Here is a 72,089-nt window from a genome sequence, read left to right as displayed (position 1 = left end):
TTATGCTACTTAGAGAGCATCTAATCGTTGGGTGAATTCAGGCCAAAGATTTAGCATTTATAATGAGACCCAAAGTCAAAATAGGCACCCCGGTTTGTATTTCTTCACAAAAATTTTGCACAGGCACTTCATGCTTTCTGCACCAGCAATAGGTGAGCAGAATTCTTGCAACAAGCATTAGAACAGCACTGAGAAATCCAGATCATAGATTATAAAACCAGAAGAGACCACTGTGATCATCTAATCTGTTATACCTCCTGTATAACAAAGACTCTAAGACTTTCCTAATTTAATTCCTGTTTGGACTTGAGCACCTCTTACAGAAAAAAATTACAGGGAAGGAGCTTCTACAACCTCCCTAGGCAGTCTGTTCCATTTTCCTACTGTTCTTACAGTTAGGAAGTTTTTCCTGAGATTTAATCTTAATCTGCTATTCTGTAGTTTGAACCTATTGCCTCTTATCCTGCCCTCTGTGGCAAGAAAGAACAACTTTTTCCATCTTTTTTATGACATCCTTTCAAGCATTTGAAGACCACTATCATGTCCCCCCCTCCATCTCCTCGTTTCCAAACTAAACAAACCCAGTTCCTTCAGCCATTGCTCATACGGCTTGCGTTCCATCCCTTTGATCACCTTTGTTGCTCACCTCTGGCTCGTTTCTAGTTTCTCCACATCCTTTCTATAGTTTGGTGACCAATACTGGACACAGTATTCTGAGCTGTGGAAAATGTGAAATTTAACACAGAGCTGAATGTACTGGCCAGTCAAATTAATATTTTCCCATTCATGACTACATTTGTCCTCTTCATAAACCTCATGACATCAGGGAAGCTATATTAATGGAATCAATGCAAGCATCAAGATATGACCTGAATTAATTTAACTGTGAACATGCATCCATGATGCCTGAGGAAAGATTAACATTCTATTTCAGGGCCTGATGCACTTCTGTGCAATGTTGATCACCAGTTCTTAGGATTTCTGCAAATCAAGGTCAGATTCCATCATTCTTGGTAATGCTGGTAATACCTTGCTCTTTGAGCAGTCCCACTGATTGCAGCATAAATAAGATAGGCAAAACCTGGTCTTGATTGAATGGATGATTCTTCCCCACACTCACAGACTTGACTTTGGAAGAGCTAAAGCCTTGTCTAGACTGAGTCAGGAGGAAGGTGCGCACATTCCTTTTCTCTTTGAAAAATTCTCTTTCTTACATTTTTGAAAGTTCATTCAGGAAATGTCACTCTATTTCTGTTGCTGTATTTTCTAGCACACGTCATCACTTGGAAGATATGAGCTGGGCCAGGAAATGTGAAAATAGCTCAAGAAAAATAGTTTTCTCACAGTGCTATAGAAAAAATGAGGCTTAAATTGGGGAAGAGCAGGGGAGGAAACCCTCGAACAGCTGCTCATTAGCTCCTCCCCATCCCTTCTTAAAATGGCTCATGATTACCAGTTAATTCCTTTTATTTTGCACCCACTAAAATAACACAGTTTAGGTTTTCAGAATTTCATGAGAACCCTGTAATTCAATCTGAAAAAACACATTCTTCATCAAATAAGCAGTTGGTTTCAATGATCTAATAGAGTCCCGAGGGGTTTTATTTTTTTAATTTTTGAATAAAATTATTAAATATTGTTTGGCAGCATTGTGCTTTTTCTGGCTCTGATACCTTAAAAAGTATGTTCCATAATCAACTTTGTGCCGGTCCAGTTAGATGACCTAGAGTTCATTCCAATGTAATGAAATACTTTCCTTCCCCGACTTCTCCCCTCTTGTACAGCTGGGGGTCAATTTTGGGTGCACACCCTCAGCTTCCATTGACTTAAAGGAGGTGTCTCAGCCTCTCACAGACCAAGGCCCATAGTGAGCTTAACACTCACTTTTATACATTTACTGATTTTGTTTTTTCAAACCTAATACACATGATACATAGCCAGAAATATTTATTACAGAATTAAACCAGAAGAAATAAATAACTGTAGTACACTGCATTTATAGGAAAATCAGCTAATGTGCTTAATTAGGCTATTTCCCAGGGAGCCAACTGATACCCAATGAAAATAAATTACAAAGACTGTTACTTAAATCAGTTGCTAATTTGGTGTATCGAAATATGTAACCAATACTTACTTTAAATGCCATGAAATGTAAACATCTAAGTACTGTACACTAAACTGCTACTTTTAACACTGTCAGCAGTTTCAGAGATAAAGCTAATAAGCATTTTAAACATAGAGTGCTAATCAAAAGGTTTATAGGACTGGTTACACCAGTAGCTGACACTGCATCAGTATAGTAAATGGGAAGCAGGCCACTGACTTCAGTGGAAGCAGGTCACTCTTTAATAAATGAATATCTCTGGAGATATTTAAGAGTAGGCTAGATAAATGTCTATCAGGAATGATCTAGAAAGTATTTGGTCCTGCCATGAGGGCAGGGGACTGGACTCGATGACCTCTCAAGGACCCTTCCAGTCCTAGAATCTATGAGTGAATAAGTCTCAGTTTCACTTTTGTAAAAGAGGAGCACATTACCTGAAAATTTAAAATAACAGAAGCAGCAATACAAAAAACCTGATAACTATGAAGATCCCTTAATCGTTCTTGTTTAGCTGCTTTTACGGTATGATAATTTATCTATATAATACTGCATTCACAGAGGCGGATTAAGTTTTATTGGGGTCCTGGGCACAAAGAACATTGGGGCCCACCACATGTCCCCTGTCACCAGGACCTGCCCCTGCTCCTCCCCTTGTCCCAAGGCCACACCCCCTAGCCTGGTGGGAAGCCGGGGCTGTGGTAAGAGCTGCCCAGGGAGACCGGGCCACTCTGGGGAGCCCTGGAACCTCTATCTGCCCTGGGCGGCATGCCCTAGCGAGGTGGGGGAGGCAGAGATACAGGCCAGGGGCTGCTTTCAGACACCCGGGTCCCCCACCCAAGCACATGGAGGACCATGGGCTCCACAGAGTTGCCCAGGATCCCTGGGTGGCTCTTACCACAACCTAGACCAGTGGTCCCCAAACTGTGGGGAGCACCCCGGTAGGGGGCAGGAGGAATGTTTGGGGAGTGGTGTGCAGTGGAGCCTGAGGTCAGCCCACTCAGAGGTTGAGATGGGAGTGCCCCTAGCCCTGCTCTGCCCCTAGAATTTCTCCAGCCCCATCCCAACCCTTCCCCCAGGCCCAGCCCCAGCCATGGCTCTGCTCCTAGGTGCACCCCAGCCGCACCTCCGGCCCACACTCCCAGCCCCTGACTGCAGCCCACAGCCCCACCACAACCCCCAGCCCCCAGTCCCGGCTCTGCTCACAACTCCGGGGGGAGGGCACTGACCAGATAAGTGGGGGGAAACAACTGAAAAAGTTTGGGGACCCCTGGCCCAGGGTAACCATACATCTCATTTTGGCCCCAGATGTCCCAATTCTGGGGGCAAAATTGGGCATGTGTTCTTGCCAACTGATCACCAGTTGTCAAGAGCAAACCGTACAAAAGCCCAATGTTGCCAAAAAGGGGCTCGGGGTGGAGGCCAATCCTATGTCGGGGAGGAGGGATCTTGGGCAAGTGGCTCGGGCTGGCTCCACAGGGGAGTGGGGGGCAGTGGAGAAGGGAGAGGGGCTAGGCCAGCACTGCATGGGTGGAGGAAAGGGAGAGGGTGCTTGGCCAGTTCCACGTGGTGGTGGGAAGAGAGAGGGGGTTGGCCATCTCTGCATGGGGGTGGAGGGAAGAAAAAGGGGGTCGGCAGCTCTGCACTGGCATGGGAGGAAGAGAGAGGGGGCTCGAGCCAGCTCCATATGGGTAGGGTGGGGGGGAATACACTCTCCCTAACACAGGCTCCATCAATCTGTCCTGGCCAGGGGCAGGACCTCAGGGGGAAGAGGAGCAGGGCTGAGGAATGGGGGGAGGGGAAGGAGCAGCAGGGGGCAGGGCCAGAGTGCCGGCACTTCTGTGGGGGCCCCAAATTGACCAGGGCCACTGGATACAGTCCCCGTCAGCCCATATGGCAATCTGCCACCTTATCTATTACCACCTATTGCTACCTGTATATTAATCAATGCAGGCTCCTCAATCTCCATTTGTAAATTATCATCATTAAAGGCCAGATTCTGATACCATTGCTCAAGGAGACAATAATACTCCTCTTCAAATAAATGTGCATATAATTATGTCTGTATCAGAGTATGCAATGTCTTGTTCTTAATTCCATTAATTCAGGTTTGGATTAGATAGTGTCAAACTCTCAAAAACTGTTCCCATGAGACATTGGTCCAAAATGGTGGAAATCAGCTGTCTTTGTGAGAATTCTGCCATCTTGAACCTTATCTGAACTGGTCACAGAGAAAAAACTGTGAGTGGGTTTGTAGCTGGGAGGAGGCAGGGGGTTGAATCTGAACCCCCTCCCCCCCCAAAATCTGGAAGATTCAGATTTAATCTTCCAGTTGGGGCCAATCTCAACTAAAAATATACTGGGACATATCATGCTCCACAAAAAACAGTAACAACTGGGTCTATTGAACCTCAATGGAAATCAAAGAGCAGCATTACTCTCAAGACCCTTTTCCTCTGTAATAGAACCAACCAGTTGGTATTATTGTTTTAGTTTACATTTTACTTTTCATCCTGTTTGGCTAGCTATTAGAGATGGGCTCAAGCTGCAAAGTTTGGATGTGAATCTGAATCCAAACATCCCAAATTTGGGAGTATTTATATCAGTGGTTTTGGTTTTGCATATTAGAAAAAGTTTGGGAGTGTATGGATCTGTGATTTGGTCTGTGCCCCTCTCTAGTGGTAAATAACATATCTACCACTAACAGAGGCAAGTCTTCAGTACCGTTCAGCAGCATACACCACACATTGAAAGTTAGTCCAAGTGAGGGCTTTTGGGTAGAACATTAAAGTGGAGAAAGAGCAAAATATCCAGAGTTCATTTCAGTTGGGTATTGGGAATTTTAGATCTTTCATTTTTTGTTATTTAACTTCTATATCACTCTGCAGTATAACTACAGTATGTGTTAAGTTTCCAATATTTGATTATATTCCTGCTAAATCTACACAATCAAAGACTGCAGGCATTAGATAAATCATACCACAATATTATACTGAGAACTAAGGGCACCAACACACGTTGGCTAAATGCTAAAAAATGATGCAGAAAGCAGTGAAACCAAAGTGTGTCGACTCTATCCTTTCAAAATAATTCATGCAGACTGCAGCTATAACCCCATGTTTGCACTGAAAGACTAAAATTCCCCCTAATGACACTTACTTTTCATTTATCTACAGACCTGGATAAACCAAGGCCGAAAGTGCACTAGCTATCTGAAAATGGGACAGCTATTTTTAACTGCAACACTCTAAAAGAGTAATAAATGTCACACTTGTTCCGAGCTTTAAAAAAATTCCTTACAGGAGTGAAAATTTTATTGCTAATTGCACAAGTAGTTTATTATGCAGGACTAGTAAAATCAAGCACTTATTTTCTTGAATTTCTTAAAACTGGGGCTTGTGCTATTTTGTATGTAACTCTTCACTGTACAGTAATTCTGTAGTTAGTTACAGGAACTGTTATTTATTTAGGTCTAAATGTTACAATTTGGGAATCTAAAGTTAGGCCCTTGTATCCAAATTTAAGCAGGGAAACAAGTGGCCTGATTTTCAGACCTGCTGAGAAACCACAGTTCCCATGGGCTCCATAATGGATTGAATCAAACCCAGGGAAATTGTCTGTAGTAACTCAGAGCCCTCCCCATCTAGTGTCCCATCACTGGCCATTTCAGATATTTGCTGCTAGCAGTCACAGATCAGCTACATGCCACCAGGGCCGGCTCCAAGTTTTTTGCTGCCACAAGCAAAAAAAATTTCCTGACCCCCCCCCCCCCAGTCCCGCCCCAACTCCACCCCTTCCCCGCCCCATTCCAGTCCCTTCCCCAAAACCCCGGCCCCACCTCCTCCCCCGGGCCGCCGCATTTCCCCCTCCTACACTTCCCTCCCAGGGAGGAGAGAGAAGCGCAGTGGCGGCGTGCTCAGGGGAGGAGGCGGAGGTGAGCTGGGGGGGGAGTGGTTCCTCGACCCCCCCCAGGGTTACTTCCTGCCACCCTCTCTGTGCCCCCCACTGCCACAGCTCACCTCCACTCCGCCTGCTCCCCTGAGCGCACCGCCACCGCTCCACTTCTCCTCACTCCCTCCCAGGCTTGCCGCAAAACAGCTGATTTGTGGGGCAAGCCTGGGAGGGAGTGGGGAGAAGCGGAGTGGCGGTGCACTTGGGAGAGCAGGCGGCAGTGAGCGGAAGTGAGCTGGGTGGGCAGCGGTTCCTCTCCCCACCCCAGGTTACTTCCTGCGGCCCTCCCCGCACCCCCCACCACTGCAGCTCACCTCCGCTCAGGGCCGGCTCCCGGCTTTTTGCACCCCAAGCAAAAAAAAAAAAAGGAGCCAGAGTGCCACCCCTTGGAAAGTGCTGCCCCAAGCACATGCTTGGAGCGCTGGTGCCTAGAGCCGGCCCTGCATGCCACTGTAGGTAGTCTCATCATACAATCCCCTCTGTAAACTTATCAAGCTCAGTTATGTTTTTTTCCCCCACTGCTCTCCTTGGAAGGCTGTTCCAGAACTTCACTCCTCTGATGGTTAGAAACCTTCATCTAATTTCAAGCCTAAACTTGTTGATGGTCAGTTTGTTTTTGTGTCCTGTGACTGGTGGGGAAACTCTGTCCAGTGTGGGGTGTGTGCACCAGTCCTCCGAGCTGCCCTCTACCTCAGGCTATGAGGCCAAATGACTAGAGTCGATATAATTGCCTATGCCTCCGGGGGTGGTATGGTCTAGTGGCTAGAGTCAATTCAGTCTCAATAGGCTAGAAAACTAATGGTAAGGGTCAATACAGCTGCCCTCTCCCTCAGGGCTGGATGGCCCAATGGCCCGAGTCAGTATGACTGCCCTGTGTCTCAGGACTGTGTGCCCAACAGTCAAGAGTCAATAGGACTTCCCTGCCTCTCAGGGCTATGCAGCCCAATGGCCAGAGTCAGCAAAGTTGCCCTTATTCTTGGGGCAGTAAGGTCTTTTGGCCAGAGCCATTGGGCCACCACCTGGAGGGGGTGGCGGCCGAGGTATGGGGACCCGGGCCTATCCTGCTCCACCACGTTCTGGCCCAGGGCCCTAATAGTGGTGGAACATTCCACCACTGAGTCAGCAGGGCTCCAACTGAAACACGCCAACTTCCCACAGGACTACAGTTAGTATCCCCCACCCCCCACCCTAGGGCCACTTGCTACCATGTCTCTTGGAGCTGCCATCGAGGCCTCGTAGGGGTCTCCAGGCTTCTTTTAGCATGCAGTTCCCAGTGACTCTGATCCTTCTTCGGCATCCACCTGCACTTGAGTGTCTGTGTGGGTCTAAGCACCTTTGGCTTCCACAGTCAGGGGATCAAACTGCTCTCGGGCCGGAGCCAGAAAACAGCATCCTTCCTGCTCAGCAGTCAGCCACGACTGAGCCGCCTGCTCCCTTTTATACTAGTACCCAGTAGAGATATGGGGACATGGCTTGCTCAGCCCACAGCAAGAAGTTAATCCTTCCCCATCCAGTGTGGGGTGACTGCACCCCATCACATGTCCACATTGGTGCTTAACTTAAATAACTCTTCTCCCTCACTAGTATTTATCCCTCTGATGTTTTTATAGAGAGCAACCATATATCTCCCCTCAGCCTTATTTTGGTTAGTCTAAACAAACCGAGCTCTTCGAGTCTCCTTTCATAAGACAGGTTTTCCATTCCTTGGATCATCCTAGTAGCCCTTCTCTGCATCTGTTCCAGTTTTCTACTTCTTAACTATGGACTTTATTACATTTTTCTAAAGCATTGCAGTAACATTAGTACTTTGATTTTTTTATTGGAGTGTTTGGATCCATGTAACATATCATTTCTTTTATCTAAATTGTATAGGGAATTTAGAGCTCATGGTAGATTTTCTGGAGACTGAAACTCTATTTAGCCACAGAATAGACATGGCACAGGGAGAGCAACCATTCAGGTTTTCCCATATTACCATGTCTCAGTCCTACCTGTGGGATCTCAGTATGATTTAGTTAGGCCTCCACCATGCTATGGGGCAGTGAGAGAACAGATTCTGAACCTATTCGATGTCTTAGTTATGCTGGAAGTGGGGTTTTTTTGTGATGAAGACACAGTGCACTAGGAAGTCCACTGAGAATACCAATTCACTTCACAAAAACCAATGAGTGGCTAGCAAATGGAAACTACTTTCAGACACTAGGTTACTGGATTTAAACCAGTGACCTAGAAATAAAATACACTATTTTTCCACTACCAACCCATTCCTCAACCCCAAGCCAAAACATTTATTTTAAGTCAGCACTGGCTTTAAATAGTCACCATTTTTTAATTAAAGAAAATCCCATTTCCTGAAAAGTCTTTGTAACCAACAGCAGGAATTTCTTAAGATCCCAGTTTGCCTCTCATTGAGGAACTATCTAACAGGTGTCTTCATCTTCCAGCTGTACTGTGTATCTGCAAGGTCTGATTTGCTTAAAAGACATAGGTTTTTCTATCTGAAATCCTAATAATGGTAATATTCCACCATAGGACTTTAAAACCATGAGACAATTGTTAAAGTGATATTTCAACCTATGAACAACATTCAGCTGTCTTCCACACACTCCGTTTGTGTTACAATACTGTTTTCTTTTAAAAACAAGCCTTTACTTCAGTAAATCAGACTGAACTTATGAGCATATAAATCAGCATTTTCTAAAATGGAGAGCAAATCTACAGCAGCCATTGGAGATCCGATATTAAATGTAAATATGAAAAAAGACTGTAAGGCACAATCTTCCCCAGATACATGCATGTAACTCCCATGAGTGGTAATACCTACAAATCATATTTTCTTAAGCTATGTGATCTCAAAAGATCTCCTAAGCAAAACTGGATCAGGTTTGATCAGCATTTGCACAGGTGGCCTTCAAAAGAAAGGTCCACTACTAATGATGAATTAGTCATTTCCTTCTGGGTAAGCATTTAACCATTAGTCCAGCACATCTTCAGTGTCTTAGCACCAACAGAGGCTCATAAAATCAATATTATGTCTAAAGCTTGTCGAAAATTTTCCAAGGGAACAATTTTCTATTGTAAAACCACGATTCAACAAAATTGAACCATTTTGTGTGGATGTATCGCATTTTTCAGAATTTTCAACAGGAAATTATCTCAACATTGTTTCAATGAGGTTGAAACATTTCATTTTGATTTTATCATTTTGACTTTTACAATAATATAATATAAACATTGAAATGAAATGCTTTTCAATATTTTCATTTCACAAAAATTTCTGAGATTGACTTTTCATCCTGATTTGGAACAAAACAAAAGGTCAAAATCTTAGAAATTCCCATGGGATGGAAATTTCATTTTCAGTCAAACCTACTCATGACCACTTGTGGTGATTAAAATTTACATGTAACTTTTTACAACAGCAAGAATTTAACTTCAGTCACATGGCCAAACACCTGCTCAGGAAAATTACAATTTGTTTACAAAAATGTACTCTGTATCTACTGGATAACGCTTTTCTTTCCTCCCTAAAACACTGTAACTAGTGCAGAATCCCTTGTCCCTCAAAGATATCTGCATTTCAGTAGTAAGTAAAGTGATGCCAATATTTAGTTTGCAAAAGATTTGGAATGCTTCAGGACAAAAAATACCATATAAAGTTGATAAAATACAGGTAGAAACTGAAGAGGAACAGTCAAGTGAAAAAAAGTCCCATTCAGTTATATCACATGAAGGCAGACAACTAAATATTGACAAATTTCATAAGTTCTTGTACACAAATGCTAATGTCTAAATATTGAGATGGGTGAACTTGAGTGCCTGGTATTAGATGAGGAAATTGACATATTAGCAGTCACAGAAACTTGGTGGAATGATGATAATCAATAGGACATGGTAATATGAGAGTACAAAATATAGAGGAATAACAAAGTAGGTTGTGTTGGTGGAGGGATAGCACTATATATGAAAGAAAGCAAAGAGTCAAAATATAGTAAAAATCTTAAATGAGTCAAACTATATCATACAATCTCTATGAATAGAAATTCCATGCTTGAATAATAAGAGTATAGCATCAGAAATGTACTACCTACCACCTGACCAGGATGGTGACAGTGATTATGAAATGCTCAGGAAGGTTAGAGAGAGCACAAAAACTGAAAACCCAGTTACAATGGGGGATTTCAACTATCCCAATATTGACTGGGTACATGTCACCTCAGGAAGGGATGCAGAAATACATTTTCTAGACACCATTAATGACTGCATCTTCAAGCAGTTAATTCTGGAACCCACAAGGCAATTCTTGATCTAACTCTAAATTGAACAGAGGATCTGGTCCAAGAGGTGAATATAGCTGAACCACTCAGTAATAACAACCTTAATGTAATTAAATTTAACATCCTTGTAGAGGGGAAAATACCAAAGAACCCCACCACAGTAGCATTTAACTTCAAAAAGAGGAACTATACAAAAATGAGGAAGCTAGTTAAAAGGATCAGCCACAAGAGTGAAAAGCTGCATGGAAACTATTTAAAAAAACCACAGAAGAGGTCAAACTAAATGTAGAACCCAAATAAAAAAAACAGCATGCAGACCAAAAATATGTCACCGTGGCTAAACAACAGAGTAAAGAGGCAATGAGAGGCAAAAAGGCATCCTTTAAAAATTGGAAGTCAAATCCTACTGAGTAAAAAAGAAAGAGGCATAAACTCTAGCAAGTCAAGTGTAAAAGTACAATTAAACCGGGCCAAAAAAATCGAGGTGCTAAAGGAGCACTCAAGAAAGACAAGGCCATTGTGGAGAAGCTAAATGAATTCTTTGCATCTGTCTTCACTGCAAAGAATGTGAGGGAGACTCCCACACCTGAGCCATTCTTTTCAGATGACAAATCTGAGGAATTCTCAGAGATTGAGGCATCAAGAGAGGAGTTTTTGGAGCAAACTGATAAAGTAAACAGTAATAAGCCACAAGAACCAGATGGTATTCACCCAAGAGTTCTGGAGGAACTCAAAGACGATATTGCAGAACAAATAAATTTGTTAGTCTCTAAGGTGCCACAAGTACTCCTTGTTGTTATTGCAGAACTACTAACTGTGGTAGGTAATGTATCATTTAAATTAACCTTTGTACCAGATGACTGGAAGATAGCTAAGTAACACCTATTTTTAAAAAAGGCTCCAGAGGTGATTTTGGCAATTACAGGCCAGTAAGCCTATCTTCAGTCAACGGGCAAATAGGTTGAAACTATAGTAAATATGGAATTATGAGACATATAGATGAACACAAATTCTTGGGGAAGAGTCAACATAGCTTTTGTAAAGGGAAATTGTGCCTCATCAATGTATTAGAATTCTTTGAGGCTGTCAACAAGTATATGGACAAGGGTGACCCAGTTGATATAGTGTGCATGAACTTTCAGAAAAAGCTTTGGTGTAGGACTTTGTCAAAGTCTCTTAAGGAAAGTAAGCAGTTATGGGATAAGAGGGAAGGTCTTCTCATGGATCAGAAACTGGTTAAAAGTCAGGAAACAAAGGGTAGGAATAACTGGTTCATTTTCAGAATGGAGAGAGGTAAATAGTGGTGTCCCTCAGGGTTCTGTACTTGGACCTGTGCTTTTCAACATATTCAGAAATGATCTGGAAAAAGGGGATAAACAGTGAGATGGCAAAATTTGCAAATGATACTAAAGTACTCAAGATAGTTAAGTTCAAAGCTGTCTGTCAAGTGTTACAAAAGGAACTCACAAAACTGAGCAAGAAAATAGCAGATGAAATTCAGTGCTCATAAGTGGCGGAGGAGGGATAGCTCAATGGTTTGAGCATTGGCTTGCTAAACACTGGGTTGTGAGTTCAATCCTTGAGGAGGCCACTTAGGGATCTGGGGCAAAAATTGGTCCTGCTAGTGAAGGCAGGGGGCTGGACTCAATGACCTTTCAAGGTCCCTTCCAGTTTTAGGAGATTGGTATATCTCCAATTATTACTTTCTTACTATAAGTGCAAAGTAATGCACACTGGAAAACATAATGCCAACAATAGATACAAAATGATGAGGTCTAAATTAGCTGTTGTCCATCAAGAAAGAGATCTTCAGAGTCATCGTGGATGGTTCTCTGAAAACACCTGCTCAACATGCAGCAGCAAGCAAAAAAGCAAACAGAACATTAGAACTCTTAGGAAAGGGACAGATAATAAGACAGAAAATATGATAATGCCACTGTATAAATCAGTGGCACACCCACACCTTGAATGCTGTGTGCAGTTCTAATCACTGCACCTCAGAAAAGATACATTAGAATTGGAAAAGGTACCATCATGAAGGACAATAAATGTGATCAGGGTAAAAGGAAAGATTAAAAAGACTGGTACTGTTCAGCTTAGAAAAGAGACAACTAAGGGATGATATGATAGAAGTGTATAAAATCATGAATGGTGTGCAGAAAGTGAACAGAGAAGTATTATTTACCCCTTCACATAAAACGAGAACCAGGGGTCATCAACGAAATTAATCAGCAGTGGGTGGGACATTATGCCCCATATTCTTCATAGAAATATTGTTATGATATGAATATGGCATAATTAAGATTTGTTTTATGCAAGATGGGTCGTGTGAGATATCATTACAAAGGTCACGATTTACTGACTATGATTATCCAATTTGTATGCATGTATCATTTCTGTATCTGAAGTTAGGAATATTGACTATGTAATGATTACAACTGTGTGTACACTTGGGGAACGCTCACCAGACACTATGCAATCAGCCTGGATGGGCCATTAGGAAGGACAATACGACTTTGAAGATGCTAATCTCCCTCCTTCTTGAGAAGTTTCCTGGGATGCTACTTTAACACTGCAGGGTCAGGTGATCATGTCACCTGGTACTAGACATCATTTTGGACTTCTGGTATTTTTCCACTGGAGCGGGGTGGGGGGTCAAACTAGGAAACAAAGGATTCCTGCCATATGTAAATTGTATTTAAGGCTGGAGAGTGAATTAATCAAGGCTCTTTTCGACTGCTTCCCTGCCCAGGAAGGAAGACTGCTGAAAACACCTGAAAAAAACCCTATGGGCTTGTCTACACTGGCAATGTTAAAGTGCTGCCGCAGCAGCGCTTTAACATGGCTTGTGTGGTCACGGCAGAGCGCTGGGAGAGAAAAAACATCTCCCACAAGGGGCGTAGCTACCAGCGCTGGTGCACTGTTTACACTGGTGCTTTATAGCACTGAAACTTGCAGCACTCAGGGGGGGGGTTTCTCACATCCCTGAGCAAGAAAGTTGCAGCACTGTAAAGTGCCAGGGTAAACAACCCCTAAGATGGGGCAGGGCAGGGGTTGAGCCCAGGCGAGAAAGGTCAGCCTGTGAAGGGTATACCTGGAGCTTTAAGCTGCAAGCAGTGCAGTTTACCTTCAAGAAACTCTGCAACCTGCATAAAACAACATTTAGGGTGAGAAATTACTATTTGTACCCAATTTTTGAATGTATTAAGCCTAGTTTGCGTGTTTGTTTTATTTGTTTAGTAATCTGCTTTAATCTGTTTGCAATCTTTTATAATCTCTTAAAAGCTACCTTTTGTAGTTAATACACTTATTTTTTGTTTATTCTAAAACCCAGTTTGTGTAATTCATAACTGAGGCGGTGGGCAAAAAGCTGTGCCTATCTTCCTCCACATTGAGGGAGGAGGTGAGTTTCATGAGCTTTCGCTGTGTAGATCTCTGTGCAGCGCCAGACAATATAATTTTGGATTTACACTCCAGAGGGAGTGTGCACCTGAGTGCTGGGCAATTCCCCGAGCTGAGTCTTCCCACAGAGAGCTGATTGCAGACTGTGTGTGTGTGTGTGTGTGTGTGTGTGTGTGTGTGTGTGTGTGTGTGTGTGTGTGTGTGTGTGTGTGTGTGTGTGTGTGTGTGTGTGTGTGTGTGTGTGTGTGTGTGTGTGTGCGCGCACGCAGCAGAACAGGGTGAGGGAGCCCAGGCTGGTGGAATGTGCGGGCTCAGTGGGACCCCAATACATGAGGTGTCACCCTAGAAGGGGGATCCAACCCATCACAGTGGGTTTAAAAAAAACCTAGAGGAAGTATTTCTTCGCACAATGCACAGTCAATGGCTATAGTGAAGATGGTCAGGGCTACAACCCCATGCTGTGGGTGTCCCTAAACCTCTGACTGTCAGAAGCTGGGACTGGACAATATGGGATGGATCACTTGATAATTGCCCTGTTCTGTTCATTTCCTCTGAAGCATCTGGCACTAGCCACCTTCAGGATACTGGGCTAGATGGACCCAGGGTACTGACCCAGTATGGCCATTATTATGTTATGTTCAATAGAGGGTATTATTAATTGTGGTAGCTATGAATGTACATTGGAGTGTTAAAGTGAACTTCCAAATTCTGCCAACAACTGGTGCCCAAGTGCTCTAAGAAACAGCTAAAAGCTATTCATGTTTGTCAATTGTGAAAAGCAGAAATGAAGCTTCAAACTGAGTTTTATTCCTATGAACTTGGTCTTTGTGAAAGTCATATTAACAACAGTTCTCTCCTGCATGTCTGCCTTCCAGATGGAAATTTATCTCCAAACTCTGTAGAGTAGTGTGATATTACTGACATGTTATCACTGCACCATGTTGTCTGTGCATTTGTGTCTTCTGGGAAGGAATGATCAATCCAGTTTAAGCTCTAAATATAATTACCCATTAATATTCTATGATATGAGACTTCTTAATCATGGTTAAATACAAAATAATTCATAATGAAACTTTATTGTTTTTCCACAGTAAAAATTCAAATAAAAAACATAGTAGCAAACCACTAGCACCAATGCAATGTAAAGACTATTTTGGTTATAATATGTTGCCTGGTTAAAAAATAAATAAATAAAAATAAAAATTGAGCTCAGCAGTTTCATTTTAATTAAATCTTTTGCTTTAGGCTGTAAAACAGATCACCTGCTGGGTCCTCAGGAAAGAATTCTTCAAAATGCAACATTAAAAATCAGCTAAAAGCTGAAATAGTGGTTCTTTTCTCTCCATCTGTAACATTCAGAATGACAAATCATAGATTCCAAGAGACCTTCTGAATCTACCAGTTTGCCCTCTTCTGCCTCGTCCTTTCCCATACCTAGGAATAAGATCAGGGCCCAATTCTGATCTCACAGCAGTTTTACCCTGCTGTAATTCCATTGACTTTAGTGGAGTAACTCCTATAGACATTGGTGTGAGAGCAGAATGCGGACCTTCACAGTTATTTGTATCAGAAAAAACAAGCTCACATAATCTCTCACCTTTCCTACTTAGGAGAGTACTTGAAATATAGGGAAAAAATGTTCCTTTCTCCTGCCTCTGCCACCTGTCAAGTATTGTCCATTAAGAGCTGCACTAACTATAGAGCAACAGAGATCAAAGCCTCTCATTGATTTCAGTGGATGTTGAGTAGGACCCTAAACATTTCCCCACGTAGAGTACTTTGTTTAGCTGCTTAAATATCTGAGGTAAAGTATAGCTCTGCCTTTTGTTAAGTTTGACCATCTTTTTCATATGGCACATTTGGAAACATTAGATCTTCGGGGCACAAGCAATGTATTAGCCTGTTACCAAAAGGAATGGATCTAAAGTTACCACATATTTATCTAAGATAATCACACTGGAGACTCAAATATCACAAGATCAGTAGCATATTTGTTCAACATCCAAGAAAAAACTGAAATGTTCTAATAGTAAGATAATGAACAATACAAGGTAGCCATAACCTTGTTGATTTTAAGGGAGAGAATGTCCAGAATTCCCTCTAGTCTAGTCTGTCATCCAGGAGCCTATTCTTAAGTAGGGCCCAAGCTTGTTCCAGCCTAAGCCCTTTATAATAAGCTTCTGCTGGTCCAGATCTCCAGTTCAATTAACAAAGAGATTTTTCTTTCCCAGTCACTTCCCTGAATCTTTAAGCTTTTACGTATTCCTCTGGATGGGATGAGAAGAGGAGCAGCAATAACTTCCCTGGGAATTACTAATGGAAATTCTGTAGGTTTGCTGAGAAACAGCCAAATAGAATGGCTGGGATTCACCTCTTTCCGGCTGGTTACTGTCCCCCGCAACCTCTACGAAGAACAAGCTGAGCAGTGATCATGCAGAGGGACCATCACAAAGTTGGAGGGAGGAGGACAATGCCACATTGACTCTGTGGTGCTCTCTCTCCAAAATACTTTTGGAGACACTGTAGCAGAATCTCCAGTATTTACCTTCCAGCCGCAGAAACGGAGGAATGGGGAATAGGATCCAAGGACAAGAAACAAAAATAAAATGAAGAATATCAAATGGTTACAAAACTGAACTGATGAAATGAAAATGTAAATGGTAACTCCCTGTCGTTTCAAAAGCCAACCAGTGTCTATACCAGGGGTTGGCAACCTTTCAGAAGTGGTGTGCCGAGTCTTCATTTATTCACTCTAATTTAAGGTTTCACGTGCCAGTAATACATTTTAACATTTTTAGAAGGTCTCTTTCCATAAGGTCTATAATATATAACTAAACTATTGTTGTATGTAAAGTAAATAAGGTTTTTTAAATGTTTAAGAAGCTTCGTTTAAAATTAAATTAAAATGCAGAGCCCCCCAGACTGGTGGCCAGAACCTGGGCAGCGTGAGTGTCACTGAAAATCAGCTCGTGTGCCGCCTTCAACACGCGTGACATAGGTTGCCTACTCCTGGTCTATACTGTGCCTTAAACATGTAAAGTTCTATACAAACATGTCTATACTAGCAGAGTTACAGCGCCACTCAGAGAGTGCTGAAGGGAAACCGCTGTTGTGTGTTCACACTGTCAGCTACCTGCGCAATAGCATGTTCACACTTGCAGCACTTGTAGCAGTATTTGGAGTGGTGCACTCTGGGCAGCTATCCCACAGAGCATCTCTTCCTCTTCTGCCGCTAAGAGTTATGGGAAGGCGGAGGGAGTCATGGGGCATCCTGGGTCCTGTCCAAATGCCCTGTGATGCATTGCTTTGCATCCCAGCAATCCCTGTGCTTCCGTCCGCATTTGGCGCCATCTTTCAATGGTTTGTGTACTGTGTGCTCTGCCTCTTCGGTCTGCAGGAATGGATCCCGCACTATTGACCAATATGCTGCTCGCTCTAACATGCTACGAGTGAGTGGAGTTATTCCTAAACTACAGAGGCAAGAGGAGTACAACATTGATCTCACCATGGGTAGTAGCTATGACACAAGATTGCTTGTGGCATTCACGGAGGTCTGGGATGACGAGCAGTGGCTGCAGAACTTTCAGATGAGGAAAGCCAGATTCATGGGACAGTGTGATGATCTCACCCCAGCCCTGAGTCACAAGGACATGAGAATGAGAGCTGCCCTGGCATTGGAGAAGCACGTAGCGATTGCACTGTGGAAGCTGGCTACTCCAGACTGCTACCGATCAGTCGCTAACCAGTTCAGAGTGGGAAAGGCTACCGTTCAACTCGTGTTGACAGAAGTGTGCAGGGCCATTAATTGCACCCTGCTTTGAAAGACCGTGACTCTGGGCAACGTGCATGACATTATGGATGGCTTTGCACAAATAGGCTTCCCTGCAGAGGGATGATAGATGGTACGCATATTCTAATTCTGGCACCAGATCACCTAGCCACAGAGTACATTAATCAGAAGGGGTATTTCTCAATGGTTCTCCAGGCATTTGTGGATCACCATGGGCATTTCATGGATATTAACGCAGGCTAGTCCGGAAAGGTGCATGACACACGCATCTTTCAGAACACTGGCCTGTTCACGAAGCTGCAAGCAGGAACTTTCTTCCCAGAGCAAAAGATCACCATAGGAGAAGTCGAAATGCCCATTGTGATCCTGGGAGATCCCGCCTACCCCTTAATGCCGTGGCTTATGAAGCCATACATGGGGCAGCAAGCAAGGAGCCGTTCACCAACAGGCTGAGTCGGTGCAGAATGACTGCTGAGTGTGCTTTTGGCCATTTAAAGGCCTGCTGGCATTGCCTATATGGGAAGCTGGATCTGGCCAAAGACAATATTCCTATGCTTATTGCCGTGTGCTGTATGCTCCATAATATTTGTGAAGGGAAGGGTGAAAGCTTCACTCAGGGCTGAACCCCTGAGACTCAGTGCCTGGGGGCTGAATTTGAACAGCCAGAGACCAGGGCTTTTAGAGGGGCACAGTGCAGGGCCATAAGGATCAGGGATGCCTTGAGGCAGCAATTTGAAGCTGAAAGCCACCAATATTTGTTGCTATGCTCGGGAGTGCAGTGCTTGTAATGCTATAAGGTGATTGTGATTGGTGCAGACAATGCATGATGAAGGCGTAAGAAAATTGCCTGTTGTTTTGCAGGGCTCTGTTTGCTTTCAATTAAAGGAATAAAGATTGCTTTCAAACCAACACAATTATTTTATTAAAAAACAAAAACTGGAGGAGAGAGATAAACAAAAAATAACACATCAGCATTCAGGGGGTTGGGGGAAGGGAGGGTCACAGGAGGAGGTGGGGTCCCCGGACGGTTAAAGATTTGTATATGTCCAGGTATCATATCCAACCTTCTCCTTTGGAGTACAGTGCAGTGGGTACTGTACTTCAGCAGGGCTAAACTGCAGAGGGACGGGTGTTGAGTGCAGTGAGTAATGGGAGTCCGCAGGGCTGGACTGTGATGGGGCAGGATTGGAATGCAGTGAGTACAGACTGGAGCCAGGAGGTTGATAAGAGTGTGTTGGCGGTGTCTGGGGGCGCATGGGAAAGAGTTTTGTGACAGCAGCTGCAGGCATAGGCACCGACTCCGTGGGTGCTCCGGGGCTGGAGCACCCACAGAGAAAAATTAGTGGGTGCTGAGCATGCACCGGTACCTTCCCGTGGCCCGCCCCGCCCCTCTGCTCCAGCTTACCTCTGACTCTGCCTCCTCCGCAAGCACGCCACCGCGTCCTGCTTCTCCCCCCTTCTTCCCACCCAGGGGAGGGGGAACGCGGCGCGCTGGGGAAGAGGCGGGGCTGGGCCGGGGATTTGGGGAAGGGATCCAATAGGGGCAGGGAGGGGGCGGAATTGGGGCGGGGACTTTGGGGAAGGGGTTGGAATGGGGGTGGGGCCGGGGGTGGGGAAAGGGTGGAGTTGGGGCGGGGGGCACGAGCACCCACCGACGGCAGAGAAAGTTGGCGCCTCTGGCTGCAGGGGAGGGCAGACACAGAGCTGCTCTGGTTGAATTGCTAGTAGTGCCTGGAGCATGTCCACGTGGCGCTCCATAACAGTTAAGAGCTGCTCTGTGGCTTAGTTCTGGCATGCCGCATTCTCCTTTCGGTCCCTCTTCTCACTCTCCAGCCACTCCTTCCATTCTTGTTTTCTGGCCGTGGAGTGCATCATGACATCATGAAGAAAGTCCTCCTTAGTTCTTCATGGCCGCTTTCTAATTCTGCATAGCTATTCAGCCAGCGATAACAAAGAGGGAGGCTGGGCTCCCAAGGTCATCTCCATGAAGCCAAAATGCAACATTTTACAGAAGCAGTGTTGTTTGCAACACACAGAACACTGATTTAAAATACAGCCACTATTCACATATCTGTCACTAACTGGCTGACCCCAGGCAAGCACACATGAGCCACAAGATCCCCAAAATGGTAAGTAACTGCAGGGGCAGGGAAAATCAGTGTTCCCGGACCCTACTGTACACTGGGCATGTGTCTCTTGGGGAGAGCCAGCTCTGTAGGGGGGCCTTATAATCATTCCTGTCCCCACATTTTCCACAGGCTGTTCATTATGGAAGATATCTTGCTGCTGAGGGTGAGCAGGGAATCAAGGGAGGGTCTTCTCCAAGACTGCGGCTTCCGCCCTGGCTCTTATGCGGCTCACTCGTGTGCAGTAATGGCAAACTTCTCCCCCAGTGACGGCAGAGTGGCACGGGAAAGTTACTGTTAATGGGGCAAGAAACAAAGCAGCTCTGCCGAGGAACCTGTGGCAGCGGATTGCCCAGTATCTCCATGAGAGTTTCCTGGAGCTCTCTGAGGCAGATTCCCGTGAAGTGAGGGAGTCGATCAACAGCCTGTTCTACCACTCAGACTAAGTATGTGGTGGTACGCACATCATACAGACAAAAGCCTGATTTCTGCAACCCTTCTGCCCCCAACAACTTGCTTCAGAGATTCCCAAATCAAAGCCACTTACCAGGGGCCTCCTCTCCTGTTTGCGCTTTGCCAGCATCCATCAGCTGTGACTGGCTAGCCTCCTCTGGGGTAGAAAAGAGCTCCTGGCTGCATGCATCTCTGACCTCCGACTCATCCTCTGCCTCTGTGTCCCCCTTAACCCCCTGTCCTCGTCCAAGATTTCCTCCTTCTGGCTCAGTCCACTCTTGACTGGCACACGAACCACCAAAGTATCCACAGTGGCCTTCGCAGTGGAGGTAAGGTCGCCACTGAGTATTGTGTCCATTTCTTTATAGAACTGGCAGCTTGTGGGAGCAGCACTGGAGCGGCGGTTTGCCTCCCACACCTTGTGGTAGGTGTTCTGCAGCTCCTTCACTTTGACCCTGCACTGCAGTGTGTGCCGGTCATGGCCCTTTTCTGTCATACATCATGAAATCTGTCCATAGGTATCATAATTCCTGCAGCTGGGACTGCACGGCCTCCTCTCCCCAAATGCTGATGAGGTCCAGCAGCTCGGCATTGCTCCAAGAAGGGGATCGCCTGGTGCATAGAGCAGGCATGGCCGCCTGTAAAGATGCGCTGAGACCACTGCGCATGTCACCAAGCAAACAGGAATGGGACTTTCAAAATTCCCAAGGAATTTATGAGGTGGGGATGACGGTTGGTCACCTGAGGGCAGGGCAGTAGCGTTCAAACCGATGACCAGAGAGGTGAGAGCAGGGCATTGTTGGACACCTCCCAGAGGCCAATCACAGTGCTGTTATCAACCAGGGTGTCTACACTGGCACCGCAGCACTGTAGCCCCGGCGCAGAAAGCTGTACGCCTCTCATCGGGATGTTTTTTTTACAGCGCTGCAACTGCACAGTTTCTGTGCACGTTGGCAGTGTGTACACCTCAGGAATTACAATGCAGAAAGCTGCTTTACAGTGCAGAAACTTGCTAGTGTAGACAAGGCCTAAGAGTCAGGCAGTTGCCTATGGGGGAATAACTCATGTAGCGGTTTGGTAGCTCTGCCTGGCTCCTCTCGTGGACTTTTCTTAATATCATTTCTTTGAGGAGTGAGTAGAAGGGTTTGCCCCTCCCCCCAAAGTAGTGGAATTTTACTGATACCAACACGGTCCTTAGGAGGGTTCTGTGGAGCCCCTGTGTGTTTCCAAATGTCTCTCTTCCCACTGTAGCCCACTCCTAATTCAGTAAAGCCAAAATGCCAGAGGTAACTCTATCAATCTGGGTCACTGAACACCCCTCCCCACTCCACCCTGCCCTCCCCAAAACGGCCTGATCCACAACACAAATGAGAGGGAAGCATATGGGCCAGACCCCATTTGAGATAACAAAAGAAGATTTGGGGAAAAGGAAAATTATCTTCTTCAAAGTTCCATATCTCAGAAACACTTTGTCCAATTAACCTCAAACTTTCCCCAAACTACTTTCCTTTGTTTAGATTCTACTCTTGAAAAAATCACACAGAAAGTAGAGTCTTGGGGAAAGTCAAGAGAGGATCTAAATCAGGGTTATAACAGAAAACAGGTTAGAACTTTAACTATAGAGTCATTATTGTTCTTCTATAACACATAAACCACAGCGTTCGAGGTCTCAGAATCTGCATGATTTTTCCCATCATACTCATAAGCTGGGTATTTTGCTGTAAAACATTTTCCCATGTGCTTCTCAGTGTTGTCCCTTATAATGCCAATCACTAGCTATTTTATTCCCAAGGGCATAGCAGGCATCTTCTCATTTATTTAAGAATAATAATAAAAAGGACCCACCAGATTAATGAGACTTCAGACCTGCTCTTTCTGCTGCTGTCAGGCTTCTTCATTTTATGCTGACAGTCAAACCTGTCCTTCCTCCTTTCTATTTGATGTCAAATTTATATCAGCCACATGGGAAAAGGAGGAGCAGCTTCAGTCAGTGGCTTTAATCTCCATGCAAAAGGAAAACCAGTGATGGGGCAGTAAGGAGCACTGAATTCTTCAGTATAAATGGGGTTGCAAGGTCTCTTTCTAGGGACAAAAAAAAATCTTCAAAGGAAAACTGCACCAGTCACACACACAAATGCAAATACACGTCTTTCACAGCTCATACATGTGGTTTCCACACAGGAAACAATTACCATAATTAACAGACCAAAATAACCCCACTGTTCATTTAAAAATGCACTTTAAATTGATGGACCATGAAAAAGGTGGCAGGGTTGTGGGGTCTCATTACCAAGGTGGACTAAAAACCTGGTTGTGTATTTAGACTGTCAGCTCTATATTTTTCCAAACCTATCACATCAAACTCAAACTCAGGACAAAACTAAATATGTTAAAGATCTGAATTTTCTCATGCAGACACTCAGACGCCACGACTTCTTCTACAAAACATAGGACCTTGTTCATCTGGAATTAAATATATTTGAACGATACTAATAAAACTAAAAGAGTCCTTAGATGAGAATTATTGGTGGTTGATATTGTAGCTGGTTCAGAAATATCTCCTATAGAAGATTATATAAAGGATTGTCATTTGCCTGGTTGTGAACATTTACATGTGTCTAAATTATTCTTTTTCTTGATAGCCAAAGATTTGTATTAATTATATTATATTATATTATATTATATTATATTATATTATATTATATTATACTTTGGCTGCAAAAACCCTTTCTGATTCTGTTCTGGGTCAGATATCAGAAGACAATTTCATATCCTATTACTGTAACGGTATGCTTTATTTAATATGACTATATTAGGGAACGGATAACAAAGATTTATATGTGTTAACATGACTTTTTCCTTGCCCCTCTCTAAAAATGTAAGGCCCAAACATGTATTCCTTGCACACCCTAAATTCCTACGGGACCTAATTCTCTGCTGCCTACAGACCCCTTTATGCCACTCCAGTCAGATGTATACCCACCCAGGAATTCCCCCAGCACAGAATGGTTCACAGTCTTCACAGCCCTATGCCAACCCAGAGTAGGGATAGGCCAGGAATGGGAGGGGTTATGTCTGAGAAGATATAAGGCGTAACCAGAGCACTCTACCCATTCTGGGCTACAGAGTAGCCCATAGCAAATTGTGGAGTCAGTAGGACTTCTCACATGAGTAAGGGCTCACCAGGGTGAGTGAGAGCTCCACAATCTGGCCAAAGAGCTGCAAGATCTGATATAATAACTGGGCTGCTAAATTCATCCTAATTGTGAGGTGAATTGTAAATAGTATATGGAAGTTCATAAAATGTTACAATAACCTCTAAAGCCAAATGTTAATGGAAAATACATCACGTTGCTTTTAGTAATGAATGTTATAAAGAGGTGCAAAAGAACCAAACAGAAAAACTAAATTCAGTCCAAACAAAAAAGGCCACGTTAATATAACTCAAGAACTATGTCAAAACCGTGCTTAGTAAAAATAAAAAATGTAAAACCAAAAGCTCATACACCAATTTTGGTTTGTCAGGTATTATGCCTAATTGGTAGAAAAAATAGTGAGGAGATGGGCTATTGCAGCCATCACTCCCTTTTTGGGTCCTTAAAGAAAGAATTGCTGGGAGGAAAGGATGGAAGAATAGACAGAGGCTACTGAAGCAAGCTTCACCACCTCCACCGTTTCCTGGGATCCCAGACTTTCTTCGACCTAATCCTGAGGGAGGTCCTGACTAGATCGGGTCAGAGAAGGGAATCCAAATGGCATCACATTGGATGTAATGTAATGGCATTACTAGCTCCAACTAAATCCAAAATGCCGCCTGTAATAAAATGAAATAGAACGTTAACTGCAGCAGCAGCAGCAACAGCCCCGTCTCATCTTAACTAACGTCTTTTACCAAGCCGCTTTCCCCTGTCCCCCCCACCCATCAAAAAACCAGTTACCACCATCTTTAATACCATCTAAAAACTGTCAAACAAGGGTTTTTTTTCCTTTAAAAACTTTCTCCACCTAAAGGAAAAGGGAATTAAAAAAATGTTAAAATAAAAGCTATATTTTACATGCCAGATGAACACGGCTACCACATCTTTCTTTTCTGTATCTTTAATATAAAGTTTAAAAAAATATATAGTGTGTTTGCCATAGTACTAAGCAGGACAAAGTCTCTGAATACCAAGCCCCAAACTATGTTTTACACTGTTTAATGTTACACAGTAACTAAGTTATGTTAACACCTTTAGCCCATATAGTCCATTTAAATTAAAATAATAGATCACCACATAGACAGTAGTTCTGTCCAGACTGCACCTCAGTTATGATCAGAAAGAGAGAGAGAGCAGAATTATCTCTGTGTGTGTCCAGATAGATAAATCTCCTTGCCCTAACCTTAGCGCACAGAGCTCTTTGTACTGTGCCTGGCTTGTTGTGCTTCCTGCTAACAATGGCTGGACTGCTGAAGTATTTCGACTCTTGCATAAATGAATTAAAGGTGATTTTCCCCCCCTAAAATATTTACTCTCTCCTTCCCTCCATACCCCTGCATCCATTTAATGATTCTGAGCAAACCCAGGACATTTCAACTGGTACAACAACTTGACGCGTTACTCTGTTCACATATCTCGAATGAATCATTCATGTAATTAAAAAAATCTTACTTTAGCTTTTCAGAGTAAACGTTTGGGATTTTCTTTTTTAGGACCCCTGGGAATAATATGTTAGATTTGACTTCTGGTATATATCTTTCATATGTTTCAGTGAAATTAGTTAGATCTGGAAAATGTTGCCCTTTACCTGGTAATTCAGGAAACTGAAGAAACTAATACATTTATCAACTGAACAGAAATGGCCCTCTGGATTTCAACAAAGTTTCCTTTGCTCGTGTATACTAAATTCCAGTTAATCAATTTTCTACACATCATAATGCTTTAAAACAAAAGTTGAAATGACAATGAAATTTGATTATTATAGTTCTTTGCTTGTAAAAGAAAGTAAAGAAACGAACATTTTATAGTGTCAATGTACACTGAAATAAATCCCAAGGGGCCTTTTCGACAAGAACACCACGGCAGCTTCACTCTGACAGCTAACAGCTTTTACAACATGCTAGAAGCCATTATTCAGCAACACTCTGAAACAAAAACATTATGAAAAGCAGAGGGAAATAGTGGGATCAAGAATTATGCCCTTATTCACCTTTAAGTGAAATTACCTCATAATAGGGACTCGACAAAAGAATTTAACTGTGCCAAATACTATCATCCCTTTCCCAACAGGCATTCCTGAACATCTGCCTTCAAGGGCCTACTGTTTATTAGCAGTGTAATGCTTTTTCATTTGTATTTTCACCCATAATTTGTCCAGGCACAGTGGTGTTTGCTGGCAAGTCAGACAGAATCTCACATACACAAGTCAAAATGGCTGGTGGGGCATTACAAGCCTCCTCAGCTGAATGTTCAGTCATTGAAGATACCTTCTATAATGTCCATCTGCTGGGACTCCTGGGTTGTTCACGGACACATGGGGTCTCCTGCCTGGAATCGTAGCATTTCTGATTAGATACCCCTGTTGAGATGTGTCCTGTAGAGCCTAGGGTAAAGCAGTGTCACCAACTCTTATGATTTTATTGAGAGTCTGACAATATATGATGGTTTACCTAAATCCTCAGCTCCTGGAGGCATATGATTGAGAATCTCAGATTTCTGGCTTTTAACAAAAGGAAGTTTCTAGCATTTATGGTTGTGGAGAAAAACTAGAAAACATGACCCTAGTGAACCCTGGAGGCTCAGAAGCCAGAAGACAAACAAAAAACAACCTCCCACTTTTTTTAATCTTATGATTTCATTTTTGAATGCTTGTGCTTGTCAATACTGGAACTGCTAACCTTTCATACCTCTGAAGATAGACACATCCTGGGGCCCTTAGTCTCATCGGTTTTTAGGTGGACCTATATCTGTGTGCATGTGTAAGGGGTTCTGCTTCTGTGATATGATCTTCTTTCCCCCGGCCCTGCAGAAACCCTTGCACAAGGAGAGCTACAAGGCTGTACCTCCACAGAGTTGGAGAGAGATGGGAGGATCCAGAGCAGGGAAGACAAAATGGACTCTTCTAGATTCTCCCCAATCTCAAACCCACTGAGGAATGCAGCATTCTTCCCTGCACTGGGGAACCCTTGTGACACGTGCAGCAGGGCCAAGCAGTAGAGCAGATACAAGATCTGTCTGTATGTGTGTCCCTTGCTTCCTGAAAATCCCAGGTTAAGCATGGGGCACCTTGGATTCCTCCACGTGTGTGCAAGCCACCCCCTCGAGCCCACTGATGACAGAATGAGTAGGAAGCTGAATTTTAACTCATGCAGTTTCCTCTCCCTATGCAGGTTCGTCCCACATGGGAATGCAGTCAAGTAACAGCTGTGAATAGTTTATGGAATGGGAATGAAGGAGATTTTATTTTACTTTGGTTTCATTTTTCTGAGTGTAACATTGCCCCAGATGTCTGAGTGGTAAACCACCCCTGAACAGACACATGAATGGCCAGTGGGGCTCCCCACAACTGTCTCTTTGAATGGGACACTGTCTTTTCTTTTTACTCTATAGCATTTAACCCCTGTCTTAGAAACTTGGAAGCACTTTTTGTTTTATTACCAATTCTTTCCTTTTCCATTTGGCAAAATTTGATTTTTTAAAATTTATTTATTTTACAGAATTGTATTTCTAATGTATCACGAGCCAGCATACTTCTGCTTTGTCTGCTCTCTTGTGGTGGGTCCACAGGAATGTGCAACATTCACAGAATAAATCTACTTGACAGATTTTTCACATCAAGGTTGCTGCATTTTTCCAGAGACACTGTTAAGCAATTTTATAGGGTTTTCTGTATAAGCTGTTCATGCTCCACTCTCCAACCCTAAAGTCTTGAAAATAACATTTTCCTCCCTGATGGGTGACAAACCATGGGCCACATGCTGCCCTCCCATGGATAAAGCTGCAGGAGGGTGACCTGCACCCCATTCTGCACAAGTTAAAACAGAGTTAAAGGCACATCTTATGAGATAATGTTTATAAAGCATTTTGAATATTAAACATGCTCCATAAATCCTGTGGATTCATATTATCGCCCCCTCCAGGGTAATTTGATCCAGCATGGTGAGGAAAGGAGTACAACCAGGAATACCAGCACAATTCATGGACCTTTCAGGTAGTCTGTGCAGGACCATATGGACCCTGGCATCTCCATAGATCACCTTCACCATATCCTCCACACTGGCCTCTCTCTTCCCCAATTTAGAGTCACTGGCTCTGGCCCCTGCATGCATCTTCTGAGTACCAAGGCACTATCTGACTCTTACAAATATCCAAGGACCAGCTTCAGCAGTCTCATCTCCTACTTTAAAATGGAGATGTGGCAACAGTTCCACCCCCAAAAGGAATTCATACTGGGAGATACAGAGACTGAAGTGGGAAAAGCCTCTGCGTGAACTTAGCAGCTATATTAAAACTCAGCCATTAAGCAGCAAGACTCAGGGAAATGAGTCAAGATGTTCAGAAAAAGGAGACACAGAGGACTTAAGATAAAAAGCCTCAAACAGCATAGATAACACTCATTCTCCCAAGATAAACAATTTCCATGCCTGTATAAGTACAGCTGCCTCACTCAGATCTGTACAGAGTAGGGGGGGGAAACGGGAGGCAGAGACTGAAGGAGAATGGATACCATCTGCAGTGCTTAGGAGATACATACAGAGGATAAGAAGTGGGATTTTAGGGCCAAATGCAGCCACCTTTACTCAGGCAACACTCCCACTCAACTCCCAGAGACAGGGGGGTGAATGGGGCAAATCCTGTCCCCAGCCTATGATCAGAGAAGGGCTTGCCAGCAGAACCTGTACAATTCCTTTGCACAAGGGACGGGGTGAATTTAGGGGAACTACGCCTGTAGCAGAACTCATGGGGAAGGGGCAGTCCAGTTTAATGGAAGGGACACAGGTCACTGCCACCAAATAAATTCTCTGGTATTCTACGACAAAACCAGAGAGTGCAGTGGGTATGGAGGACTGCTTCTTTCCACTTCACTCCTCCCCTGTATATACATTCAGTGACCAGCCCAATCAGTCTAACTACTCTCCAGTTCTAGCAAACACTGGTAGCAGTACTTTTTACTTTCTTGTTTACAGAGAAGTAGCTCAACACTGTACAAAGGTAAATAATAGCTTCATTAGTGATAATAAAAAGTGGGGGTATGGTATGCAATGAAAAATTGGAAGTGAGCACTGAACAGCACTAGGAATCTAGGACTGACCAATGATCCACCTAGTGTGTGAGTGGCAGGTGAAAACCCCCGCAATGGACAGTCATGCAACAACATGCCTATGTGGGGATTTCTGTCCTAATCCCAGAATGTTAGCAATTTGATGCCCTAAAGTACTGAGGAACTACAATTAGGAATGCCAGATATTCATTATGGGGTACACATCTCCATGAATCATGGAGAGAAGTGAAGGAAGTCACATTAGTTTAGTAACATATACCACCTCAAAAGACCAAGTACATGGAAGTCAGATCCTCCCCTTTGGTATGATGCCAGTGCTTAATTTGTGCCAGGGCTTGCCAGGGCTGAGCCCTGGCACGTCTAGGCTTGGCAGTTCATAGACCCAACACCTCTGGGCTTGGTGCATCAGTTATAAATGTAAAACAATTGCTTAAGCCCCAGCACCTCACAAATTAAGCACTATAAGATGCCTACAGACAACACAAAAAGGGTCCATTCGGAAGATGCCCTGCAAAAACAAAAACAAGGTATGGGTCATGCAAAGTTGAGTAATGTCATGGAACTATGTACTGTGTGATATCCTGGAAAACACCTTACTACATAAAAGACTTGGGGCTGGATCGCGTGTCCTCGATCCATACATAGAGGAGACTGCATCATCCCACCCCAAGCCTGATTAAAATCCACTCATCGTTAATAAAGCTCTATTACATTCTGCATGGAGCCCCTTTTAAGAGGGACTGAAATAAAGCTTCAGAATTGTTATTTAAAAAATCCTATCCTTATTAAAATACACACAATGGGATTTGTATGCATAGATATGTTAATGGGATCTAAGAATATTCAATGCCTTGCAGAATTGGACCATGTTCACAGTGTAAACCATTTAGGACAAGAGTCCCAGCTGGTATATATTAAGGTAGCAGCACTGAAGTCAATTTACGCCTCTAGACAGCCCTTTTGCGATAAGGCTACAATAATTGTCCATATTTCCAGTGCTTGAGTGCTGTGATTTTTCTGTGCATTCCAGAAGCTGGGATCTGCTGCCAACGGAGGCAAGATGGCAGAAGAAAGGAAGTGAACCAACCCAGCCAGAATGCCTGCAAATCCTTCCAGTGGCATACCTGTGTAATTTCCACCACCATGTAGCTGCAGGCAAACACAGAAAGAGTATACATGTTAGCAGCAGTGGCCTTCCAATAAAAATGAAATATCGCTTGTCTTCTATGCTGAAGGGCAAAGAACTATCATATTAATTCTTCTTATATATATCTCACTGCTCAGTTGTAATCATTGTGTTTTGCTTGGCAACATGGCTATCTAAATAATAGTGAAACATGTCACTGGAAGAAAGAAAAAAAATCCTAGATCATGTTTCCCTTGCCATTTCTTCATGATTTCCATTAAAAGTATAAGTCTTGGTAATAAATTATTAAGACCTATAAAAACTACTCTAAAATAAATGTATGAGACAGAGGGAGAAAGGGCATATAAAGCAAGCTCTTGTATGCAAGATGGTAGAAGTTACTTAAAGGAGGGGGATAAAAAACAGATGAATCTTTAATGTTACAATTTCTTTGTATCTTTACCCACTACCTGGACTAAAAAAATCATAATTCTTTGTTACGCTTCGTTTTTGAAAAAGAAAAGAACACTTCGGTTCAGTTATGAGAGAATTTCTGTGTGAACTTTGTAGATCTAAGGCCAGACAGAAGTCAGTTGTATTATACATTCCGATTGCAGCTTTATATGATTTCTTGCAGGTTCCCCCTTATTGTTATTCTTAATTTCACAGCATACAAATAGAGAAATTAGGTAAATATATAAAATACTCTCTGGAAGGTTGCAACAAAACACTACTTTATTTCTTAAAATCCAGAACCTAAACCAGACAGACACAATGAAGGCTGCTGCCTAAGGCAGAGAAGCATACGTCACCCAACCTTGCTGTCGGCAGGCTCTTTGTAGACTCAGACTCAAGGCCCCGATCACATGCTTCACTACAGAGCCCCCTAGCCTGCAAGCAGGACTAGAAAACCCCTTACAAACTTAAAGGAATAGCTTGTTATTTTAACACAGCTTTCAATACATTGCAGTTATGGATGCATATAAAGTAAAATGCATCCTTCTGCAAAGGGCCAGAACAAGTTCCACCCATATTTATTATTATTATTTCATATTATGGTAACAGGTAGAGGTCCCAATCAAGATCAGGTCTCTACTGTGCTAGGTACTATACAAACACATAGTAAAAGAGTATCTGTCCAAAAATTTTTAGAATCTTAATAGACAAGACAGACAAAGCGTGAAGGGCAAACAGAGATACTGAGTGGTAAAGTGTCTTACCCTATATGGTCACCCACTGAGTCATCAGCGGAGCCATGATTATCACCTGGGTCTCTTGAGCCACAATCTAGTGCCCCGTACACTGGACCATGCAGCTACCCAGAGTGACCAAATTCTCTTTTTATGAACTTTGTTGGTATTTTTGTACATTGCTGTAGTATGTTGGGTATTTTAATTAAAATTACAATAAGTGATGCTTGGGGCCATACTCTCTGCTGACATAAAAATACAATGAAGTTACACCAGCAGAGACTGGGATATAAGAAAAGAAATTGGCTCTATGTAGATGTTCACACAGGGCTGGTCTTGTAGCCCTTAATATTGCAAAATTATCATCGAAATCAATAAAGATTTTGTCTGAGGAAGGATTTAATACAAAACTCTCATTCTTCTAGCGTAGGATTTCTTCTGATTCTGATTCACAAACTCCTTGTTTTAAATGCAACCCACACAATCTACTTTTATACTGTGTAAAAGTTAACTATCGTTAAAAGTCACACCAGCATCAATAATCAAGCACATTACTTGGAAAATATACCATTCCTACTTTCCACTCACAGTGAACACTAATTAACAATATCTGCCAGCACTAGCATAAATCAATAGTGTCCCTTTTTCCTCCTGGGCACTGCACTGGATAATATCAAACCAGCATAAATACTTGGAATGTTTCTTATTTTTTTATTAATGATAAAATATTGGATGTCAACATGCAATGCTTTATGCATTGCATCAGACAGTTCTAACAGTAATTGTGATGAATGAGGGTGGAAGGGCCGAGGTTGCAGGCATTTACGGAGACTCTGTGGAGTGAAAATATTAGGATTGATTAAAGGTCAAATACTTATGAATTTATCTGCGTTGTATATATTTTCTCATGACACAGGATCACTTATATTACCTACAAAGTGAAGTAGACTAGAGCTGCAAATCAGATCATTTTAAAGACTTTAACCCCTCTATAGGTTTAGCCATTTAGAGTCATTAATGAGACCGAAACATTTTGGTTAGTTGAGCAATAAACTAAAACCCCAACCCTCTAATAATTCCTCTAGCCTCACTCAAACTCATGAGTAACAGTCATTCTTGATTAATATTTACAATCGTGTCAGAAAAACATCAAGTAGCAAATAATAGCCCAAAGTATAATTATCTAACCGAGGTATGCTTTGGTCAAGACAATATATTTTATCTGATACTTCACTCCAGTGGTAACTGGTTTTCAAAGGAAAAATTGAATTTACTGTGGGCATTATATTGCTTAGTCTTAGGTGTAGTCTCAGATATTAGAATCTTTTCAGGGCCTGATCCAGTGTCCAATGAAGTCAACAGGAGTATCTCCATTGATTTCTATAGATATTGGAACTGGCCCTATTGAAACAGGTGTGTGGGTCAAGATAAGGGATTCTTGAAAAGTGTAATTTTTTGTTCAGGTTTTTTTAAACATTCCCCTACACAGCCAACAAAGAAGACACCTGTGTACAGTTGATTTCATTGGGATCAGGACTGGGCTGGTAGGCCCTGATTCAGCAAAATACTTTGCTGATTAAGCAAAAGGGCACAAGGGCACATTGTGACAACAACAACAGCCTCCACAGAGAGCGCCACAATCGCTCCACTGCCAGAGGAAGGAACACTCCTTGTTTGGCCATCCTGAAGATCTGCCCAGCCTCGTTACTCAGGCTAGTCACAGCAATAAGGACTTGGCCCTACGGATCCCTGGCTCATAGGACAATTTGGAAATGCATCATTTCACATAGATGCCCCTATCCTTATGAATTGTGGCCTCTAATGTCTGCCAATTTGTTTTAATCATGATTCTTTTAAACTGGATAGTAAGTTCCAGCAGTTGTCATAGGACAACGCAGAACTGTTTCTTGGGCAAGGAAGCTTTTTTAAAAGTAACGCCCATTTTATAATTTAACGTTTGATTAGGAATGGGGTCATTTATCCCAACTTTAAAGGTTAAATACAGACATGTGTGTCACATATGAGGTCGTGAGTAAATGATGTAATGTCGATGGCTCCATAACAACCAAATATATTTCAGTGCTGCATTTTGGCAGAGGTCTGACTCCATATGAAGTCTAATGAAATGGAGATACATTTCATAGGGTGTGAATCAGTGCACTGTAAAATAATACACTATTTATTAAAAACTTTCCAAAAGGTTTGATTACATTAAGAAACTATTGCTCTGCCTTTAAATTAGCAATTTAATTAAAAAGGTTTGCAGCAAATAGGTTAGCTTTTGTAGTTTTATTTCAGCAAAGTTATGGTATGAATTAGAGGCTGTTTCAACTGCAATATTTTAAAGTTTCCCTACAGTAAAATCAGTGATCTTGTGGCAGAAAAATTTCAGTCTTGAACTACATGCAGCCTCGCTCTTCACTAAGGATGAAATGCACCCCTTTGCAGAGTGCTTGCACAAGGTCTATTTGCCACTTACACCCTCAAAATATGGTTTAAATGGGACTTCAGTAGTGTAGATCTTTCACAGGAGTGAATTTCACTGTAAGGGCCTGATACTTGGAAGAGTAGAGTGCCTCCTGCAAGGTGCCTTTAATGGAAATGGAGTGCACTACACACCTAGCAGATAGCACTCTGCTCAGTATCTCTATATCCCATTAGTATCTCAGTAACAGTTCAAGCCATATGTATATATGCCTGACTCTAAGAAATGGATAGAAAGTTTGAAACTGATAAATAAATGTTTGTAGGGAACTACCGACAAACTAATAGGCAATCACAATAAGGAAAAAAAATCAAGTAAGGAAGTTATCTACTGTGGGACTGGTATCAAACGTCTATATACACATTAAGCCCCTCAACGTTAACTAAGCTTCAGAAGACACTATACCTATCCTACATACCATCATTGAAGAGCTTCCAGATAAATACATTTCCAGAAGTGTTTTTTGGTAAAAGATGTGCTGAATTTTTTTTATATCAAGTTAAGGTTTGTTAAGGATACAGACTCTTAAAAATTCAATACTACCAGTAAATCAAAACTGTTTTAAGGAAGAAAAGCAAACCCACAGAACCATTACATTTAGGAGACAAAACTGCTGCTGCAAATTGAGTGCTCAAAAATGGATGAAGCCAAGGGTACGTTTGAAAATATTGGCCCTAGCTAATAAAGAGACTGATTAAAGGATTGGGAAACATGCCTTGCAGTGAAAGACGCAGCACTCAATCTGTTTAAGTTAACAGAAAGAACGTTAAGGGGTCACTTGATCACAGTCTATCAGTACCTACATAGGGAACAGAAATTTGATAATACCGGGCTCTTCAAATTCACAGACAAAGGTATAACAATATCTGATGTCCGGAAGCAGAAACTAGGCAAATTCAGACTGGAAATAAATTGCATGTTTTTAACAGTGAGGGTAATTAACCATTAGAACATTTTATCAAAGGTTGGGTGGATTCTTAACCACTGGAAATTTTAAAATCAAAATTAGATGTTTTTTCTTTAAGATATTCTCTAGTTCAAACAGGAATTAATTCAGAGAAGTCCTATGGCCTATGTTATCCAGAAGGGGTCAGACTAGATGATCGCAATGGCCCCTTCTGGATTTATAATCTAAGAATCTAGGAATTTGCACACACAATGTGTTCCAGTGAACTGTGGATGCAAGACTGCACCTGCAAAAACAAAGACAGAATTGAGCCTAGATGAAAACTCCCTTCAGAGTCAGGCACACAGTCAGGACAGTGTGAAGAAGCCTACATTACACTATTCTGTAGATTAGCATAATTGGTAGCCAGAGAACTTCAATCCACTATTTAGAGATGACATTCGAACACCTTTCACCAGCATTAAACTCACTTTGAATGAAAGCAGACCTTACGAGAGAAAATGATCACATCTAGTAAGGAAGTATTATCTCTTTTCCTCTTGAAAGACTGATATCTGACACTCCCCTGCAAATTGTCCCCATAATAAATATGTTGTATTATTACAACGAGACACTTATACAGTCCATACAGTTTTGTAGATACTGATATTGGTTATGCCAGTGTGTTTTCCCTTGTGAAAATGATGACCTTCAACTGAATCTTTTCCAGGTTTAAATTTGAATTAAATATGGAATCTCTGAGATATAATCTTAGCTCCTCAGAACCAGAACAATGGCAGGAACCTCCTTTGCAACTCCTGATCTTCAGGCTGCTGGATCAGCCTAAGGACAATTTAGAGCAGTCTCAGGGTTGTTATGAGATGGGATGGCCCAGCAGAGTCTGCATCCAGATACTGCCAAGTAAGAATTTGGGCAGTGGGGATGGAGTTTTGCATAGGACCACAAATGCCACTGGGCAATGGGATTTCTGCTCCTAAATCACTATGGCTCTTTAGAAAATATCACTCCTGAAGGCTGCCAGAATCACAAGAATCACTCACAAGAACAGCTCAAAGCATAATTTCTCCTATTTCCATCTGCCATCTCCTTCCTCCTCCTGTTCTCTCTCTTCTAGCACCATCCCTATATGTGGGGGTCCCATTAGCTGTTGCTGTCTGGAATTACCTTTGCCCTAACTTTTGGACTCTTCATGAGGGTATCAGCATCTGACATCCCCACCCCCACCCCACTCACACAACCTACCCACATTCCCTTTTTAAACTATAAATCCCTGAAGCCTCTGCAGTTCCCTAGATTCTAGGACTTGTATATTCTAGGACAGGGTTGTCTCACTCCTCACAGGGTGGTTTGACTAGGAAGTGTCCAGCTGTGTCCCCGAAGGAGCCCAGAAGGAAGGGGACATGAAGTCTCCTCCTAGACGACAGCAACAGTAAATGTGGGGACTAGAATGGGAGAAAAGTGCTTGGGGTTAATCACATTTTTCACCCCCAAACTCCAGAATGGCAGTTCACTTTTTCCACCTTTGAATCTCACTGGATCCAAAATCCAGATGATAGATCCTTATCAGGCATTAACCATCCAGACACCCCAAAGACTGAGCCTGTCTCTAGTAACTTCAAAATTATTTCATATGTTATTTCACCAAGAAAGGATCAGATGAAGACTAAAATGAATCCCATACATAGCAGAATGCAAACCTAGCTCCTGATTGCTTTATTAGTATGGTTGCAGCTAAACTCAAGGGAAGATGATGCATGTCAAAAAATAACTCCCAGGTCACATGTCAATTATATATATTCCATGCTTTGTGAGAGCTACAGATTTATACAATAAGAAACAACACTTACAAAGCAATATTCAGAAAGAAAGATGACTGATTGGATCAGCAAATCTTTAAACTTCATACCCACAGGGTGGTATCAAAATCTGCAAAATGGGCATATTGAATGACCTGCAGCCTGCATCCAGTACCACAAAGCAGATCTTAATCAGCATGGAAACACAAAGAGTGCTCTTATACTACCCATATCATGATTAATCAATTTCTTAATTTTTTTCTAATAGGCTTGTTCTTTTATGTTACTACAATGCTCCAGAAAATTTCAGCATCTAGGGGGAAGTTAAATGTTTGCTGTTCTAGGACCATTTGAAGCCATGTAGGCAAAGAGGGCAAAATCACTTAAGTCTGCCTGCAGGAAACCTATCTTGGCAACCAGACAACTAGAATTAGTTATTAAAGGCTTGTCAGATGAATAAAGATACCTCTGTAAGGAAAACTGCAAAAGCATTTACCTTTTCTAATGTGAATAGTGAGCTAATACTTAATAAGCTTTCATTTTCTACTCTCCCTTCACCTCCTGGACCAGTAAAGACACATCCAGTAAAGACAAACACAAGTGAAAACCATTTAGGTTTTTTGCATCTATTACAAGTTAAACATCCTTAGCAGATGTATATTAAATGGCACTGCCTGGAATTTAAGCAAACTCAAATACTCTGATGTGGCAATCTCCTTGTGGAACTGGTTCACTGAAAGGCAAAGAAGTCTGTGGTATTAAAGATCAGGCGGCACACCCACACATACCAAAAGAAGCAGAAAGATATTTTTCCTCTTAGGAGAAAAAGAGGTAGAGGAGAGGAGAACCTTAAAGTTCTGTAATGAAAATTAACAGTAATTTGCAAGTCTATATTAAGGGCCACATTCTGTCATCCTTATTCACGATGTGTAGCCCCTTTGAAATCAGTGGGGCTACTTATATAATAAGAATATAGTGGTACCATCTTTTCTACCTGGATGGACCACATTTCCCGCACAGAACCCCACTGACTTCAACGGAGTTGCTCCAGTGTTAGATCAAAGTCAGGCAAATCAGCACACTGGATAGACTTGATCTAATAACACTCCAGTTCTATACTGCTAACCAATTTGTGACTGGAAACCTTCTTTAAGAGGAGTAATTCCTTGATGCAGAAAAGGACTTTATTCTAGAAAACATAATGGAAAAATTAAGATGCCTTTTCCAGGCTTATATAAAAATTAATAGAAGTACTTTGGAGATAAATTGCCTTTCATCACTTATTGAACATAGAACTGCCCTGACACATGCCTTTTTCTTACTTGGATTAAGTATTTTAGGGTATAAGAAATCTGATACAATTATTTAAAAATGAGGGTACCTCCAAACAAACCAATCACCTTCCAAAAGCAAGACAGGTATTTTGCCTACAAGTCTCACTCAAAGTTGCAGATCATTTACCTTAACCTTCATGAGTTCTTTTAATAGCTGCCTATCTTACTTTAGCTGTGTAATTTTATTGGTAGCATGCCCCTACAAAACTGTACACTCCATTCTTCTCTGATGTAATAGTTCATAAACTGGCTTCCTGCTCAATTTTTTTATTTCACATAAAATTCCTCTGTTCATGTTTCAAGCTCTCCATCAGTCTCCTTTGCATATCTCATTGACCATGACAATTTACATTCTGTGTGGGCTTGTGATCTAGCTGAGCAGGTCTGGTAACTCCTAGATAAGAACTCGAGGCCTTTTAATAGGTTTGCCCCGAAAATCAGAAACCATCTCTATTCTGTGGTACAAGGGAAAGAGCCTCTTTCTGAATTTAAGACTTTAATACTAAGTAAATATTTGTATAATATGGTTTAGCATTTTCAATATAATCTATCACTTATAAATTACCTGGTTTTGTGCATAATCTGCCAGATTAGGCAGCTAGAGCTCTGGATTCAATTCCTGGCTGTCAAAAACTTCTTGTGTGATATTCAGTAAGTTACTTAGTTCCTCCTGTCTCGTTTCCCCCATAAAACTGAGGTAAAAATATTTATTTTCCCCATCATTTTACTGTCTGAATTAGACTAGGATTTGCAGGGCAGGGACTGTCACTTCATAGAATATTAGGTTGGATGGGTCCTCAGAAGGTCATCTAGTCCAACCCCCTGCTCGAAGTAAGATTGATCCACAGACAGATTTTTGCCCAGCAAAAGTCAACTTCCAGTATGTCTGCAATTCCACAGTGTAGCAAAATATATATCAGTAACCATCTCATTACTATCTGAATGTAAAAAATAAAAGAAATTAAAGGAACATTTTTTATTTCTATAGGTACTGGTGGATATTGATTCAATAATATGACTCACTATTCAAAATAATAAATGCAAAAGCTTGTCTTGTGTAAAATTGTTCAATTATTTTTATTTATTTTTCATTAAGGTATCCAGATGCCTGTAGTGTGGTGAGTGGAACTGGAGACAGAGGGTTAGGTTTCAGGAGAAACATAATTTGGTGTAACACCAACGGCTCAAGAATGTATGCTGGGAGGAGTGAAGAGACTAACTGGCAGCCAGTACATTCTCTAGCTGGGGTAATCGTTGGCAAGGAGCCAGGAGCAGAGGAGGAGGACAGCTGAGCTGTGGCATATGGGGGTGCTGAGAAATTATCTTTTTTAAAACAAGGAAATTAAAAAATTATCTCTAAAAATATGTTCCAGACTAAATTGGCAATAACTAAGGCTCTGATTTTTGTCATGAAAATCGAGAATAAAGTCCATGAAACTGAGGGGCACAGCGACCTAGTTTATTGGGTTCCAAAACCACTCAGGTTTGATCCGTCTGATTTTCTGCCTCCATCTATGGAGTGTCGGACAGGGCAAACCTGAGTGGAGCTAAATTAAATACCAAAATTATGGTTGTCTAGTGGTGCCTCATGTCCTTCCAGAATGTGGCAGGTGGCTAAACTTAAATCTCTGTAAACCAGGATATACACAAGTTAAGGAACATGCCACCCTTGCAATACAATATTAGGTCTGTCCTCTCTGAGCGATGCCCCAGTACACCAAAATCAGACACATTAGCACTCTACCCTTACAGATCTAAGGGGACAGGGCACATGGCAAAGTCTAAGACCTTTTATTTGCTAAGGCAAAACTCGGTTTGAGTTCAGACATAGCAAACAGGAGTTGCCTGCACTGAGCCTACTCCATACAAACCACCCAGACTTGCTAAATGTTACCACCTCTTCATCCCTGCATGGAGGATTCTTTCTGAGACATTGATTTCACTCACCGCTCACTAAGCTCTGGAGGCCACTGTCATGTATACCACCACACTAAAGCTGTGTGAATAATAGATTTTTCAGTTCACTGCCAATTCTGAAAAATCAGGGGAAAGAAATGTAGTTTTGGATCAACCTGAAAATTAAATGCTTTTGAAGGGTCAGCCAATAAAAAAAAATGGTTTTGGATCAAGCAAAATGTTTAACCCAAATGTAAGACATTTTGTTTTAATTTTGAACATTTTAAAAGATTTTTTAATTTTTTTAAATCAAGTTAAAGGAAATTTCAAAACAAAAAGTCATTTCAAACCAAAAAATCAAAATGTTTCATTTTGAAAACGTCTAACCAAAATGCTGACACTCTTGGGGGGAAAAAATTCCCAACATGAACAATTAAGCAAAACCAACATAACCCATGAACATTTCTGTGTTGTCAAATAATCATTTTTCACCAAAATTTCCCCCCACCCCAGCATTATACCAGATACCAAGAAGACACCCTATGCACCTCTATTGACACAACCTATTCAGCACTGAAATGAGGCACATTTGATCTCTCAAGGAACATATGCAACTTTCTCTCTAACCATAGTCACAACTCTGCCAAACTGCTCCAACTAATCCCGCCACCATTCAATACAGCTACACATAAGAGTGGATGCAGCTGGAGTGCATGCAGAAAAATGCTGGAATTCAAATCTGTGAAACACAACATAACCAATTTGCCACGTTCTCTTAATTCTCCCTCCTGTCTACTTATTGTAGATTCATAGATGTTAAAGGTCAGAAGGGACCATTATATCAACTAATCTGACCTCTTGTGTAAAACAGGCCAGAGATTTTCATTCAGTTCCCGTATTGAGCCTAATAACTTGTGATTGATTAAACTATTTTCCAGTAAAGCAGCCAGTCTTGATCTGAAGATATCAAGAGATGGAAAATTACCACTTCTCCTGGCAGTTTGAGCTATTCCCAGTGACTATTGCCAGCTGCGGGGTGGGGTGGGGCAGTGGAGTGGAGTGGGGCGGGGAAGAGGGAGTGGGCAGAGTAAAGGTTGCTTTGCAGGGATAGTGTGTTCCTTAATTCTTCATTTCTTGGTTTTCAGAGGCTTAATTTTAGCCATGCTCCACATTATGGAAGGGCACAAGCCACCTCTGGACAGCCTTAACTCTGTGTGAATAAAGTTTCTGTATATTTAATAAATTATTTACAGTGGTTACTGAGGAGAATTCAATAAATACTCACCACAATTCCCATACAGTGGTACTGAAGATACCACAGTTATTTCATATTGTAAGTACATGTGGAACAGTAGTAGCTCTGATACCAATCTGTGGGAACTACGGTAAATAGGAAAGAACATAGCAACTGCCATATGGGATCAGACCAATGGTCCATCTATTTCAGTATCCTTTGTCCCAGAAGAACGAGTATCAGCTGTGTTGGATGTAGGTGAAATTAACCCAGCAATGGGCAATTATGGAAAAACTTGCTCTCAGGGGGAGTTTCTTCCTAGCCCTCATGAGTCAGAGGTTATTTTATGCCCTGAAGCATGAGAGTATAAATCTTTACTATTATAATATTGGATGTACTTGTTGTCCACATAAATGTCCAACCTTTTATTGAATCTTGCAAAGTCACTATCCCCCAGTGATATGTTGTAGTGCTCAGCTCCACAAGTTAACTGTGTACTATCTGAATAAGTATGTCCTTGGTGAATTTTTAATGGCAACCATTGGCGTCTTTACTTGCAAAGCACGAGCTGGTTTTAGTACCGCCTGAAACCCGTCATCAGCTATAACAACCAAGCTCTTTTGCTTTTCAAATGTGCACAAAAAAGCTTTGGTACATGTTGGCCGCTCAGGGAGCCCAGGGTACTATTCTGCTATTTTGATTTTAAAGCAATTCCCTTTAGAAAAATTTGTCACTTGTCTTTACAGAGGGGAAACCATTCACAGTAACAGAAAGGGTGCTTGATTTAAACAGCCATGAATGAAAGACATTTACCGCAGGGAAAAAAACATAATTTCCCCATGTAAAATTAGTAAAGGCAACTGCTAATAGTGCTTGTTACATGCTGATCTCTCTATGAAACAGACTTGTTCCTTGTTTCTTCAAGAAGTCTCCCTATAAAACAGGGAGAAAGCTGGCTGGAATGATATCTAGTTTTTAAATGTGCTGCTTATCGCATAGCATGTTCACCAAACCGCCTCTGCTGTCAAATTTGCCTCTAAGTCAATCAAATCACGCAGGAAGAAAGGTCTCAGACAGCTCCCCTCCTTTTTCCTTCCAGGCGACACAGTGTGCGCATTGACGCTGTTTCATTTCAACAGATTATACCAAACCTCCGTGTTATTGTAACTCCACCATTGAGCATGTGCTTAATTTCCTGTTCATCCTCAGTGCATCAGAGGCCGAGAAGTACAGCTTGCACTATTTTCTCACATACCAAGACAATAAGGAACCACGTAAATTGTCCAACAGATGTCTGCCACTAAGATATGGTTTTAATCACTGGAGGAGAAATCTAGTAAGATAAGTATTTTTATCGTGTGTCTCAAGTATTTTCTATGATCCCCTCAATGGGCACTACCTATCTGCTTCTGATCACACAGTTACCAATAGGTCAGAAAACAGAACGAATCCCATCTCATTCACCAGTGTTTTGTAGCTTTGGCATGTTCATCTAGAACTTTGTATGCAAGAGCCAAATCAGTGCAAATTTGTACACATAAAACCTAAATTTCAGATTAGAGTCACAAATTTAATTTCCTATCCCTTTAATTCCACATCTTAGTTTTGTTTTTTATTATTTACATGAATTCTCTTTAATGGTCCTAAAATGTTGCCCGCTAGCTTTTTATTTATTTTTATTTTTAAGGTTGACCTCTTAAAAACTGATCAGTGCTTTAATTTTATTCCATTCTGGATTTAGTTAGTTTCTGAAATGAAAGACAATCAAATGAGAATAATGAACATGCTCTTGAGATGATTAATTCATAATAACTAATCCATGTACTGCACCTCACAAAAGAAAACACATGAGGAACTAAATCTTTCTTTTTTAAGCCATAAAAATATAAAGAATACATCCTGTACAGCCAAATTGATCAGTTAATAAAATCCAGAGAAATTAGTAGATAGGTACAAAGCTGCATGAGAGTGCATTGTTGGAAAATACTGATTAATCAAACTGAATTTTTTCCCAGGAAAGGGTCAGTTTGACAAAACTTTCACTAGGAAGATTTCTCAGGGCCAGGATATGATTTCTGGACAAAACCAGAGATCTAACCCACAATGGCCAATAATCCAGTGGTTAAACCACTCATCTGGGATGTGGGAGACCCAGGCTGAGAGTCTTAACTATTCTGGGGTGCTACTCTCTCTGCATTTTTTGTGTGAAATTTGTTGAAAGGTCTCAGGTTCATCCTGATGCAGATTGGGAAATTTTTTTGAAATCTTGAAAATTTTTGAAGGACAAGAAAACCTTTTTCTGCCCAGCTCTAATCATGAACGAGTGAATTGGAGCACCATAAAACATGAGGGAAAAATAAAACTGTTTCCCCATAATTACTTTACTTTGGACGCTATAGCACTGTTTCAGGGCTAGAAGGTTAAAATCTAGTTTTCTTTGTATTTTTTGAACCACTGAATAACTCCCAAAATTTTGCTCTGCATTTGTTAATTTTTGCTTTAAATGTGGTTGTTTTATACATTTAAAAAATTAGGAATTTTTTTAACACATTACCATTTTGCACCTTTACATGGTTCACACAGCCTACTTTCTGACACTATCTGACACTTGGAAATGACAGTGCATAAGAGAGGGTTTGCCAATGGGCAGGGAATTTGCACACCTGAACTCTATTCCTGGCATTGGGTTTATGTAAGGATGAATTTTGTTTTTGTGTCACGAATTCTCATAGACTCATAGACTTTAAGGTCAGAAGGGATCATTATGATCATCTAGTCTGACCTCCTGCACAACGCAGGCCACAGAATCTCACCCACCCACTCCTGTAACGAATCCCTAATCTATGTCTGAGTTATTGAAGTCCTCAAATTGTGGTTTGAAGACCTCAAGGTGCAGAGAATCCTCCAGCAAGTGACCCAGGCCCCATGCTGCAGAGGAAGGCGAAAAACCTCCAGGGCCTCTGCCAATCTGCCCGGGAGGAAAATTCCTTCCCGACCCCAAATACGGCGATCAGTTAAACCCTGAGCATGTGGGCAAGACTCACCAGCCAGCACCCAGGAAAGAATTCTGACTGAACTGATAACGTAAACATTTATCAAATGGACTCCCTCTCCCACCCCAACTTCCCAAGAAGTTTTAAAGAACACGTCGCAGAGACAAGCACTACTGACTACGAGAGCCCCATAAAAGCAGAACATTTATAACCCTTTGAAATTTAGATGATTTTTCAAACAAGTTATGAATTGTGAATGTCTTCATAGTCATATTTACCATCCTTCAGAAATCTGATTAGAAAACATATGCAATACATGTAGTATAGATTGCATTTTACAAGAGTATATCAGAAAACAGTATCCTCAAAGAAATTCAAGTTTTTTCTGTAGATTAATATTGTAGTAAGGATGCTGGATTTTTGCTTGCATGTCCCTCCCAGTTACTGCTAATGACTTTCTAATTGTACCTCATTCTTTCAAAGTGGTAGATGACTAATATAGTATGAAGGGGCCTATTGTAGAAGTAGAACATTTTAAGAGTGAAATATTTTAATACCCATGTACTCAGTGTAAGCAGTTTGCGGTGAAAACTATAAGAAGTTACTGGAATTTCCATTAAACAGCTTCCAACAGAATTCCACAGGGTAACTGTGACTTCCGCAGACTGTGAATTTTCACCGATTACCTTAAACTTTAGTATAAACCCACAAAAAAGCCACAATTTCCATTGTGCATTATCCATTTCTTTCCATTTTTGTAATCACAATACTTATTTCCATTTGGCCTTGATCCTGATTCTATTAATACACTATCACACTTTCATTAATCCTCATGTTTCCTCTCTTGATGTCAGTTTTACTGAACACATCTAGGGTTCAGGGCTACATTATACAAAGTTTCCTGAAGTGCTCAGAAATAAAGCTTTGTAATATAGGGTTGCTTGGACTTTTGAGTTATTATTTCCCTGATTGCAGTGGATTATCGATACTGGCAGCATCAATGCTTTTCTTTTGGGAAAACGGAACATGAACATTCCAAGGCCAAGCCCACACCACTGCAAAAGCAGCAGCAGCAGACACTACAGCAGCGGTAGCAGCAGGGAATTTCGGAGTAAGGCAACCAAGGTTGAGTGCTCCTCTCAGCTACCCCACTCAACTTCGCACATGACTCCTGTGGCCCATTCTCCCCTTTGGGGGCACCACATGAAACAGGAGCTCCCCCCAGCTCCTGGGAAAGGGAGAGAAAGAGAGATAGAAAGAGAGAATTGCATAAGGCTGGGCTCCTACCTGATAGCCTCCCCTCTGCCAACTTAGCACCTGGCCCAGCAACCCATTCCTCTCTCAGAATAACAACCTTTTCCTGCTGCTTGCTAATGTCGTCCTGTAGCTCAAATGGTAGAAGTCAGTGCTGAAGGTTCAGGGCTCAGACCTTGCTGATGTATGCATGATGTAGTGGGTATCACAGCTGCATTTAAAAAGAAAATGTAAAACCAAATTCTGTTAAAAAAAATCAAGTAATTACATAAAAAATGTGTGTCCTCTCCTCTCCCAGGTGAGAGAAGCTGGAAAACACCTCAGCTGGTTGATCCCCAATATTTTTAGTCTCTATGCTCTTGTTTTTGAACTTATGTCTGAAAATAAAGCCAGTCCTGAAGAAAAAGGTTTTGACTGAATATTTGTTGAGAGGTTTACTCTATCTTCTCTGGCTAGTGGGTTTGATTACTGGCTTACACTGGCATTTCCCAACTTTGAGTGCCTGACTTTTCACCCTACATAATTTTCTTTTAAAGCAGATTTTTCTTTGTATGTAATACCATATTACTAATATATCGGTAAGTAATCTCAGCTATACTGCTGTGAAAGTGGTTTGTGGTAAAGCATAGCACTAAATTATTACTAATCTGCAACCAAGAATACACAAGATGGTTGTGACACAGACATACCCAGGGATACCCTGCCGCAATAATTACTTCACTTGTGTCTATATTTTGTTCCTTGTGTCGGCAGTGTGCAGCCTCACCAGGAGGTGTGCTTACACCAATTGAACTGTCAAGGTGGGGCATTGTGTGATGGCTTCTGAAAGTCAGCCACAGTCGATGTAAGCAACGCAGTGTTTACACTGACACTACATCGACCTAGAATAGACACTTACAGAGTTAGGTCAGCATAAGCTGCCTCGAGTCAACCTAACTCTGTAGTGTAGACCAGGTCCTGACGTAGACCAGGTCCTCTGTGTAAGCTCAAAACCTTGTCTCTCTCACCAACAGAAGTTGGTCCAATAAAAGATACTACCTCATCCACTTCTCTTACTGTGAAAAATTGACATCCATCAACTCAGTCAGCCCTGTATTTATATTCTGGGGCAGATGCAGACTTGAGCATTGACAAAGGGCTGGGACTGTACAAGAGAAGGAAAGAGGTCACAAATATTATCCACCATGGAGCCAACATTTTGCCTCTTGGAGAGTCTCATAAAAAGTGGATACCAACCCCCAGGACTGGAAGGATAGACCACCGGGTGAGAAATACTTTAGCCAGGAAGGTAACTTGTTAATAAGTATAGGTTACAAACCGCATTTTATATTTTTCTTTTACTTGTAACTCTATGTTTCCAAATCTTTTTGTTTTTATTTGAAACTTTAACTCAAGCTTTGTTAAATAAATTTCAATTTGGTTTTACTATAGAGATGCCTAAGTGCCAGGCACTAAGCAAAGTGCTGAACTGAGATGTAGCTGATAAACTGGGTGCACTGCTTCCAGGCAGACAGCAGATTGGTGTACATTGCAGGTGCCCAGAAAGCAAGGGACTGAGCATTCGAGTGTAACACAGCGCGGTGTGTAAATTGCTAGCTTATGGACAGAAAGAGCAGGGCTTGTGGAACCCAGTAGGAAGTGCTTGTGCTTCCACCAGCAGCAGAGTTGAGAAGTTTTTTCCCCATGGGCACAGACAAGACTTTTTCACACTGTAAGTAGATGGTAGTGATTCACCACAGACACCTTGGGTAATAATTTGCTTTGATAATTGTTTTATGGCAATTGATAATTAAACATTAGGCTGCTTCAATCTTATGGTCTATATTACAATGGGTACACAAATACCCTACTGCAAGGTACAAGCATGGTTGTTGGAACTAGCGGTGCTGGGGTTGCAACAGCACCCCCTCTTGAAGTGGTTTCTATCATATCTGAGGTTTACAGTTTCGTTCAATGACTTTGAGCATCCCCACCATAAAAATTGTTTCAATGCCACTGCGTACAAAAGAATCCCAATTATCCAATCACCCGCTGTCCTTACCTCTCTTTCTAATGGACTACAGATAACTCTGATGTATTGTCTCTGTTAACTCAAGATAATTCAAACTTGCAGTTATCTGAACAGATGAGTTGTCAAGAGGTTCAGATAATCGGGATTCTGGTGGTTGTATGAATATTTCAGTTTAGCCGCATAACAAACCAATCCATGAAGTTTTCAGAGAGCAGCATGCAGTCACAGACAGGATGCCATTGGTCTGAAGCAGTCAGGCATTCCTTATGCTTCTAAAACTCACAGGTGTAGCTGGTCCACTTTCAGAATTCATGTAAAAGCAGCTGTATTCAAACCTCCAGCCGGACGGTTTCTCTCTCACAAGTCCTCCTCTCTGAAGAAGTTTAATAGCTTCAGTAGGACAAGGATTTGGCCCAAATTCTCTTTAACTCCTGTGCAAAACTTGTGCTTCCTTAAATCCACCTTCAACACATTGAAATCACTTTGTAAAAATATGTGGTTCTGCTGTCACTCAGCCAGGTGCCAAGCTGCCCGGTGTTTGCACGGCTTAAGAAAAAGGGAGACAAATTAATCTATTACGTTTCAAAGGAAGCTCTGTTTTTAAGGCAATAAGCAAGACAATGTGGTAACAATTCCCTATGTAAGTGCCCTAAGTACTTAGTGCCAGATTCACTGGTGCTGATGCAAAGAGATGTAAATTACACCTGTCTCTTGACAAGCAAATCTCTTTTGCCATTTAAGCGTTATTCACTCTGAAGCTTTATCTTCAATACTTAAAAAGGTGCAGTTTTTACCATGGGATAACTAACATGCATTAGGTAACCCCCCTGTATAACCCTAATGGAGACAAGGCACTGAAGTTTTACTGCAAGTAAATTAGGTGAGGTGATTCACAAGCAAGCAGAATAGTGCTAACCTCACAGGTGCCTTGTCTCCACTGGGGTTGTATAGTAAGATAATTAACTTACAAGTTATCTCAATAAAGAAACGAGATACTTCTTCTGCAGTGAAGATTTAGGGTACGTCCAGACTACCCGCCGTATCAGCAGGTAGCAATCGATTTATCAGGGATCGATATATCGCGTCTCGTCTAGACGCGATATATCGATCCCCGAACACGCTCCCCGTCAACTCCGGAACTCCACCAGAGCGAGCGGCGATAGCGGAGTCGATGGGGGAACTGCGGCTGTCAATCCCGCGCCGTGAGGACGGGAGGTAAGTCGGAATAAGATATGTCGACTTCAGCTACAGTATTCCCGTAGCTGAAGTTGCGTACTTACATCGACACCCCTCCCTAGTGTAGACCAGGCCAAAGATTGAGAGAATGTTCTTCAGGGTTCTCACTGGAAAATGGCAGCTTTAACTCCTGCCTCAGGCTCCCTGGGTGCTGCACAGCCAAAGGCTGCTGAGGAGATGCATTGAATAGCTACTCTGGCCATGATCTTTTGAAGGCTTTGGTGGCTGCACATGAAACTCTCAGCAGAGTCATGTAAAAGATGCAGCCACTTTCCAATGCCAGAGCTTCCTCTCCTGGTGGATTCCCAGTGCTATCGGCTATGGTTGAAGAAATCAGCGAGACCTGGAGTTACTTTCACTTATTTTGTCCTGCTGCCCAACCCATTCAGATGTTTTGTGGATCCCCTGGAATGGTCTCTTTCTTTAAACCCTCTGCAAGAAGTCTCACCTTAGCTTTTTGTTGCAATAAAGTTAATGATTTCAATGCTTTACCACTGCTGCAGCACTATTTCTGTAACCCAGGTCCCTGAATTCAGGTGATGGCTTAAATACTACGAATCCCAATTCTCCTCTCACTCACACCAGTGTGATTCCATTGTCCTCAACAGAGCTGATCCTGATTTACATGAATGTAAATGAAGAGAGTAATATAATATATATTTACTAGATGTGGTGTTCCAAATGGCTCTCTCTTTGGGGACTAAGTCAGGGAGATTGAATGGTGATCTGAAAGATAACAACAAACCTGAAATCCAGAGTAGTCCCTTGAAAAGATTTGTGCCTGTTTATAACAATACTGCTTGGCTGTAGTGATTCAGACACTGAGTTGATATACTTGTGACAGTAATATTTTTTGACCTTTTAATCAATACCATTTTGCAAGTATTTGTTTGAAAACTGAAAGGTAGATACCGGACTCATTCTCTGGAGGCAATGGAAACTTTCCATCGAAGAACCATCTGCAGAGACAGATAAAACACATAATGACAGGATATGTTTGCAGAGGATTTGAATGCATTAAAAAAATAAATCTGGACCTGAAAGCAGATGATTTACAACAAAGGATCCCAAGAAAGATGTAAGGCAACAATTAGGCCTAGAAAATTAAAAATGCTGAGGAATTTAATCAAACAGGACAGTCTAATCAATGAAAAGCATACCACATGCTCTCTCAATAATTGCATTCCAGCTTTTTCATGGTAACAACCAGTACTTAAAGTAATTGCATTCCAATAAGGCTCAGTGGTCTATAGCTACCATTGCTTTAATATTTGACATATGGGGCCTGATCCTGCTTCCACTGAAGTCAATGGCCGTTTTGACTGACTTCAAGGGGAGAAGGCGCATGCTGATAATCTATATGTACAAGGACAAATGCAGCTGGATGACATAAGCAGTTTTACCATCTTTTGTTTTTATTGCCTTTTCTGTAAAAGATATTAGAATCGCTTGGTGTTACCATCCTGCACATTTTCCCATATTAATATACACTCAGGCATTATGCCAGTTAGTAGGTCACTTGGGCAATGCTATGCTTCTGAATCTGGGATAGCCGTCAGTTAGTGAAAACTAGTCAGGAAACAGGATTGGAATATATAAAGCTGAGGAAGGTACAAATGCTGAAATAAATCGTCTCATTAAATACTAAGGTCAATGACAATAATTTTGCATCTATCTCTCTATATAGTGCTGTCGCCCAGATAGATCCTAGAGCTCTTTACAGATCTTTCTGAGGCCTTGTCTAGATTACGGTTTAAAGGTGTCATGTGATGTTAGATGGAGTCAACTAGTGCAATCTTATTAACACCTCCTAGAACTCTAATCAAGACAAAGGGCTTGTCTACATTGCACCGATGTAAGTACGCAGTGTGGCCTACGCAGCGACTGCACCAAACTGCCCCATGCGGATGCTGCTGGCATGAACTAAAAGGTACCTAGTTTGCATTAATGCTAGTTAGAGCACAACATTTTGGTGACCTCTGCAGTTCACACTCCCGTACCTTGTGGTGCAGTAAAGTGTAGACCAGTGGTTTCTCAGACTTTTGTATTGGTGACCCCTTTCACAAAGCAAGCCTCTGAGTGCGCCCCCCCCCGCCCATAAATTAAAAACACTTTTTAAATATTTAGCACTATTATAAATGCTGGAGGCAAAGCAGGGTTTGGGTTGGAGGCTGAGAGCTCGCAACCGCCCCACATAATAACCTTGTGATCCCTTGAGGAGTCATGATCCCCAGTTTGAGAACCCCTGGTGTAGACAGAAGCAAAGCAATTATATCTTAGCATGAGATTATTGCTTGGTCGTGAATAGAGATTTTGAAGGTACTAATTGAATTGAGTTACCTAGTGTGGTTAGATGTTCGGCTGCGTGTGTGTCTTCTCCTTGTGTGCTGTCCCAGCTCTGCGCAGTCAGTTGGCACAGCAGACCTCGAGCAAACCGCCCAATGAACACAAGATCCATTAAGGTACGAAGGCTCCAGGACATGTTTATTGTTGCTAAAGCACGGTAATAGCATCTGACAGACTCTACGAGGACACTCAGACTTGTGTGCCCGTGACAATGGACGCAGCTCAGTGAATGGCGGGATTTTCCAGTCCCGCCTCGGCTGGACAAAGGTACTCCCTCTGAGATACATTTTTATACCCTGATACAAATAAGTTAGTACCCCCTCTGACATAGTTAGTCACTGTCCCCTGACATGGCTAGTTATCACCTTGTACATATTGGTTCAAACAAAGCATCTCTGTTACATACTGTCATCCTTACCGTATCTTTTAGGAGGGTATAATGTGTTCCTATTATCCTTGGGGAATGTTTTTGTACCACCCTTGATATCGGGATGTGTTTGCGTGAGTACTCTGTGACTAGCACTTCTTAGGAATGTATATGTCTGCCATATCAGCCCTGTTCTTGCCAGATTCTATGAGCAGGTTCTGCCTCATACCAGGCCTCTGATATATCTCAGGTTCTCTTCCTACTACATTCCCCCGCTTTTTGTTTTTTTATGGAGAGGATGTTTACCCATTGTCCCGTAGGCCTGGGAATGTTAGGTCCGGGACTTTGATTGAGGGGTGTAGCCACCTAAAATCACATCTTTCAATCCTAAACTAGGCAAGGCCTAACTGAGACTTGTTCTATACAAAGATTTTGTACTAGTAAAACTTTCAATTAGGGGAGTGACTTTTACCAATATAAACCCTAGTATTAACACAGTTTCCCAAATGGAAATAAATTATACCAGTATGAGCACCTCTGTACTGATATAACTGTCTACACTACTGGCTAAATCAGCCGGTAAACTGGCTAAATACTGCTGCAGTCAATGCAACTGTGTCGATTTAGTGGGTCTGGTGAAGACGCACTAAGTCAAGGCAGAGTGCTCTCCTGTCAACTGCTGTACTCTCCTTGAGAAGAGTAAGGTAAGTTGGGGGAAGAGCGTCTCCCATTGACACAGCGTGGTACAGATGTAACTGAAGTAGCGTAGCTTCAACCGATTTAGCACTGTAGTGTAGACCAGACCTAAGGGAGGTTGTACTGCTTTAGCTATACTGGTATCATTAAAGTGGTACTACTTTGTGTGTAGACAAACCCGCCCTGTAGAAACAATGGATCAGATTCTGGTGTCAATTACACCTTGTAAACTTATTGAAGTAGTGGGGCTGCATTGGTACAACTGAGAGGAGCCATCAAAAAGAGCTTTTAGTCTAAACATTCTTTCCTCTCTGGTGTTTTGCTGATTGCTCCAACCACTGCCTGACCTACCTCTCACAGGCTTAACACCTACTTCCCTCTATGCTCCTTTATTTCCATTTTCACCTTTTGCCCGCCTGCTTCCCTCGTTGCTTTCAATGTTCCCCATTCCTTTCCTAGCTCTTTTCCTTTAGAGTATGTCTACACTTCCAGCTGGGGGCATAAGTCCCAGCTCAAAGAGACATAGCCATGCTAGCACTGATCAAGTGCTACACGCTGCATGAGCAGTGGGAGGGTCTAGCCCATACATACCAGTCCAAGCTACTAGGCACACACTCAGCTGGCTAGCCCCTCCTGCCGCTGTCACTACAGTTAGTGCTAGCACAGGAATGTCTCCTCGAGCTTGGGATTACATACCTAGCTTGAAGTGTACACAGCCTAGTTAGTGAACCTTCTAACAGACCTTCCCCCCCCCCAATAAATAAATAAATAAACAAAACAAATAAATAAATAACCGAAACAAATCAAAGTAAACTAAACAATGTGTGGAACAAATGCAATATTTGCAAGTCATTATATTGTTCACTCTGCTTGTATGTAATAAAGCGCCTACAGTCAGGAAAGGAACTGAAATACTTTCCTCGTGGATTGTGTTTTCTAAATGGACAAGCTACCTACTTCTCAATTTCTGAGGGACAATCTCCACTCATTGAGATATTTTGCTTTCCACAACCAAAAATTTTTCATGAGTGATGTACCCGAGTATTCGGATTCTAATATCTAAACTGTATTATTAAATCTATTCATCTAAATTTGGGTTATTGCTGATTATGTACTCTATGTATCATATGACTTTTAAAAACAAACTCTGTATTTGTGGATAATCTAAGCACTATATACAGATGTACACCCTTTTCTCAACCTATGTATTATGTAATTGTTTTAACATTAGCTTTAATAAAATGCTTAAATCCCTTCTCCATTTCTCCATCCACACTTCGCCTGTCTTGTCTTCTTTGATTATAAGCTTTTCAGGGCAGAGCCAGTCTCTTATTATAAATTTGTTCAGGACCATGCACAATGGGGTCCCAATCTCAGATGAGGCCTCTAGACACTACCTTAATACAAACAATAATGAGAATTTGACATGGTATCAGAATCATTTCACTTACCACTGAAGTATATTCTCTTCTAAGGTGTATTATGGAAGCTGTTTAACAGTAAACAGCAATACTACACAATCAAAATATTTGCTGTATACTAATATGCATTTTTTAAAATATTCTGAATGTATAGCCATTTATGTACAGCTTTGTGTATATTTCATTTTTATTAGTTACACAGTCTGGCCAAAACTGTATATTTTATATAATTATGAGTGGTGAGGAGGAAAGATGCAGTTGCATTTTTTTCTTTACAAGACATTATTTCAATGCCATGATTACCAGATGAATTCAAGACAAGTGACGTGCAGATAAAAGCACAACGAAAATATGGAAGGAGAGATAATCAAAAAACCCTAAAAAAATTTCACTGAAATTTCAATTTTTTGAAAAATGTCAACCATTCTACAAGCTGGTTGAAAAATAGTAAAAGTATTTCACTAAAGTACATTCATTAAAAATGTTCTACCAGCCCTATCTGCAAATGTGGCAACAAACACTCTTGTGTATTCATCATAAAACAAAGGCAGAAGAATTATAGCTATTGGGATCATGGGTCTTGCAGCCAAAGGTCACCTTTTCTAGTGATGAAGATAGCAGTTGCCTCCAAGAATAAAAGGGGAAAAACAAGAGGTAGCCTTAGCAACTTTAAATTGCTTAGCCTGTTTATTCAGTTATCATGGGTGATTTCCACTAAACAAGGGCAAGGCTACCTTCATCTCTCATCTTATTAGAGTTATTCACTATCTTTGAGATAGAAAAAAAAATTAAAAAACCCAAGAGATGGTATTACCAGAAACATGAAAGATTAAGTGAAAACAAAATTACTACTTGAAATTATTTTGTATTTGTAACAGTTTTTCTCATTAATAAACCAGTATTTTATCTACTACCTGGTGTCAGATGAGGCTACGTTACTCCTGATTACATTAACTACAATTTTGTAATGTTTCTCTGTACTCATGGAACAAGTAACTATTGTCAGTCTGAGTGACTTATTTTAGATTAAGAGAATAATAAAAGAGGAAAGAACAAAAGGTAAAGTTACCCAATCTGAGACAACCTGCACTGAACTGAATTCCAAATGGCTACAAGTGTTTGCAGGTAGTAGGAGTCCTTATAGATTTAAAGAAAAAGTCACAGCAATTATATAGCTATATGCACATTTTGCATACTTTTGGATTAGTCCTATTCTCCATTAAAATGTGTTGAATCACAATTCCTTTGATCAAACATTCCATCAAACATTACAAGAGCTAATAATTGGGGTAATATTTGGAATTATCATGATTGCCTGATTGGCAGGCTAAGGCCGTTTTCCTGATAGAAGATTATGGTGATTTAATTAAAAGGTACCAGGTTTTAATAAGGAACTCATTTAATAGAAAAGCTGCTTTAGAAAAATGACAATTGGTCTAAATGCCAGTCTGTCTCTGGGACCTTCAAAAAGTTCTTTTGTATTTAATTACTTGTAACCACAATAATAATCATGCCTTTGTTAATAATATCCCTATGTCCCAGTGGCTGCGAATCTGTGGACGTTAATTCTTTCAGTCTAAAACTTATCATCAGATCTCAAGGTGCACAAAATGTTTACAGACACAATAGCATAACTCCATGCTTTTCTTCACAGTGAACAAGTTGCAATTAGGCCCATTGTCTTCCCAAATTTTGAGTACACCTCAATCACTGACTGCTGCTAGCTTCAAGGGTTACCATTTATTAGGAGTTGTACCCTCACCATAACTATTTTTGTGTAGAGAACTGGCAGCTTCAGCAGTCTTAACAAAAAACACAGTACTGTGTGCATAAAAAACCCAAACTCATTAGTGAACTGAAGTAGCTGGATTTGGAAAATCAAATAAAGAGTTTCACCTTGTAACACTTATTCAGGCTAAACCTTCACTGAAATCAGTGGATATTTTGCTTGATTAGAAAATGCAGCATTAAGCCTCCTAAGTGGTCAAAACTGGAGCCCTGACAATCAGAAATAATCTTGTATTTAAATCTGTCTCCCTTATTATTCTTAAATAGTAATAACAGCATCAGGGAACACAAACACAAAGCTATAATGTTGCAGTAATCAACAGTCTCATTTATCTATTATGGGTGTTTCTGAGGCTCCTAGCACCACAGAACCTGAATACTGACCAAAAATTTAAGATAGCATTAAGTAATGTCCAATTCTCGGTTTCTTCTCAACTGACAAACTTTTTATTCTTTTTTCCTCTTCCCTTTCTATTCTCTTTATTCTCCTTTTGTCCTTCAACTTTCCCATCACAGACTGGCTATAAGAGCAGGTGCTTTTATTCAGAGAAAAGGTAATCATCATAAAGTTGTTCCTCTTCATGTTTACTTCTGTTCCTCTGTGTCCTTCGTGTGTTTGATATGCTCAGGCTAGGCTTATTTTTAAATGCTTCATACAACTGAGGTCATATTTTCAAAAGGCTCCAAAAAGTACCTATACTATTTGCTAGAGTACCTTCTGGGTTATGTAAAAGGTGTTATGGTGATTGTACCATTTTGTGTATATAAATGTGGGTTTTGCATGAAGACTACAATTTTGCGAGTGCTTTTTCTAGGCTTTTTAAGAGACCCATGTAGTGTCATTGTGTCCAAGTACTGGTGTGTCATTCTTTTTAATCCACACTGATCCAAAGCAATTTTGAAAATTCTAAGAAACCAATTTATTGGCCTTGAATGATGGAGTTAAAATATCCAATAAGAGGAGTGTTTTGAGTGAGTCACTTGGCAACTAACTTTTACTACCATCCCTATCAGTGGAGATATACGTTGCTTTGAAAAGAAGCATAGAGATTTGGTATTTGTAGAATTTATAGATAGTAAACACTATCGCTCTTTTACTTTAACATATCTTCTTCTTTAAACAAAGCCCTTTTAAGTATGATTGTATTACAGGTAGGACTTATGTGAAGAATGTATTAAAGGGAAAACATGACATTAAAACATTGTCAAGTGTCATGACAAAAGCAATTCCAATTTAAGACTGACACTCCAATCTGACCTTAATCTGTTGTGAGTCACTCTTAGAGGTGTTTCAAAATGGTTTGTGATTCCTTATCTACGGAATATGGGCTTTAGTACCTAGAAACACCAGGATGAATTAGATTTAAAATAAATAAGAACACATCTGAACTGATGCAATGAACAAATTTAAAAAATAAACACATTGTATGTGGGCTCTTATGCTGAGTTTCAGTTCAAAGAAAATTAAAATACTCAATAATAGAGAAATATTCAAATGTGGATGCCTAAAATTAGGCCCTTGCTTTCCTGTTTGAGTATCTGAAAAGTTTTTAGGAGTCTGAGCATCCCACAGCTCTCATTGATGGAGTTGTGAGTGCTCAAAGCAGGCCATCTATTTAGGTACCTTAATCCAAATTTCGGTGCCTAACTTTAGGCACCTAAATTTGAAAACTTTGGCCAGAACTTAAAATAAAAATGCTGGAAATCCTTTAAAAAGTGGTGCTGCTTTACACCAATATATAAGAGCATCCTATTATGCAGACTATATATTTGTATCAGTAGAATATACATTCTTGAAAAACACAGCAGAAGGTATTAAACAGTGCAAAGCAATTAGAGTTGAACCTTCATGTTCTTCTTAGACTGCCGAGCTCTGTATAGCTATTGTTCAACTTTTCAATTACAATGCGGCATAGAGCTATATATTTCAAAGTATTCCCCTAAAAAGGAATATATAGTTCAACTGGTGTGCTATCCACAGCATCACCACCAAGGCCAAACGGATAAGGTTACCTCTGGGAATAATTTTGCTATGGCAGGTTGATTTAGACTTTGTAAATGACAGCAGCTGAACAATCAACTCCTATTTGTTTTTGCTACTAATGGGAAGCTGTTAGGAGGGACGGCCTTGTAACAAAGGTATTCTGTTAGGAAAAACTGCCAGTCTTATTAACAAAATTACAGCACTGATAATAATAAGTAGGAAGGCAAACAGGTAGGAGAGCTGCATGAGTTATTAATTGAAAATAATGTATCTGCTACTTTTTGACATTGTCAGATAATCACAACTTTTTTTTAATTATTCAGTCATCTCGAATATGGCCTGCTTAATAAATAATGAGACTCTGGGATAAAAAACCAGAGCTACCATGGTTAGCTAGATACATATATAGCAGGTATAATTTTTAAAGAAGTGGGTCCTGAAATCTGGAGATTTTAAGCAAATGACTTGTTGCTCTAATTTGCATGTTAAATGAATATGCATCACCTCCTTTACATCATCATCATAGCTTATGGCTCCAAAACTCCAGGACCTAGTGTTGTCACGTATCTCAAATAACTTCCTTGGGAGTACAGGGTGTTGACAGGGGCCTCTGCATCAGGCAGTGTTCAAGTGTTTGTCTATGCTCTGGGCATTCACATTTGGGGTGGTTTCTCAGCTTCCACGTGATCATACTATCACCATGTATTTAAAATGTTTTCTGTGTTAGGTGTTTTACCTTATGAATAAAGTAAGCTTGCTTAGAAAACTCTGTGTAGTAACATATCTGTAGTAATCACTCTGGTATCAGTCTTTTTCTAAAGAGAAAGCAAGCAGACTGTCTTTACTGGGAAATACACAGGGAAGGCAGGGAACTGTACAGCCTGAAAATACCCTACTCAGAAAGGAGAGAGATGCACGTCCCCACCCAAGAGAGACAACAGCTGGGGAGCTGGAAGCCTGAGAGTGGCTGCCCTTGCTCAATCACTGAGGGGAGATACAGGTGCAATTGCCCTGAACCGTGACATTGCTTGTATGGGCATTCAAGAACCATGTGCAATAGTGTTTTCCAGATGTACTCAGGGAACCAGTTAGAATGTGTTCAATGTTCCCAAATCTTTCAGCCTGGGTGGTGATCCAAGATCCTCTGTACAAATGAATCTTTGCATGTCAGGGAATTCTGGTTGGTCCCTTGAGTAGATATTAAACAGCAAGGGTGATAGAGCAACTGAACCTTGGGGCAATCCATTCCACTGAGTATACCACTGACATTTCTGACTATCCATCTCAACAAAGAAACATTGATTCTCAAGCAAGGAGGAGAGGACCTGGATCATCTTGCTATTTCCCAAGTTCTTCTTCAGGAAATGTGCTGCTTAAAATGGAACTCTGTGTAGTTTGAAAGCTTGTAACTACCACCAACAGAACCTACTTTGTCTCTCACATCTTAGGACCAATATGGCTACAACACCAATTTCTAACTGCTGTCAAGCAGCGTAGTCATATTAAATCTAATCTGAACATACTTCAGTCTGAGAAACAACAGCCTCACACACTGAGGTTTCACTGTTGAGGAATTAAATCCAACATCTGTTATACTCTGAGTTGCCTGAAGAAAGCAGTTCTGCTGTGCTGTGGCCTGCTTCTTAGGGTACGTCTATACTGCACAAGGGGGTGTCAGTGGCAGCTTGTATGGATGTACCTGTGCTGGCTGTACTTTAGCTAACTCGCTAAAAATAGACATGAGGACTCTATGGTGTAGGTTTCAGAGTGTTCTGCACAAACAAATAAGTACCCTGGGGACCAAGCAGACTTGTGCAGTCTGCGCTGAAGTCCGTGTCATGGCAGCATCACCTCTATTTTTAGCAAGATAGCTAGATTACAGCTAGTGCAGGTACATTTATGAACTACCATTCATACCCCTGACTGCAGTGTACACATACCCTTACAGTGCCTTCCTCACCATACAGATCAGCACTCCTCTCACAACCATGTGAGGGAGGTGCTTTATTCTAGCCCACATCTCTGAGTTTAGAGTCCTGAGGTGCTGAGCAGTGATTGCAAGAGCCCTGCTTTATTCTGTGTCTGATTTCATCTGGCTGTGCATAACAAGAGCCTTACGGCACCCCACTCAGACTCTATCTGGGAACCTCAGCCCTTAAAGTCACAGCTCCTAATACCACATACTAGTATCTCGGGTCTAGTACCCCAAGGCATACGCCATGGCATAAAATTTACATTCCTTTAACTTCGGTTTTCAGCCTCCTTTTGAGGACCCATACTGAAAATGGCATAGCTACTTCGGGGATAATGGGCTAACTGCACACAAACCAGAGGTGCAGGTTGGGAAGGGAGTGGATCGGCATCTACAAATATATAATGGTACTGCACATCCACTGGCACCCAAACTAGACAGCATTAATATGTGAATACATTACTCACCATAGCACTATTCTCAGGCAGTGATGCAAAGCAGTCATTAACCCAATTTAACTGGCTGGTTAAACTGAGGTTTACAGCTGCTTCATGCTGCTGTCCTGGAGAGGTGCACAGCAGCTGGATCCCAGAACTGAATATGACCCAGACTTTGCATTACCTACCATTATGAGACTCCCCAATTACCGTAATCAGACCGTTCAGCAGAATATCTCAGAAGATACCACAGGAACATCGCCACAATGCAACTGTTCAGCTGTTTCTTGCAGAGTTTAGCCATGCATCGTAGAGTTTTAAATAATGCACAGTAATTATTCAGTGCTAATATCATCTGCATTTCTGAAGTTTTGCTTATAACATCATCCTTGCTGACTTGACAACTTCACATTTTTCTTGAAGTTACAACAGATTACATCATTTGTATGTGAATTTCTCTTGAATGGGATAACACCTTGTAAAGTGCTTTAACAAGACAGCAATGGTAAAATAAAATTTGGATTTGGTTTCAAAGATTTGCCCTTTAGGAGACCACAATAAATTCAAACCCCAAATTGACACCCAATTCTCTCTATAAATCTACTTTTCTAGGGTTCAGATTTCTGCATGGTGCAGCATAATTGCTTTATAAGGAAAGACTACAAAACTGTTCTATAGTTTCAATTGCTTTTCCTGGCTTTTGGGAAGTATATGGTTTTACAATTAAGCATCAGGGATGCTCTAGTCTGTCACTTATTTTGGTTTGTTAAATCCATCAGCAAGCAGTAAAATCCCCAGTATTCTGTGATTTTTACTGTTTATATTTTATTTTCTTCCTACTCTTTCCCCCCCAGCTTTTCTTTCCTTCCACGGTTTTCTGGTTCCCATTTTATTTACCTAACCCCTGATTAGATGATTCGAGATGCTGCCAATACTGATTCACAGCTAAGCCACCAGGGAGTAGTGTATCATCTTGGGCCACGCTCGATCTCTGCTGTCTATCAAGCTCTTCTTCATTATTGAGCCAGGATTTCTGACAGTGGTCTCAGATTCTGTATTTTAAAATAATATAAAGGACAGTGTGAAGTAGTTTCAGGTCCCAAACAGAGGCGGTGGTGGTGTTTTTTTGTTTGTTTGGCGGGTTTTTTGGGCAGGGGGGTTGGTTGGTCGGTTATTTTAGTTTCTTTGTGTTTGTTTTATGAGGTGGGGGTTAAGAAAGGAGGATTAAAACTCAGTAGGTGCATTTTGCACACACAATCCCAAGTACCCTGGCTTTGAGCAGGAAATTATGGATGTAAAGAGCAGCAGGAGCCCTTCCAAACCCCATCTGTGTGGATTCTAGACACTGGATATCACCCGCCCTCAGTAACTCATCCCAAGTTGGCTTGTCCAAACCATCCTCCATTGTGCAGAACACAGAGGTAGCAGAGGGAAACCTGCTCAGCTGCTCCTTCCGTGTCCCCTGCTAATGCAAACCCTTTGATAAGAGTCCAGTTGCATGGTGGATTTGGCTTGTGTTGCTTGTACTACAGTGGAACCCAAGTTCCCAACCAGAACTGGGGCTTCATTGTGCTAGTCACCACTTGACAACAGCTTCCATTTGAGGAGGGATTAATAAGACTGGGACTTTTCAAATTGGAAAAGAGATGAGTAAGGGGGGGATATTATAGAGGTCTATAAAATCATGACTGATGTGGAGAAAGTAAATAAGGAAATGTACTCCTTCTTGTAACACAAGAACCAGGGGTCACCAAATGAGATTAATAGGCAGCAGGTTTAAAATGAACAAAAAGAAGTATTTCCTCACACAACGCACAGTTAACCTGTGTAACTCTTTGCCAGAGGATGTTGCGAAGGCCAAGACTATAACAGGGTTTTAAAAAGAACTAGATAAGTTCATGGAGGACAGGTTCCCCAATGGCTACTAGCCAGGGTGGGGAAGGATGCAAAACCATGCAAAACAAACAAAAAAAAAGGAAGAATTTATAATCTAAGAAGAAAAAATAGATGAAGAAAGATAGAGTCCAATACATAAGAAAAATGGTAAGAGCTGGTCCTGAATTTTCTGTCAGAATGATTTTTTGATGAAAAATGCTGTTTCTGCAAAATCAAAGTTTTCCATCTTTTTTAATTATCCATCATGAAAATAGAAGCAAAGTATTTCTTCAGGTTGGTCTATCCCAAATCATAATATTTCAGTCTGATTAACTGAATCTACATGTTTTGTTTCAAATCATTCTCTATTCTAATAGGGATATTGATATTGCCGGATATTGAAAGTAATGGGGACTTCCTATGGGCCAGGCTCTCTGGCTGGACTATATGTCCCATGATGCAACACAGTGTCCCCTCTAACCAAATGAAAGGTTTTCTCCTGGGAATTATATGGCTATGGGCAGCTGTTTGTAAAGAGACAGTGTCCTTAATATACGTGAGTATTTGGAAGGACCTTCTCTTAAATACCGTCAACATAGACAGGTCCAAAACTGTATTAAAATGTAATGAGTAGCCATGAAATTTAAGTTAGCAATGGCTTTGCTGTACATAGATTTGCATTCATTTTTCATCATACCGTATAAGAGCATTCCTGTTCCACTATATATGTGCATAAGCTATATTCTTTGGATGGACTGAATCTATCACATGACCAGTACATGGGTGGTCATAGCTAGTGGTTGGAGCAAGAATCACAGCTAGTAGTTAGAACAGGAGTCAATAGCCAGAAATTGAAGCCCACGAGCCAGAGTGAGAGATCAGGAATCAAAGCCAGGAGCCAGAACTAGGTTAGCCAGAACAAGGAAAGGCTGGGGCCAGTGCAGGAGCAGGACTGGGAACAAGAAGGCAAAGAAGCTTTCATATCTGTGAGCAAAGGCTATGAGCAGTCACTGAGCTTCTGCTGCTGAGCTCAAGAGTTGATCTGATGACTCTTCCAACCAACCAGGTGGTATAGCCAACTGGGCAGCCTACTACAGGACAGCTGCGCTTGTTAGGTTGTTCATAGACTGGCTTTGATGCAGGCCCTCACTCATGACAGAATCTGAAGGTCTTTATCAATCATGTCAAACTAGATTCCATGCATAATTACTGTGTGGAAAATAATATACTTCTTTTCTTGTATTGGTTTGTTCCAAAAAAAAGCCTGAACAAATAATTAGTTCAAAGTACACATAAAAAAATTATGTGTTCAGTTTTAATTAGTCCAAATTTCAAAAACCCTTGCAAGTTTTAGTGTACAGTACTTCAGATCGCCAAAAACTATACAATAAGCATCTGCTTGTCAGAAGTTGATTAAAAAGTTCATTTGTGAAACCCTGAATCAATGATCCAGTTACCAAATGCCAACTGTAGGGATATTTTTCAGCATTAACCTATCAGAGCTTTAGTGGAGATTCATATGCCTATAATTTATAAGGCCTGCAGTCTGATAGTCTAAAATGGCTATCCAGGGGTTGAAATAAAAGGAAAATGATCCCCATGCCACTGAAACAACATACATTTGTGGTCTATGCTACAACTTTATTGGCTGGGAACACTCCCAAAGCTAGAAAGACATGAATTACATTTCATTTTGCTAACTAGAGTTAATAGCCAAGATATGACCAACATAATTAGGTAGATTTAAAGTAATTTAGGGCAAAGATTTTGAAGTTGTTTGATCCTAGGTTAAACATTAACCAATGATGTCATACAAGCCAAACAAACCACAACTGTGAAATGTTTAGATTTTTTTATTGTCCTACTTACCATGATACATTGGCTTTTTGGAAACTGAAACATAAAGCGAGATGTTATATTCCTCAGATTAAGGAAGCATTCTGATTGACTGATGAACAGTCTAATGTGGAGCTTTAATCTAGGCAAACCACAGGGCTCAGCCAAAACAGATGTTCAGTGTGCTTCTCAACTGACAACCCCATCTTCTTTTAGCAGAAACATTTACATTTTTATTCTGGTCCCAGCTCCCCCAAATATGCTGTTTTAGGATACACTAAATTAGTAAGTAGATGGTGGCTATCCTGATATAATCACACCCATAGCAGATTAGAAACACTTCACTGCACCTTGTGCTTCATTAAAGCCACTGGTGTAATTAATTTGTCAAATATACTTCTGGAGGTACTTATTGATCAATTAAAATAGAGTGTCTCTCAGCTCGGCCCCTCTTGTTGAATCTTACTTTCCACTAGTTTCTTTCTTTAAGAATATTTGTGTGGTATCTCTCAGTGCATACAAATACACAAACCCATTGATAAGTACAAAGAAAGGAGATATTTCAAAGAGAACAGTAATAAAATGCAGTTAGTTTTTAGAACCAGGTTGCCTATCAACAAACAAGTAGCATACAACAAAGTCCAACAGATCAAAATTAATAAACTGAAAGCTGGCCAATTTCTTTGGCTTGTTTAGATGAGGATCTTACTTGACATTTTCAATTAACCATAGCCAATTGGCTCAGTCATTAAGTTTGGCAAATCTCTTTTTTCCCCCATGATAGGATTTTCAGATTAACCTAGAAAAATCTTAAAAGTAGAAAAAAGTCAATTAGGCACAGTCGGAATCTGGCTCAGGATTAGGCTTGGGCAGGAATCTGAGGCTGACTCAAAGCTCAATTTGGAGTTCAAGTTCACAGGATGCCAAAAATCTCACATGCAGTTCTTGTGAGATTAGGGTTTCAACAGGCAAAATTCTTGTAAGATCAGCTTTTGTGAGAGATTTTCACCATCTTGAGCCAAACTTTCACAAGAATATTTTTTCACACAGGATTTTGGGAACTGAACTTGGAAAATAGGCCTTTGTGGTTTTGAATCCTGCCTGGAGAAAATTCCAGGCATTTAATTCATACCCTTTCTCCTTTGAAATTCAAAAGGGTTTTCTCCAAGATTCCAGTTTTGGTTCATCTCTTAAAACATGCTGGCATTTATCCTCACTACAGGAATAAATCCTTTCTTCATATATTAGCCATTAAAATTTCTGAGTCATATTCACTGGCACACTCCGATGATACTAAGTAGCCATGAACCCAGTTTAAGAAGCGCATTAAACAGAGTTTCTAAACTACTTTTATCATCTGAGTAGCTAATGCAGAGAAGCCAGTTTCCCAGTGAATCCGGCCATCTTTTCCAGTATCCATATAAGATAGTGAATATTCTATCTAGAAAAGTGTTCTTCCAAATTTCAGCCAACATATAAATATTACATTATATGGGCTAAGAAATGTAATGTAAACCCAGCCATATTCTGAATTCTTAAAGAGAACAACACTATGTAATTTAGAACCTGAGGGCCAGATTCAGGATATGCTCCAGATAGTTTGTGCTGCCGCACTATTGCAAAGAAGGTATACATCCAGGCTAACTGCAAACCAAGTATGCAGCTGCTTTGTGTTGCCACAGTGGAGCAAAACAACCACTGAATACTGCTGCACCTGGCCCCAAATTTCCATTTCCGTACCTCAGATACCACGGTATGACAAATGTTGACCTTTTAGGGCTTGTCTGCACTTACTGTGGATCGACGCTGCAGCGATCAATCCACCGGGGGTCAATTTAGCGGGTCTAGTGAAGACCCGCTAAATTGACTGCAGATAACTCTCCTGTCAACCCCGGTACCCCACCAGAACAAAAAGCATAAGGTACATTGACGGGAGAGTTTCTCCCATCAACCCATCATGGTGTAGACTAGGCCTGCACAACTCATAAAGCGGCAAGGGCCACATTACTCCAAAGAAAACAGCTGAGGGCTGAAACCTCCCGGCCCCGCAGAAACACCCCGCCCCAGGGCCACCCAGCACTGCAGAAACAAACCCTCCTTCCCCAGCGCCACCCCGCCAAAACAGCTGTGGGCCAAAAAGGAAGGTTGGGGGTAGGGAGGTGATACTTTATTTTAAATCAGACAGAGGCTCCCAGCTGAAGAGGTGGCTGGGAGCCCTCAGAGTCAAATTAAAGGGCCCGGGGCTCCGGTGACTGGGGGAACCCGGCAGGGCCGGCTCTAGGTTTTTTGCTGACCCAAGCAAAAAAAAAATTTGGCTGCCCCCCGTCCCAGCCCTGGGCTCCCCCCTGTACACCCCTGCTGCCCCAGTCCTGGGCTTTCCCCCCACCCACCCACCCACCCACACACACACCCTGCAGCCCCAGCGCTGGGCTTCCCCCTTTCCTCCCCACCAGTGCCCTCCCCCCACCCCGCTGCTGCCCCAGCCCTGGGCTCCCCCCCACCAGTGCCCCCCCGCACACACCTCCTGCGCCCCAGCCCTGGGTCACTGGTAACTCGCTCCCAGGGCAGGTCATTCAGCAGGAATTTTGGATGTGCACAGAACACAGACAGGATTGGGTCCCATATGGTTACAGAGCTGCAGTAAAGTGAAACAATTTTCAGCTTGTGTGATTGGAGGATATCTGGATGCATATTATAAGACTGTCCTCCATAAATGAGGAAAAGATGAGGTGTCTTTATTATTCTTTTGTTCCACTCTTTCTTTCTATGGGGAATTTGCCAATGCAATATCACTGTCTTCCTTTTAAACAAACAAAAAGGCAATGGCTGTTGAAAATAGCAATTCCAGTCCTAAGAAGCATTTCTTGCTCAATTTTATCCTACTTTTTCTACAGCAAGTTACAGTGGATCAGTATATTTGATTTGGGAGAAATGAAGTAACAGCTGCCCAAACTGAGCTTGAGCACTCCTGAATTTTGAGGTGTTCAAATCTGGAAGGCAGGTGCTGTGTGTGTGTGGGGCGGGGGGGCTGTGGGCTCCGCAGGGGAGCATGGCAGCAACATGTCTGGAGCTGCACGGAGCCAGACACACTGGTCTGAGTGGCATGGTAAGGGGGCTGGGGGTTGGAGAAGGAGTAGGGGGTTCTGGGGGGCAGTCAAGGGACAGGGAGCAGGGGGGGTTGGATGGGGCGGCGGTTCGGGAGGGCAGTCAGGGGACAGGGAGCAGTTGGATAGGCATGGGAGTCTCAGGAGTTTATCAGGGGACAGGTAGGGGGTGGGGTCCTGGGGGGAAGTTGGGGGGTCTCAGGAGGGGGCTTAGATAGGGGCTGGGGTCCCAAGGGGCAGTTAGGGGCAGAAGTCCCAGGAGAGGGGTATCAGGGGACAAGGACCAGCGGTGCTTAGATAGGGGGTGGGGGTCCTGGGGCGCAGTTGGGGCAGGAGTCCGGGGAGGGGGCAATCAGCGGCTGCGGGCTGGGATTCAAAGTGCTCTGGGTTGCCCGCAACCGTGGGGAGCTCTGAGCCCTTTAAATCCCAGCCGCGGCTGGGAATCTCTGTGGGCAGCCCAGAGCCCTCTGACTCCCGGCCGCGGCTGAGATTTAAAGGGCTCTGGGCTCCCCGCGGCTGCGGGCAGCGCAGAGCCCTTTGCTCGCCGCGGCCGGGATTCAAAGGGCTCTGGGCTGCCTGCAGAGCGCCCTGTGTGGGGGATTTAGAATCCCCCCACGGGCCCCACAGTGAGGCTCCGCAGGCCACATGTTGTGCAGGCCTGGTGTAGACACTGCAATAAGTTGACCTAAGGTACTTCGACTCCAGCTACATTATTCACGTAGCTGGAGTTGCATAACTTAGGTCGACTTAACCCCGTAGTGTAGACCTGCCCTTAGTAACCACCACAATAGTAACAATGTAGAATCGACAGATACAATGCAAGTAAAACATTTGGGGAGAGCTGGATCACAGCAAGAGCATTTGCCTGGCAGCCTCCTTAAATAAACAGAGGCATCACATATTGATTCTGCAAAATAATGCTGACTTCAATTGAATATCAATTAAGGATGTTAATTTAGGGTACTGAGCATCTCCTGAAAGGTGTGGGGTATTCAATCAACTCCCATTGGAGTTACTGGGAGTTGAGGGGACTCAGCAGTAGAGAAAAATGCAGTTTGGGGTTGACCAAAACTACTCATAAATTTGGGTCAAATTCAATGAATAGTTGTGGCTGAGATAGAAATGAAAAAAAAATGGAAAAGTCAACATATTTTTCTGTCTTTTCATTTCCAAATGACATTTCAATTCAAAATATGCCTAGATTTATTTATAAAAACACACACACAAACCTGAAAAGGGTTTTTAAAAAATTGAAAACAAAAAGAAATGAAGAACACACTGAAAAAATCATTTTGGGTCAAGCAAAACATTTTGTTTGACTCTAAACAAATGTTTTTCAGAATTTTCTATTTGGTCACTGAACTGAAAAATAAATTATTTGCTCAGCTCTAGTTCAGCATCTTTCAAAAATCAAGCCAAAACCCTTGGAAACCAGAGAAGACCTTATAAAACCTGAAGTTAATTGGCACAGTGAAGAGATAAGGGCTTTGTCTGCATGTCAAGACACTGCGCTGCAAGCCAGGCTACGAATTTATACTGCATCAGCTTGCTGCGTAGTAACAACCAGTGTCGACACTGCCACAGAGCACGGGAATTCCCAGAGTGCAGGTTGGTTTACCAATAGTTGAAAGTCTAGTATGCTAAGCCATACTCTAGGACTTTCACTGTCATAGAGCAGTGTCCATACAGCTCATGCACTGTAGATTCACACCACATAGTAACTTGCCATGTAGACAAGCCCTAAGGAAAGGGCTGGTTGACGTAATAAAAAAGACGCCCCAAAAGATGGTATCGGTAGAAGTGCAAGGAGATTTTCTATATAGTGAGACGGTTTATGGAATGCTTCTGTTGAATTCTACATTGTGTTTATAGAATAATCTGTTGGCTTTCCATTAGGAAAGGAATAGATAATATGACAGAAAACATCATAATGCCACTATATAAATCCATGGTACAGCCACACCTTGAATACTGTGTGCAGTTCTGGCAAACCCATCACAAAAAAGATATATTAGAATTGGAAAATGTACAGAGAAGGGCAACATAAATGATTAAGGGTATGGAACAGTTTCCATATGAGGAGAAATTAAAAAGACTGGGACTATTTAGCTTGGAAAAGGGAAGACTAGTGGGGGATATGACAGAGATCTATAAAATAATCAGTGGTATGGAGAAAGTGAATAAGAAAGAATTATTTCCCCCTTCACGTAATACAAGAACCAAAGGTCATCTAAAGAAATTAATAGGCAGCAAGCTTAAAACAAACAAAAGAAAGTATTTCTTCACACAACGCACAATCAACCTGTGGAACTCGTCAGGGGATGTTGTGAAGGCCAAAACTATAACAGGGTTCAAAAAAGAATTAGATAAATTCATGGAGGATAGGCTATTAGCCAAGATGAACAGGGCTACAACTCCATGCTCTGGGCTTCCCTAAGCCTCTGATTGCTAGAAGCTGGGAGTGGATGAGAGGGGATGGATCACTTGATGATTGCCTGGTCTGTTCATTCCCTCTGAAGTTCCTGGCATTGGCCACTGCAGGAAGACAGGATACTGGGCTAGCTGGACCATTGGTCTGACCCCATATGGCCATTCTTACATTCTTATCACTGCCAGCAGTGACATTCTCCAGGTTGGAAGTTCATGAAATAGACTGTTGGGTGGTACTGTTGACAAAAGTTGGCAAGGGATTTGTATTTTGAGAGAGGATTATCAGGATAATATAGACCACTGAGGGTGATGGATATTGTAATCGGGTTTTTTAAGACAACATTCAGATATTTGCAGGGAATTCTTTTACCAAAATAAGCCCATCTAATAGTAACTCATTCCTTGCTTTTCAGTTTTGTAGTAAATGAGAGCCTTCACTGTGCACGAACAACTGTTCTCCCCTTTCTTGGAACTAATCTCAAGAAACAAGAGAAAAGTTAGAAGAAAACACAGTAACTCAGGAAAAATCTATAGACAGCACAAACCGAAAAAAAATGAATTGTCTCTTATTCAGACTGAGCGCTAAATAGAGGTTTTCTAAGCACAAAGGTGAATTCCTCTATAACCGTCACACCAGCTGCTTCTGTTACATGTGTATATGCACCCAGTTAAAGCCAGTTTTCTAATGCAAATCCTTGTTCTGCATTTGGGTTAGCACATCATGACAACATTTGCTTTCTCCTTAAGTAGCAAAGCAAATATTCTCGGCAGCAGCCAATTAGCTAATTGTAATAATAATCAAAGAAATGTAAATTCCTGGGAGCTGAATATATTCCTCTTAAAACAGCAGATGAGTGATTTTCTTTGGGGTATTTTCCTCCCAGTAGGTGTTTCAGAGTTCTTGTATTGGCATGGTGTTGCCTTCCTAAGTTCCATAAACAATGTGCACTAAGAAGTTGTCCATATGTACTGCAAACACAACCATTTTCATGACCAGGCTGCTGCCAGGACATGAACAATAATCCAGTTTCTTCCACATATTCATGATATTTTTCTTTAGAAAAATCAGATTTCACTCACAATGAAAATTGATATTTTAACCAGAGATAAGCTAGCCTTTGGGGCTAGGTGAGTAAACAGCCAACCATCTGTAATACTATGCTGCTGTGCTGGCTGACAACTAACATCTGAGTTCCAAGTGGCTGAAAATAACACAGACTCTAAAAATAGCCCCTTGCCAGAACACAGGGAGAAAGAAAAAAAATGCAAATACCTGTCTACATTCATGAGGTCCACACCTTCTTCCTGGAGAATTATTCAAGCAGTACTTGGGGAGTGTGGGGGAGGGTTACTTAGTGTTGTGAAGATCTGCATCCACACATGCTCATAGAAGTTAAAACAGTAGCTATGCACTTTAATTCCAAGTCCTCAGTTAGAATACTCATTCAGTAAGGTCCCAGGATGCTAACTCCACCACAATGACTACAGGTTTGTGCCACACCGTGACATTTGGTTTACAGCATTCTATTGCTGTATGGAAACCATAACACAAAAAACTTCCAATCTTGCTTCTGAGAGACAAGGTGGGTGAGGTAATACCTTTTATTGGACCAACTTCTGTTGGTGAGAGAGACAAGCTTTCGAGCCACACAGAGCTCTTCTTCAGGTCTGGGAAAGGAACTTCCTTCCATCATCACAGCAAAATGCAAGGTGGAACAGATTGTTTAGCATAAGTAGTTAGCACATACTGTAAGGGACCATTCAAGGTAGCAAGTTGAGACAGCAGCTGCTGCCAACAAACTCCCTCACTCCGGAGCCCTGTCATGTGTCCCCCCACTCTGTTGGGAGGGGGACACCCTGACATCAGCACCCCTCTTCCTCCCGACCCTCACACAGCAAGCAGGAGGCTACCGGGAGCAGCTCCAAGGCAGAGGGCAGGAGCAGCACATGGCAGTGGTGGGAGGGAGCAGCACACAGCAGTGGTGGGAGCCCAGCAGTCTCCCACAGCTCCCTTAAGTTCTCTGTGTGGCAGCCACCCAATTGATAGTCTGCTGGGCGGCTGCCACACAGGGAACTTAAGGGAGCTGATGGGAGACTGCCAGTCCACCCTGGTTCCAAGCCCCCACCAGCTAGCTCCAACAGGCTGCTCTTCCTGCAAGCAGTGGACAAAGCAGGCAGCTGCCAAACAACGTTATAAGGGAGCATTGCGCAACTTTAAATGAGCATGTTCCCTAATTGATCAGCGACGTAACAATGAAACAATGTTAACCGTAACGATGTTAAGTGAGGAGTTACTGTACATGGCTAGACATTCATACGGCAGTGGTTCTCAAAGCCGGTCCGCCACTTCTTCAGGGAAAGCCCCTGGAGGGCCAGGCCGGTTTGTTTACCTGCCGCATCTGCAAGTTCGGCCAATCACGGCTCCCACTGGCTGCAGTTCACTGCTCCAGGCCAACGGGGGCTGTGGGAAGGGCGGCCAGTACATCTCTCGGCCCGCACTGCTTCCCACAGCCCCCATTGGCCTGGAGCGGCAAACCACGGCCAGTGGGAGCCGCGATCGGCTGAATCTGCGGACGCAGACAGTAAGCAAACTGACCCGACCTGCCCGGGGCTTTCCCTGAACAAGCGGCAGACCGGCTTTGAGAACCACTGCACTAGGAGATGAGACGCATGGGAATTATTTTTTAAATCCCTTAGGCATCAAGGCAGGAATATGAAGAAACACCTCCAAAGTCACAGTGTGTACAGACTTGTACAGTACAACTGACATGCTGAGTGTTGTTTCCTGTTTGGCTTGTTAACATAGAGGCAGTACCTTTTCAAAGGCCCTAAAACACCAAGGTGCAGGCAGACATCAAAAAGAAAAGATACACTCTAGTGTGTTTTCAGATACCTGGAGACTTCTCCACCAATGCCTGCTGCTGACAAACAGAAATAAATTAGTCTGTTGCGATCTCCCTCCCTCCCTAGAGCATTAAATTGCAATGTTGATGTGCTGATGGTCTTATAAATTGTAGCACTCTGACTGGCCTAAAAAGCAGCTATTTTGGAATGCTGTTGTGATTTGAAAAAAATATATTGTTTAAAAGGAAAACATAGCATCTGAGTGGACACCCATCAGGGTCTGCCAGATCTACAGCAGTGTGAGCTGCAGATGTTTATCACAGTACCTTCGCCAGGATAGTTCACTGCTAACCTGAACAAAAAACCCTATTGATGGGTTAACCTTCTTATACAGTTGCTAGCTTCACTGCTATGCTGCTGCAGGTAACGGATTCCTACAGGAGCTAAAAGTCAGTTCCTGTGTTAGGCTGAATAGTTACCAGTGTCTCAGTTCTTTCAGGGGCTTTTTTCCCTGTGACAGTCTCTTAAAACATTTTAGTCATATCAGGCTTGCCATCTGCTTGAATAAATTAGCCTTTAAAATAATTTGTCAATCCATCTACATTGGCAACATTTATTTAATTAATTGGAAGAATTAGCTCTTTGTAACAAGTCAAAGAATGTGGAGCCAAAACATACTGTACTTTCTCCCAGGTGACCGGCAGACCCTTGGACGAACTCTTGGGGTGCCATTAAAATGAATAGTTATACAGAAAAAATATCATTTTTGTGTTTGTTTAATGTTTCTACCTTTCCAAAAAAAGAATTTTCAACATTTTTTAACATCTGGTTGCCTTATTTTTTAGTTTATTTCTTCAGCAATATGAAAAGAACGTCTTCAATTTAGAAAATACAAGTCTAAATTCTTATCCACACAGATGCTATTAGGTGGCAAGTAGTGCAGAGGAAGAAAGATGCTTCTTTAAAAAAAACTTTTATGACTGAAATCTGAAATTTCAGAGGGCCAAGTTCCACTCTCAGTTACACTAATGAGGTCAATGGAGTTACTTTCAAGTGCAATGGTGTAAATTAAAGCAGATATCTCTCATATTAAACACGCCAGACATTGCTGCATGTTAAGCAGGCAGCTACTACGTGTCAAGGCATGGTGGACAAGAGGCTAGATGGG

The sequence above is a fragment of the Mauremys mutica genome, chromosome 3 (genome assembly GCF_020497125.1).
Source record: "Mauremys mutica isolate MM-2020 ecotype Southern chromosome 3, ASM2049712v1, whole genome shotgun sequence".
NCBI lineage: Eukaryota > Metazoa > Chordata > Testudines > Geoemydidae > Mauremys > Mauremys mutica.
The sequence above is the reverse complement of the archived record's forward strand: the minus strand, read 5'-3'. Positions refer to the sequence as shown.